Source organism: Cupressus sempervirens, chromosome 1 (genome assembly GCF_028749045.1).
Source record: "Cupressus sempervirens isolate cs-2001-9-10 chromosome 1, ASM2874904v1, whole genome shotgun sequence".
Taxonomy (NCBI): Eukaryota; Viridiplantae; Streptophyta; class Pinopsida; order Cupressales; family Cupressaceae; genus Cupressus; species Cupressus sempervirens.
Genome location: NC_143118.1, coordinates 772,562,344 through 772,634,432, shown reverse-complemented (window position 1 = coordinate 772,634,432; position 72,089 = coordinate 772,562,344).

The window sequence follows — 72,089 nt, the reverse complement described above, 5'->3', positions numbered from 1 at the left end:
AAGGTAAACCATTTTTGAGTGAATTTGGGAGGATTCTTCATGATGTTTCTAGAAGGAAGCAAATATGGATTAGATTCATTAAATCCTACCTAATCTATTTGAATTGAAATTAAAGGAGGAAGAATGGAGCAAGAAAAATATTTTATAGACTTCTATTTAAGGAGTCATAGGCCAAGAAGAAAGAGTAGCTGGAGGTGCAAAAATTGTGAAGTGGTTAAAGGGTGTCAAGGAGAAGACATCAAGAGGAGAAGAAGAACACAACACAAAGACTTTGCTTCATTAAGGGGTCATATAGAAGATTGTGTTGGGGCTCAAAATTGTAGTCCGAATTTTGATCACTATTGAAGTATTTGAGCCCTATAAATGCTTTTTAATGCCTATGTACCTGGCTATTAGTTTGAGTCCCAAAAGGTGTTCAATGCTTCTAAAACCTTCCATTTAGTGCATCTAAGTGTTTCATGAAGTTCAATCATCATTTTGAGTCATTTGCTGAAGTCCTATTTTGAGAAGTTGTCAAATCTGCATTTTCATCTAACTGTCAAACAACGATAGGAGGCTGTGTTTGAACTCGAATATCTTTTGCCCAGAATTGTGTCATAACTTGCCACTTTGAAAATAGCTAATATCCATATCTAAGAATCTATGTTTCAGAATTTGAGTCATTTTGAGTTCATTTGATTAGGTTTTGAACCCCTCGAAGTTGGTTAGTTACTATTTTCATGCCTTTGCACTTTGCGCATATTTCTGGGAGGCCCTGTTTGACATGTTATATCTTTTGACAAGTTGACCAAAATCTTGAAATTCCTATTGCGTTGTATTGTAGACATCAGAGACTTGTTATGTTTCAATTTTCAAGTCTTGACAAATCTGTTTGATCAGTTTTCAAACACGATTCCGAATGTGATTTCTATCTTTTTACTGGTGTCAGCAAATGCAGATTGTTTGGTACCCCTGTTTGAGATGTTATAAATATTTATTTGTGATTGATCAAGTCAAATGGATTATACCCTTGTGTCGTATACTGAAAATACTACAAGTCTGTTAGTTTTCAAACCTTGACAAATCCATATGCGCACTTTTCTAGGTCAATTCCATTTGCCAAAATCATTTTTCAGTCAGTGTTCCTAGTTACAAAATCCAAGTAGCCTACTTTGAACGTCTGCCATTTGTGTCCTGTGATTCATCATGAGTCCAAATCACATATTCAGACAGTCCTCATGAAAAAGAATGAATGTCCCAGTTTTCGTCTTCCCATGTGCCTGTTTACCCAGTTTTTTGAGCCAATTCGAAACCTAGTTTGTGGTTTTTTGACATGTTTTCTTGTAGGTGAATCTGAGAAGGCAACTTTGACGGTCAATATCTTTTGACCTCGAATTCACCATGAGATGAGATTTGACAGGCTGAAAGTATGTGGAACAGAGATTCAGTGTGCCATTTTTCAGAGCCAAGTCAGTTTTTCGAGTGAGTTTTTAAGGCCAGACAATTGACCTCCTAGTGCAAACTAACGGTTTGAAAAAGATGATAAAATGAGTTATTAATGATAGAGAAGTGTTCAAATTTGTTTCAACTTGGTATCAGATTTTCTATGGATCAATTTAAGGAATCAATTGTCTGAAAATGAAATTTTTTTAGTCAGATGCACTTTCAGGCCCGACTAATGCCATTTGCATGAATAATCAATTGTAGTAAATTTTGAAAAGGAGACAATAACTGGTCATCATCTGGTGTTGAGGTTTGTTTTTCAAAGAGAGAATTAAACTAGAAGAAGTTGATGGGATACTGCCACCTTCTCTCTTAAAATTATCATGTGGAAAGTTTTAAAGAGTGGTTAGGTCTTTAACTACGGCTTTTAAGGTCATGCAATGAATTTTGTGAACAATGCACCCACCACTCGCACATCACCACTAGAATGTAAAACTATAGCAACTCAAATCAATAGAAGTGTCAACATAGAGGAGTGCAAAGATCACACATGGACACATAGTCAGTAAGAAAGTCATCTAAGAAATTTAACATATTTCTGGAGATCCTCATCTAGATACCTCAGGGAAAAGCTTGCAGAACTATATGAGGATGAACATAAATGGTGAAAAGCTACTGAGACACTGAGTGGGATTGACCTAGATTCTAGAATTAGAGATCTTGATGAAACATGCAAGTTATCAAAGTGTGTTAAGATTGTTTGATGATACCTTGAGAATGATGATGCTGTTAATGTAGAAATATTTATAAAAAAGGGGGTTCATTTTTGGTAAGAAATAGCCATGATGAAGCATTGAATTTGGAATATAAGGAGGAGGTACACTCCAAGATCCAATGAAATAGTATGGTTTTCGTCCAAGCCAAAAATGTCGTCAAAGTTTGAAGGAAGCCGACCAAGACACAAGCTATAGTAGGGAATGAAGGTGATGCTCCACATTTTAAAAAAAGAACATGCCAATAACATGAAGCTGCTGACAAAAGATTAGAAGGCCACTATATGATAAAGAAGCCCGAGAAAAGCAAGAGGGAGGTACCTTGCAAAAATAAATATGCTATTATAAACAGAGCTGCAAATTTAGATGCTAAGACAGGGGAGCAAAAAGAGTTTTCAACACATTTCAAGGGCCATTTGGGAATTAATAGAGCACCTTGCACTAGAAGAAGGGCATCAAACAAAAGGGCCCAAGCCATCTCCAAACAGGGGCAAAGCCCAACGACTATCAAAGAAAATTGAAGCTGTGGCCATGGAGTGAGTAGCCTGAGCAATAGAAATAAAATGCCATAGCAGACATGGCTCATGTCACATGCAAATATCAGAAGACCAGTGCCATAAAGAACTCCAAGCAAGCCCAACCGCTGAGCAATGGTATTCACATGAATCAAAGGGAGAAGCAGTAGTTGAAGCCTAGTAATGAAAAGGAGCCACAATGCTGGTCAAAGTGGAAGCAATTACCAAAAATAGGCAAACTCGTATAAAGGGGTAGTTAGTGTGAGCAAAGAAATATAAAAGAGCTCACAGATTGAGCATAAGGTGTCAACACAAGCAATTTGAGAAGCCTATGTGAAGAAAGAGGGCCACACTAGCAATGTGTAGAGCAGAGTAAAATGTGAATTAGAAGCCCCCTCCATGTTTTTAATAGGAAGCTCACATTTTTTTATGAGTAGGGGTTTGCAATTTAAATAAAGGCAGGGGTAGCACCTGAGAACCCGAAGCTATGGTAGGGATCCATGGGAATGGTAAAGAGCAATAGGAAAGGGAAGCCCGCTGAAAACTCACGTCGATATGGAGGAAGGTGCCTGCATGAAATAGAGGCGACGCATAAACATTGTCCCACATCGCTCCCATGGCCATGTTTACATGTATTTAAATACAAATTTACACATATAACATTATGTCTTAAAGACATGCCTTTTCCAAAGGCAAAGGCCGTGGCCATGTGGTAGGGCCTATCGATGATGTCAGCGGGTTTGCATAAAGCAAATTTTTAATCGAAAGTGCAGTAATGATGAGTTGGTGCCCAAAATTGGAGATCGTACAAGATGATGCCACGTGGCAAAAATTGACAGGTGCCTGCTTCCCCGCAATATGAAGTTGCGTCCGATCTAAAAAATGCAGGAAAGCAGAATTTGGACATGTGGCAAGTGGGTCCCGGTTGGCGGCAAGGTGAGAATCAAGTGCAACTTGAGAGGATGCGTCAGATCGTGACACGTGTCACAATCTAACAGTCGGTGCAATCCCACATTATGGAGATGCGAGGGGGATAAATAATGCGGGAAAACGAGATTACGATACATGGTGCAGGTCCTGTGGCACTAACGGGGCATCTAATGCAGAGGTGAGCCAATCAAATAGTGCCATGTGGTAGTTGGTCAAACTAGGTTTGATCTCGGATTCAAAAAGCAATGGAGAAAATTGAAAGTGATGAAAAATAATAATATTTTATTATTTTCTCAAAAGGAATGCACCTTCAGTTTTTTCAAATCAAATAAGGTCGGACTCATTTTAATTTTAAAAGGGTTTAAATGTGAAGTTGGAACTTTAGAAAAAAATTAAATTTTTGAAAAATTTAAAAAAATCAAAGTTGCAAGCCAAAATGCCATAGTAGAGGACTATTTTTCAAAATGACTTTCAGGAGGTTTCTAAGATGCAAAATAGGCGATGTTATATATCGTCGAAATCGAGAGAAGATGAAATTTTTTATTCTAGAGTCAGTTTTTGCATAGGTATATGTCTGTTTGAGCTACATGAGGTTTTCTATCAAGTACCTGAATTGCAACCATTTTTAGGTATCAGAGTTCAAAATTGATTTCTAGCATGGAAATGACCTAGATATGCATAAAAGATGGTAATAATGCAGTTGGGGTTGAATTGGTTACATTAAAATCAGTAAAAACTCACAATTTTACCAGAATTGCATAAGGTTTCAAATATTTTAGATGCAAAAGGATTTCATCATTAGGCAAAGATATTTCAAAGCAGTTGCAATGTAATGATGAAATAGAAAATCAAATCAGATGGAAGAAAGAGGTTAGAGAGAGTCTTTTCAGTTGCAAGAGATGAAATTCTAAGTTTACAGATGGTAGTCGCATGTGAAATTCGAGAATTCATCTATCCTATATTATTCTTTCTTTCTTCCATTTGAAGGGTTCCAATTTTTTGCATTGAGAAACCATTCTTCAGCATTTCTTCTTGTATTGAACAACATTTTGAGTTTTATGCAAATATTTCATGTCTGTTAGGTGATTTATGAAGTATTCTATACATCTTTCATGTATTTGATTTCAAGGAAAGAAAATAAAGAGCGACAATGGTTTCAAATTCAGTCTGAATCTTGTCTCCTATTTATGGATCTCTAATCTTTTCTAGTTTATGATTAAAGACCATAGATTAGGTTGCATCTCATTTAGTGTTGTATGTGATTGAAATACCTTGCTTATGGAACCAAGATCCATATAACTACTTGGTGTTTATCACAGGGTTTATTGATTTCATGATGGGATATTCTGAGTATGAGATTCATTTTGATGCAGATGTCAGTTCACAAAGTGAAGGATAGATCAGGGATCTTGATGTAGAGATATGTCTAAGATTTCCAAGAGATGTATGGTTATAATTCATTTAATTGCGCAATAGATAAGGCACTTATCACAGATAGGATCATTAAATTTTGTTGCTCATACTTGGGTCTTGCTGTCATCAATCTATTAAATCATTTTCATTTTATGTTGAAAGGTATTCAAAGTATAACTGACACTTAGCTTTCTAGTTTCATGAGTCATGTCCTTAGCTATTTCATGCTTGTGATCTCCTGGTTAAGCATAGAAGAAATAAGGGTTTTATCTACTTCATAATAGATTCAGTGTATGCTTTGACAATTGGTACCATATAAAGAATCTGTAGGTCCACATGCCTAGGTTTTGCAGAGTTTGAAGAAGAAGAAGGGTCATGCCTTATAGTTGGCCTGGTGTCTAAATGGATGTGTTGATAATGGGAGTTAGATGCCCCTAGATGCATCTTGTTCTCATCAGGGTAATTGGAAATGGGTAACATTTTCAAACACCAACATATTGCACTAGTACATCAAGCATGAAGACTCAAGGAGAAAAAGCTTGAGAGGAGAACAAGATATTAGAGTTGAAGAGATTGAAAGCTAGGAAAATGTTGTGAGTTGAACAGAGATATAAAATCTATAAGATAGGTTGTGAACTGTAATCAAGTCAAAACCCCTTATTGTTACTCTCTTGCAATTGTATTAGTTAGGGTAAAATCCTATGGACTTAGGTTGGTTTAGAAACCATTTGTAAATCCTTTAATAGGGTGGAATTCCAAGTGAATATTCTAAAGTCCTCTAACCAAGCCCACTTCTAGCAAGGTGGATAAATCCTTTAACTAGGCTACATTTAACAATGTGTTGTAGCCTTTAACAAGGAAGATCTTTCATAGGGCATCACTTCAGAAAAGTTAGAATTGAGTAGCATGTTATTGGTGATTTTTTCCAAATTTGGTTTACACATAAATCACTATGTTATGTGTTGATCTTTCATGTGTTATTCTTGCATGTTGATTTATAGTAAGTTGCTATGTAGAAAAGTTTAAGCTTGGATGAATGAATAGGCTGATGGGCACACTTTACTTGATGCAAAAGTTTTATTTGGACAATTGGACCTTGAATAATTGATTCACCCCCCTCTTAGTTATTCTAAAGTATTTCTAACAATTGGTATTAGAGCCATCTGCTGATTTAGTTTTAAAGTACTAGAAATAGGAAGATCAAGATGTCCAAGAGAGAAGTTACCAAGCTCAATAGAGATAACTTATTTGCATGAAAAAGTCTAATGAAATTGTACCTTGGACCAATAGGTGACTATGTAAAAACCTCATCTAAAGTGGAACATGTAGATCTAGCTGAAGCCCTTACTACAGATGATTTGAAAAAAAGGAAGGAGCACAATCAGGCAATACTGGAGATTGCCTCTGCACTCAACTATGCTAAATTTGATGACATCAAAGGATGTGGCTCTGCATTCAAGATGTGGAAAGCCTTGTTAGATATCTATGGAGGAGATGAGAATGTTCAAAGAGAAAAAAGGGAAAGCCTCGGAGGAAAGTTTGATGACATGAAAATGGAAGAAGGTGAGAATGCTGCTCAATTTGGCTCTAGAATGAAAGAAGTGGTAAGTGCAATAAGAAGTTTGGGTGGTCATTTGGAAGATGATATTGTTAAAAGAAAATTCTTAAGAACCATGCTCCCCATCTATGCTATTAGAGTTTTAGCCATACAAGAACTAAGGTGTATACTAGGAAACACACTAACCTTTGAAGGTATAGTGGGAAGACTTATTGCATTTGAGCTATCCAAATTTGATAACTAGAAACTTAAGAATTTTGAATCTACTTTCAAGGACAAGCTGACATTGAAAGACATTGAGGAGGTGAAATCAAAGAAGAAAAGTAGAAAAGGAAAACATGCATCCAGTGATAGCAGCACATATGAGGAAGATGTGGAATAATTGGAAGTATTATTGGCCAGAAGATTTGACAAAGGCAAAGGTAAATTCAAACGTAAGTTGCCTATCATTTATTTTAATTGCAATGAAGTAGAACATATTGCTGCAAGGTATACACAAAAGAAGAACTTACAAGAAGGAAATAAGTACAAAAATAAAAATAAGATGATAGTAGAGATTACAAGGACAAAGGAAAAATATGTTATATAGTTGAAGAAGATTCTGATGAAAATGATGATGAAATAGTCTATGTAGCCATGAAGGATGAATTAGATGAAGACAAGACAACAACACTGGTAACCTGTGTGAACAAGAATGAAAAGTGGATCATAGATAGTGGATGTTCACATCACATGATAGGAGAAAAAAGTAATTTTATTACCTTCACTTAATATGATGGAAATAATGTTAGATTTGGTAATGATGCTCCAAGTTAGATCAAAGGAAAAGGTTCCATTAAACTTACAGAGAAAATTTCATGTGATAATGCATACTATGTTGAAGGATTGAACTAAAATTTGATGAGTGTATCACAATTGGGTAATATAGGTTGCAAAATAGAATTTGGATATAAAACTGCCAAAATCTACAACACTGATGGAAATCTAATAGGAAAAGGTGAACAAACTAGGAGTAACTTATTTTACCTAGATATGGAAAATGCAATCTATCTTATTGTTAGAATTGATGATGTTTGGTTATGGCATAAAAAGGTTGTGTCATGTTAACTTAAAAAATTTGATTAGTGTCAGCAAAAAAAAGAAAGTTAGAGGTTTGCCTAAGCTAAAGAAGCCTAAAAATACAATGTGCAAGCAGTGTCAACTAGGAAAGATGACCAAGTCAAGTTTCAAGAGAAAAGTCTACACTTCTAAAAAGGTATTAGAGTTAGTCCATATAGAATTATGTGGTCCAATCGAGGTACAAAGTTACCAAGGAGATAGATATATAATTTTTTCTGTGGATGAATACTCCAGAATGATGATTTTCATGTTCATAAAGAAAAAATTTGATGCATTTCAAATGTTTAAGTGGTATTTGGTAAGGGTTGAGAAGGAAAGAGGAAAGAGTCTAAAGTGTCTAAGATCAGATAGAGTAGGGGAGTTTACATCAAAAGAATTTTAGAAATTTTGCAATGATAAAGGAATCAAGAGACAAACATTAGCACCTAGAACTCCACCTTAGAATGGCATTGTAGAAAGGAGGAATGGATCAGTGATGGACTATGCTAGAACATTGATGATGGAGAAAATTTTTGCTCTGAAGTAATAGAGAGAAGTAGTAAGTACTATTGTCTACACTTTGAATTGTGTACAAGTCAAGAAAGGTACCAACGCAACACCTTTTGAACTATGGTATGGTCACTCACCCAATGTAAAACATTTTGAAGTATTTGGTTGCAAATTCTATATTCTTAAAGATAATAGAAATGGAAAGTTTGATGCAAAAAGTGATGAAGGCATATTCCTTGGATACTCCACTAGAAGCAAAGCATATAAGTGTTTGAATACTAACACTCAAAAGATTATGGAGAGTGCAAATGTAAATTTTGATGAGCATGCAAAAGTCTAATTTGATGAATCTAGGAAACTAGAAGATTATAGATTTTTTGTATAATTTTATGAATGAATGCCAATTGAAGATGAAGCTACCAACCAAGTTGGGAATCAACAAAAAGTTATAGTATCAGCTAAGTCACAACTAGTGAATGTCGAGCTACATTCAAAAGCCAAGTTATAGAATAAAGAAAATGCACACTCTAATTTTGAAATTAGTACACATGAAAGAGATGATGAAATACTAGAAGGAGAAGTGCATAGTGACTTTGGAGATGAAAGACCAAACATGGAAACAAGAATAGAACCAAGACTGTCCAAGTATGTGAGAAGACATCACCTTGCAGAACAAATCATTGGTGACAAGGATGCTAGACCAATGACAAGGAATATACTAAGGAATGAATCATGTCTACTGAACAATACTGAGCCCAAAATAGTGAAAGATGCGCTGCAAGATGATAATTGGCATAAAGTTATGGAAGAGGAGATAGATCAGATTGAGAAGAACAAAACTTGGACCCTAGTTCCTAGACCAACTGACAAAAATGTGATTGGTACAAAATGGGTATTTAGAAACAAGCTTGATGAGAATGGAAGGATCACAAGAAATAAGGTTAGACTAGTTTGAAAAGTTTATGCACAAGAAGAAGGATTGGACTATGGGGAAACATTTTCCCCAATTGCAATAATGGAAGGAGTTAGAACACTACTTGCATATACTTCTTACAAAGGTTTCAAGGTCTATCAAATGGATGTTAGGTCTTCTTTTCTAAATGGTATACTGGAAGAGGAAGTCTACATAGAACAACTAGATGGATTTGTAGATGACAAGAACAAGGACATGGTCTGCAAACTGCATAAAGCACTCTATGGTTTGAAGCAAGCACCTAGATAATGGTATGAGTGACTTCACAAATATCTTCTGAAGATAGGATTTGAGAGAAAAGATAACAAAAACAACTTGTATACCAAGGCAAAAAAAGGTAAAGATACTTTGATATCTGAAATCTTTGTTGATGATATAATATTTGGGGGAAAAGATGTTCTATGTAAAGATTTTGCTACCCAAATGAAACATGAGTTTGAGATGTCAATGTTTGGAGAAATAAAATTCTTCTTTGGATTGCAAGTACATCAATTGAAGCATGGCATATTTGTGACCCAATCAAAATACATCAAGGAGATACTCAAAAAATTTGGCTTAGAAGATTCAAAACTAGTCAGCACACCAATGGTAATAGGACATAAGTTATCCAAGAATGATAAGTCAGTTGAAGTAAATCAAACAATGTTAAGATCAATGATTGAAAAGTTGTAGTGTGTTGTACATAGTAGACTAGACATTGCATTAGTTGTTGGAATAGTGGCAAAAATTTTTGCAAATCCAAGAGAAAATCATCCGATGGTAGTTAGAAGAATACTGAGGTACCTAAAAGGAACTGATGACTTTGGCTTATACTATAAGAGGAATGAAAAGTTTGAGTTGAAAGCCTATACTGATGTAGATTGGGGAGGTAATATTGATCATAGAAAAAGCACTGGTGGAGGAGCACTTTTCTTAGGTAAAAGATTGATTACTTGGATCAGCAAAAAACAAAGTTGTACCTCACAATCTATAGCAAAAGCTGAATATGTTGCTGCTGCTATTAACTACACTAATATTGTATGGATCAAACATTTGTTGCAAGGTATGAAGGAAGACATAATTGAACCTATGATACTCTATTGTGATAACACAAGTGCCATCAACATATCAAAGAATCATGTGATGCATGCCAAAACAAAGCATATTACAATTAAGTATCATTATGTAAGAGAATTGGTGGAAGACAAGCAAGTGAGGATGGAATATGTTAGCTCAAAGGAACATATCATTGATATCTTCAAAAAAGCATTACCTAAAGATGCATTTGAGTATCTTAGAGGTAAGTTAGGGGTGATACACCTATCAAAGGCTGTTTGAGGAAAAAGCAAGATTGCTAACATCAAATGAGTTGATTGTTGAAGTATTACACATTGATGTAGAAGATACTTACTTTAGGATTTTTCCTAAAGTAATCAAAGTATTGAAGTTCCAAATTAGTCACAAGCAAGATGACAAAGGAAGAAATTGGTGCACCTACAAATGCTACACTTACATGATTAAGATGTTGAGATAAGGTATAAGTAACAAGAAATTGATCAACAAACTGATCAACATCATTCAATTGGCTAGAGGGAGAAGTAGTTGATAACAATGAAGGAGAAAATGATCAATGTATGTAGAGGGAGAGATAATGAAAGAAGAAGTCAGAAGAAGCACAAGATCAAAGTGAACAGTGGTAAGCTATAGAAAAGAGGGATAAAAATAATGTTCACATATGTATAGGGAGAATATAAAGGACATAGCAACTCAGAGGGAGAAAACAATACAAACAAAAATCAATAAGAGGAATAGTAGAACAAATAGGGAGAACACATTATATCAGCAAAATAACCCAAAGGGAGTCATAAGCTAGTTTATGTTGCTACTAGAATGAATAGTTTTGAATAAAAGCTATCTTATTGGCATTTGATTTACTATTTTAACCTACTTAGCATTTTGATAACTTGGTTGATCAGTTTAGTTTGCCATCAATGCCAAAGAGGGAGATTGTTGAAGAAGAAAGAAGATGGTTGATAAAAGAATGTTTTCAATCATTGTTTTGCCATTGATGTCAAACCTACTATTTGCTAGAATGATAATTGCTTATAAGATCCAAGTACTATCACTTAGTTGATTGATGAAGAGGATTTAATCAACAAGATGTAACAAAAGCACCTAAGGGAAATGTTGAGTTATGGTTTTGTAATGAAGTACTAGGTTCAGTTAAGACATTAGTAAAATAATGTATTGATAATATACTTGAAGATAAAAAGGTTGCTCACACTTAGAAATAGTGGAAGAATAAGTTGTAATAAGGTTGATTGCAAAGCTTAACTAAGCTCATTAGTGAGTGCTGAGTAAGCTAGCTAGAGTCAAGTAGATTTTTAGTTAGAGTCAAGCAAATGCAAAATTTAGTATGTGTTGAGTGATATAGAAGGGGCTGAGTGTGTTCAAGTGCTGAACAAAGTAACAAGTATCAAGCATTCGAATAACTTAGTGGATGTCAAGTGAATCTATAGTAGGTGCTGAGCATCAATAGAATGTAGTTGATGTTGAGTAACACAGTATGTGCTGAGCATCAAAATTTCAATACTGTTGAGCTACTGCATTATTTGAAAAGTTAAAGATTCACCAAATCTAAGCCAAAAAAGTTTGTTACCTTGAATTTTGTGAACCAGATGGAGGATAAGGATGATGAGCTGGTGGCACAAAATTGAAGGTAAACCATTTTTGAGCGAATTCAAGAGGATTTTTCATGATGTTTTTAGAAGGAAGAAAATATGGGTTAGATTCATTGAATCCTACCTAATCCATTCAAACTAAAATCAAAGGAGGGAAGAATCAAGTAGGAAAAATATTTTCCAAACTTCTATTTAAGGAGTCACAAGCCAAGAACCAAGAGTGGCTGGAGATGCCAAAATTGTGAAGTGGTTGAAGGGTGTCAAGGAGAAGACATCAAGAGGAGAAGAAGAATAGAGCACAAAGACTCTACTTTGTTAAGTGGTCATATAGAAGATTGCACTTGTACATCAAAAATGAAGACTCAAGGAGATAAAGCTTGAGAGGAGAACAAGCTATAAGAGTTGAAGAAATTGAAATCTAGGAAAATGTTGTGAGTTAAACAGAGACCTAAAATCTGCAAGATAAGTTGTGAACTATAATTAGGTGAAAACCCCTTATTGTTACTCTCTAGCAATTGTATCGGTTAGGGTAAAATCCTATGGACTTAGGTTTGTTTAACAACCATTTGTAAATCTTTTAATAGGGTGGCATTCCAAGTGAATGTTCTAAAGTCCTCTAACCAGGCCCACTTCTAACATGATGGATAAGTCCTTTAACTAGGTCACATTTAAGAGTGTGTTGTAGCCTTTAATAAGGTAGGCCTTTCACAAGGCATCGCTTTAGAAGAGTGAGAATTGAGTAGCATGTTACTAGTGGTTTTTTTCAAATTGGATTTCCATGTAAATCACTATGTTATGTGTTGATCTTTCAGATGTTATGCTTGCAAGTTGATTTACAATAACTTGCTAAGTAGAAAAGTTTAAGCTTGGATGAATGAATAGGCTGATGGGCACACTTTACTTGATGAAAATTTTTTATTAGGATATTTGGATCTTGAATAACTAATTCACCCACCCCCTTCTCAGTTATCCTAAAAAATTTCTAACACTATTTACTCAGTCGACACTAGCATAACTTAGCTCAACTAAAAGTTCCTTAATATTCTACTTTAAATCTTCTTTAAGCCTAAGTATTTTTTTTCTTCATTGATCATCTCTTCTAAAAATTTAACACAATTACCTTCTCCATTTAGAGTTATGATTAAATAACACATTATCTTGCCAAAGTATAATAGGTCAAGTGCCCATTATAATTCCACATAACTCAACCTTTCCAATAGGTCCTCTTGTTATCTCTTCTTCTCAAATCCTCTTCATCAATCATCTTGATATGACACTCTACTCAGATATAAACCATCTCACCATTAAAGTTTGACATCAATAACAACATAACAATTGTTCCAATTATAGTCCCAACAAGGGTCAACAAACATTACTCTAGGTACAACTGCCACCATGCATGTTCTATTAGTTTCAGCCATAAAGCATATATTATTCTTATATCTTCCTATAATCGACTTGGGTATCCTTACTCTTCCCTTCATCTCTAATTGGAATGATCTTATAAATTTTTTTATAGTCATAATCATATAATGTTTAGGTATTTTCCTATAGAAGTAGCTCAACAATTCCATTGTACACTAGTAGTCTAATTTCCATTGTTACTTTAGCATACTTGGGAATCTCTTCATGACTTGAAAGAAAAACTATATGATCAGAGACCAAAATCTAAAGTCACATACTTTTTTTTCTTGATTTTTTCTAGGTTATCAAATAGTTATTGCTTCAAAATTTGACACACATTAAATTGAATTCTCTAAACATACATTTTGTAAGTTACATTAATGAAGTCTGTAGAGACTTCATCTTCTCTAGAATTTGAACTTATCTTGTAGGCTAAGATTTTTCTGATAAATATTGCATCATCTTGTTCAATCAAGATCAACATCATGCCTCTACAATTCCATTTGGTGTTAGTGTTTGCTATCACTATTTTCTTCACATTCTTATCATTGATATGGAGTCTTCCCTTGTCTCTTAGGCTTGTCACCTCATGAATTAGGTCACTTTTAATATCAACTACTTGATCTCCTAACTAGAATTTTTTGTCATGTATTCTGCTTAGGATAGGTCTTATCCAATCTTCATTGTCAAATTCATGGTAGAATATAAACTATCCAATCTTTAGTTGACCAAAATGGTTAAACTCATTGTCAAAACTCATTTCTTGTTTGTAAGCCTTCTCAAATTCCATAGAAATATTAGAATTTCCTAAGGTTTCAAACTGATAGTGGATGTCTGGTTGCACATCCTTTTTAATTACTACTCTTGTTAGAATTTGGGAGAATGTGTTAATCTCATATTTATTTTGGCAATTGAGTGTCAACACACTTAAGAATCTTTCTAAGTTGATGTAGAGTATAATATAGATGCCTAGTTACAATATGTGCCAAGCCAAAAATTCAATATGTGCTTAGTCATTTAGATGCCGAGTAGATAGATAGTGCTGAGCAAGTTTCAATTGTCAAGTGACAAATAGATGCCAATCCAGTATATGTGCTGAGTAAACTATAGGTGTTGAGCAAGAAATAATTTCTATATGTACTGAGCATCAGTAATCAACAAGTGTCAAATGACATAGTATTGACATATGAGTTTGTGCTTTCACAAACTCGGATGAAAATCATGCTGCATGATAGCTAATATACAAATTTTGAATCTTAAAGATAAGATCAAATCTATTAGTTTCCTATGTGCTCTACATGCAACCAATCAAATAATTGTAATGCTAAAGAGATAAAATAGATAAATCTTAGCCATAGATTCATACCTAACCCTAACTCACAAAAACCTTTTAAGAGGGATAGAGCTCCATAATTCAAGAATTGAGTATGAGAGGAATGATAGAGTGAAAGAAAGTGAAGAAAATAGGGGTGAAGAGTACATTCAAGGTGACTTAGTAAAATAGGGGAATTGTTAGATCAGTTAACAATAGAACAAAGTATCAACACTTCATACAAAATCATATTAGATCAAAGAGGATCAAATTAGAATGGGCTGAACATCAATCTAAAATCAACAATTAAATATTGTATGTGATTAGGTCAACATTTTCTACTATAATTTCTACCAATTGTGTTAGAGGAATAAAAATCCTATGAAGATAGGTTGGTTTAACAACCATTTTGTAAATCCTTTAACAGGGTGACATTCCAAGTGAATGTTTTGTAAATATTTTAGAAAGGTACACTTTTAATAGGGTGTTGGTACCTTTAATAGGGTAGGCCTCTCACAAGGCAGACCATTGTTGATGGTCAAAATTTATAACTTTGACAAGTTACATATTGTTGTAGTGATAAGTTTTGGGTGTCATCCCCACCCCAATTTTACCTTCTCATTTTGGAGGGTTTCTAGGTGATCAAATATTGTGTTATCTATTTTCATGCATGCCTTTACTGTCATGTTAATTAGAAATGTTACATGCTTGTAATGATTTTAGTTAAAAAATTTAAAGTTTAAAGTTTAATATTTCTTATTCACCCCCCACCCTCTTAGAAGTATTCTTCCCAATTGTAAATTCCAACAATTGGTACCAGAGCTAAGTTCTTAAAAGGAAAAGCCTTACAGCTTGAAGAACAGATCTAGAAATAGAACTCTACAAGCTTGGAAAGATTATAGAGAATCAGGAGATTGAAATACATCTCATTCTACATTCTATGGAAGAAGCTAGGGAAGAATTGAGGAAATCCCTAAAGAGAAGAAAAGACATCACCATAGCTAAGAATGATACATAGTACAAGGAGATTGACACCACTAAAGTGTTTTTCAATGGAGATTCTAAGGAGTATGATGCAGCAATTGCAAACCTAATGGAGAAGAATAGAGCTCAAGCAGAAGAGATCAGAACTCTCAAGATTGAACAAAAATAACAAGCCATGATACTTTGCGAAGTAATTGAGTAGAAGAAGAGAGCCATGGAAGATAACACTATAATAGAAGATGATAGGAGAAACCTTGCTAGTAGACTAGAGGAAAAGTCAAGTGAGCTTGCAAGAGTTCCAACATGTAGCTAGACACCCTAAGCCAAATGATGAATGCTTATCATGAGTTGAATGTCAAGGACATTTATATCTCCACACTAAAGATGTAGACTGAAAAACTAAAAAATGACTTGAGAATAGAAAAAGAAATTGTAGAAAGTTTCAAAAAACCTAATGAAGCCATCGAGTACTTTAAATAGCTCTACTAAAATCACCAAGATCTAGTAATGACACTTCAGGACTAGGATACACTAGCACTGAAGAAGGAGAGTCATCTAAGATTACAGAAGAAAGAAGTAACATAGATAAGAACACAAAACCCACTTTTCTTTTTTGTGGTAAAAAGGGGCATACCTCTAATGTGTGTAGGAGCAAGAATGCAAATCAACATGACAAACCTAACAAATGGGTTACTATCATAAGTGCAACAAGCAAGGTCATTAGGCACATGACTGTAGGACTAGAACCATCAAGACACAAAGATTTATAGGTCACTACTATAATTGCAAGAAGTATGGACATAGAGCCTTTGAATGTAGATCCAAGCCTATGTGGACACCAAACCAACCAACAAAGACAAATAGTCATGGAAATCAATACAATTGGGACTACAAAACTAGGTAGAGATGTCACTACTGTCAAGAATATGGACACATTCCTAAGAATTGCATATGAATACACTTTAATGGAAACTACAATCGATGGTTGAGTCAAACCACTTGTTTCAACTGCCTATAGACATGACACATTAGCAAGTATTGGTCAACTAGGTCAAAGGCACCCAAATCTAAGTTCAACAAAGGAAAAGGAAAAGTTGATGTTGAACACATTAGAAGAGAGATGAATAGGACATGGAAAAGAAGAGATGGAAGCAACACATCCAATGGAGGGATCACTTCACCCAAAAGGTCAAGTGGTCACACTTCATCCAACTAAGCAAAAGAAGGCATGTAGGACTGATATTTAAATATTTTATCATACATCAGTTCCAAGACAAGTTAGTACTACAAAGGATATAAATAACATGAATAAAGGTGCGAGTTTATCCTCAAAAGCTTTCATATTGTTGTCAATTATGAAAATTTATCTTCAATTGCCAAGTGAAATCATAGTATGTGCCGAGTTGTTGGACATAACTAGTGGAAGCTGAGTAAAATTGTGCTAGTTGATGTTGAGTAAGGGTAAATCCTTTAGCTATTGAGTAAAAGAAAAATTGCATTGATGCCAAGTAATGTAGGAAAATGCATACAAGTTGAGTTAATAGCTATATGAGCACTAAGCATTTAATGCTAGGTATTGAAGGTTATTTGTTTGATTTTTCAACCATTTTTTTCATTCGAACATAGAGCAAAGAATGAGCAGAGTGAAGAAGTGATTTCAATAAAAGGCAAAACATTCAAACAAATTTGAGTAGAGATTCAGAGCAATTTCATTGATCTAAAGGTATTTATTTGAGTGTTGAGCTACATAGTGTTTGAATTCATTAAACCCTAGTCTATGAAAATGGCATCTAGCTCTAGAAACACCAAGGATAAGGATCCATTTGAAGTTCAAATAGTTAGTAGGGAGGTAAAAAAACTAGAATTCAAACCAATCCCTGAGGTAACCTACAAGAACAATCTAGTCGGTGCCCTATCCATAATTGTCCCTAAAGTAGTCATGGTTCGAGATGTTTGAAAATGCTATAATTGAAAAGTATGTGGGATAGGAGACATGGAGATTAGGGAATCATATAAAAAACTATGTGACAATAGAGTGTTGAAGGATGAATACAACATAGTTGAGAAAAAGGGACTTACTCATGCCCTGGACTTCCCTACAGTCTTTAAAATGAAATGGATCAGATTTATTCTAAGCATAATTCATGATGGCTACTTATGGTTAGAGGGAGGATGAATAAAGACAACCAAGAGAATCATTCACTGAGTCACATGGTATCCAACCCTAGATTAGCCTAAAAGCTTAAGAAGTGACTCAAAGGAGGTCATTGAAAAGAACAATGGTGCTTAATGGAATAAGAGGGGTATGAAAATTGAAACAATTAAGGACCCTCTCATAGAATTTGTTATTAGAGTTATCTCTCACAAATTCTATCAATCAAGTAGATTGAACAGTGTGCCCTTCATTGTAGTTGATGTAGGATATAAGATTTTGAAGAAGGATCATATATATGACCTAGTTGAGCTATAACTGCAACAAATCATGGAGAACTTTGGAGCTATAAGAAGGTCCAAGAGTTCCCATTGCAAATTTGGATCAATTTTGATCTGCATATTTTTTTAGGTTCAGAATGAATTTCCTTCCTTTGGAAAGATAGGCTGAAAAATAAATAGATCAGCTGCTATACAGATCGATGAATACATAGAGTAGATGGGGGAAAATTTTGAAACAATTTTGACAAGCTATTTTGAAGATTTTAAGAAATTGATGAAATAGAGGCTTAGGATACTTGTTTCCTTAGTTGAGTAGCACATCAATGAAATCTATTTTCTAGTTCACATTGATTATACATAGATTCAAGCTATAGTGCCAAGACTTAGATGGCTAAGGCCACTTGGCTATGAAATTAATATTGATGAAGCTTCAGTAGAAATTATAGCTTTACATGTAGAGGAAGTAGATAAAAGTGCTAAACCCTTTGGCACTTATGATGTTGTCAGATCCAAGGTGGAGATGGAATTGAAAATAACATTAGTTTTGAAAAAGAAAGACATGTTAGTGAAGAAGCTAAAGGCTAGATTTGGTGAAGGAATAGTAGAAGGTAAAGAGGATGATGAAGAAGAAGGAGAGTAGGATCAAGGGCCACTTGCCTTAACACAAGGCATGCAAGAAGACATTGAAGATGATGTTGAAAAAGAGGAAGCTAAGGAAGTACCTACTAAACCTTAGCCAAAGAAAAGAAAAGATACCAACAAACCAGCTGCAAAGCCCAAGAAAGTTGCCAAGACAAGCCCTACCAAGCCCACAACAAGAGCAAGCACTAGCAAAACTACTCAGAAAGTCAAAGAATAGGCTAAGGAGAAGAAGAAGGAAACAAAGCAAAAAGGGACAGAAAAGAAAAAGTTGAGAAGGAAATATGTTGCTCAACTTGACTCTGATGAAGAGAAGACTGAGTCAGAGGACATAAGCCAATTTAGAGTGGTAAGTCATGCATCTAAATCTGATTTAGAGAACATTTTTTTATAATATTAAGGATAATGCTGACTTGATTGGCTTGAAAAGTGTTGATTTTGGTATGTTGAGTAGAGAAGAGAAAAACATGGTGGAAGAATCTATCTACACCATGATGTCCAAGTTCAAGACAACTCGACTTGAACTTGACAACTGAATACCAAAAGATTTGTACTCAATTATTGAAAATAAATGGCATTACTACCTGAACAAGAAAAAGGAAATAAGAGAATCTACCTTAGCTAGGGTAATGCTTGAGCTAACAAAAGGTTAGATCACTAAAGTAACCAAAAAGCATGGGAGAAAATTCTCTCCCAAGTATAGAGCCATTAACATTCTTTAGAATAACATTGAAGATGTTGTAAATAAATCAACAAAGATATGGAAGTTGATATATGGATTAACAACAATGAAACTAGGAGAAGAGGATCCCCTTGAAGATTAAGACAATGAAGAAGAAGAAGAGAATGACAAGGAGGAGGAAGTAGAGAAAGAGTCAAGGGAAAACATTGTGGAGGAGACACAACAAAGGACCAATAAAGTAGCAACTGCTGAGGAGTAGTGACAAGATCAAAGTGTGCAAGACACACAACTGCCACCCTTGAGCCATCCACATGATACCACCACACCTACAGATATAATAACTGTAAAGGATGTTCCTGAGAAATTTTGTTATAACATAAATCCATTGAACACAAAGGATCTCAAAAAGATTCTTGACTAAACTGCATTGCAAGCACAATTATGTACAAATCGAGTTTTGGTCAGTGTGGAAGAAATGCAAACAGTTGTAGCAAAAATAATAAGGGATAAGGTGAATCTACAAGAACCACCTTCTCACATCCCTACAACTAAAAGTGGATAACCACTAGTGCAAATAGCAGTAGACACATCTACAAAGGTTGACTCCATAGTTCAAGTCTTGATGATTGAACAAAAGACACAGAGTATAGAGAAGAAAGAACAAAGCAAATAGGATAGATAGATACATCTGTCTCTATAGCATAAGTACAACATGGAGCCCCATATATCTTAGTAATTGATAAGGAAAGATCTAAAGAGGACAAGGAAAGTCCTAAGGAGAAGGAGCAAGAGGCAATATAAACATTGGTAAATTTTCCTACAATAGGGACTCCAAAAATGCTTCAAAATCCAAGCACTGATGCCATGCCACTACAAATATCTTTACCAGGCTCAAGATCAACAAGAGTAGCAAGGGTACTTCACTATGGAAACCTTGCATTAGATTAGGACATAGTCATCCCCAAGTATGACTATGATAATATTACTCTTGAGCAGATCAATCTAATGCAAGAGACATTAGAGAGAAAAAAGAATCAGGAAATACTCAGAAATGAGTACAAGAAAAGGCAAGCTTTACATGAAATCAAGGACATTTTCTAGATGCCTTTAGTTTGCAAATTATTGATGAAACAAGGCCAATTATGGAACAAATTTCAAATATAGTGGACCAGGTGCAAAATGAAGACCTTGATACAAATGCCAAACTACTAAAATGGTTAGAAAATAAATTTTAGGCAAAGGTAAATGAGAAAATCTCTACTGAAATTGCACTTTCACAAGTTGAACTGGCTAAGAAAATTGAAAAAGTGAAGGAATTACTTGAAAACATTTTCTCATTATACAAAAAGCTATGTGATCCTTCCATCTTCACATAGGAAACTAGCTAGAGGATTATGATCTTGGAAAGAGACTTGAAGTTATCTACTATGCAACTATGAAGAGATCTAGCTTAGAGTGAGAAGCATTTTCACACTACACTTCACACTCAGAAGGAACTAGCTATATTAATAGTAGATGAGGCAAATACAAAAGCCAAACTAATCAAGATACAATCTGCCATAACTCCACACATGGAAATTTTGCAAAAAGAACTAGCCTATGCTGAAAATGTATTAAAGAAAGACCCCAATATTTCTACATTAGAAGGCCTAGTTCACATTGTAGTAGAGTTAGCCATCCAGATGAAATCATTGGAAATTGCACTATAGAACTAGGATGCTACTCTAAGGACAGTAATGGAGGTGAACAAATCCTTTTTGAAAAAATATTCAATTAACATATAGACTCCTTTGACATTAGTGTTAAAAAGGGGGAGATATAGAAAAGCCAAGAGGAAACTATAACTACAAGGGAAGACATGTGAAAGGGGGAGTTACATATTTTAAAGAGTTAGAATAGAGTAGATAGAGAAAGAATGATAAGGCAAGACATAGATAAAGAGTATCAGAATCAACATGAGACAAATCCAACATGAGAAGTTTCGGATATAGCAAAGGCACATCAACTCAGGGGGAGTTACAAATGTTGAGGTATAAAGTCCTTCACAAAATTTTGAACAATTTTGAAGTTTTGTATATATGTCAAATAGAATGTATATTATACTTGAAGAGATTAGATTCATCATGTATAGTCAAGATTTTTTGACACTCATGTCAAAGGGGGAGATTGTTGATCTCAGATTGGTTTTGACATCTGGGTGTCAACACACTTAAGAAACTTTCTAAGTTGATGTTGAGTATAATATAGATGCCAAGTTACAATATGTGCCGAGCTAGAAATTCAATATGTGTTGAGTCATTCAGATACTGAGCAAATAGATAGTGTTGAGCAAGTTTCAATTTCCAAGTGACTAATAGATGTCAAGCTAGTATATGTGTTGAGTAAACTATAGGTGTCGAGTAAGACATAATTTCTATATGTGTTGAGCATCAATAATCAACAAGTGTTGAGTGACACAGTATTGAAATATGAGTTTGTGCCTTCAAAAACTCAGATGCAAATCATGTTGCATGATAGCTAATATAAAAATTTCAAATCTTAAAGATAAGATTGAATCTATTATATTTTCTATGTACTCTGCATGCAACCAATCAAATAATTGTAATACTATAGAGGCAAAAAGGATGAATCTTATCCATAGATTCATACCTAACCCTAAGTCACAAAAACCTTTTAAGAGGGATGAATCTCCATAATTCTAGAATTGAGAAGGAGAGGAATGAGAGAGTGAAAGAGAGTGAAGAATAGAAGGGTGAGGAGTACATTCAAGGTGACTTAGTAAAATAGGGGAATTGTTAGATACGTTAACAACAAAATAGAGTATCAACACTTCATATAGAATCATATCAGATCAAACAAGATCATATCATAATGGACTGAACATTGATCTAAAATCAGCAATTGAAGATTGTAAGTGATCAGGTCAACACATTTTACTATACCTTCTAGCAATTGTACTAGGAGAATGAAAATCATATGAAGATAGGTTGGTTTAATAGCCATTTTGTAAATCCTTTAACAAGGTGACATTCCAAGTGAATGTTTTGTAATTCCTTTAGAAAGGCGCACTTTTAATAGGGTGTTGGAGCCTTTAAAAGGGTAGACTCTCATAGGGTATACCATTGCTGATGGTCAAACTTTGTAACCTTAACAAGTTACATATTGTTGCAGTGATAATTTGTGGGTGTCATCCCTACTCCAATTTTACCTTCTCATTTTGGAGGGTTTTTGGGTGTTCAAATATTGTGTTATCTATTTTCATGCATGCCTTTACTTTCATGTTAATTAAAAATTTCACATGCATGTAATAATTTTAGTTAAAAAATTTATAGTTTAAAATTTAATACTTCTGATTCACCCCCCCTCTTAGAAGTATTCTTCCCAATTGTAAATTCCAACAGAATGCCCTAATAGGGTCATCTCGCAATCATGCAATTAATATTCTTTTAAACATATATCTAGGTTATTTTTCATAATACCATGAAATAAATACTAGTCCATTTTACAAATTTCAAATTACTTCATAGTAGAGCCTCAACAATGTAGATAAATACCTTGAAATCAAAGAATTTGGGTTTTAGCATAAATCATCTAAATTTTCTTCTCAAATATTTCAATTCTCCTTCAAATCACTCTTCAATATCGTCCAAAAAATTTCTCTTTTCTCTAAATTTTTAATGATGACTCATTACTTTAAATCAAGTCCTTTTATTTAGCACAAATTGGATTTTCATTAATTGTGCTAGTTGGCAAACTCAAAAAGTTGATATTGTAACTAGTAGATTGAATTTGACCTCATAATTTTATGCACTCTTAAATATAGCTTCTCTACATCATTTACATGCTCCTCCTAAGCATACAAAACTTTATGTCACCATTTCAAGGTTTAATAAATCCCTAGTGTGATGTCCCCTATTTCCTCTAATGAATTGCATGCTTAGATTGACAAGGGTTTATTAGCCACTGTAGCTGATTTCAACTTCTTCTCAAATGTGTCATTTGTGTTCTAAACCCATACTTGTGTCCTTGTAGGTATATTTTACTTAACAAATGTTTAATTAAATTTTTGCACTTGCTCTTTTACATTTTTTTTTCCAACTTTCATTACTATTTTCATTCCTTCTTACATTGTTGTTTGCATTCCTCCTATAGTTCATGTTCTATGATCTCATGCTTGGTGTTCTCATGTATTCTACTCTACAAAATCTTGTTGTATGTCCCAAATTGTTTCAAATTTGACATGCTATCATATAATTTCCATATCTAGGTCCAAATTGATTAGTTTATAATCTAGAATCCCTACAATATGTCCAAAATCTTTTCACTTATAACACATAATTTTATTTCTCATGAAATTTGTTTCTCTAATAGGTCTACTAGCTATAGGTTTAATATTTTCATAAATTCCATTATTATTATTACATCTAAGTTTCCTACATTCATTATCTATATATCCATAAGCAAAATAACTATAATAATAAGTAGAAAAGGGTTTAGAATACTTACCTATGTAGTCCTACTTCATATGACCAAGTTCATTGCATGAAAAAATATTTCATTACATTATTTCTTCACTTCCTTAGGTTTTTTAGGTTGATTATGTTCTTCCTTGTTAAGATCTTCTTGCTATTCAGGTTGTTGATTCACTAGATCTAGTTCCTCAATAACTTAAAATCCTTTAGATAATTTACCTTTAGGATATCAAATTCCTATCTTGTCATAAATAAGTCTTTGTGCCATAATTTTCTCATCAATATTATTGGTTTTGGAATTGAACTTCTCAAGATGTTGCTTTGCTTGTGTAAGATCTCCTTTAACAATAGTATTATACTTCTAAATTTTTATATAGTATAGCTTTGTAGTCTCATGAGCATATGTCACCTTGATAAGTTTTGATTTCAAATCTGCATTCTCATATCTCAAATCTAATTGGCTTTTCTTCTCATCTGCCATCATGCTCGTCTTAAGATTGGTGACCTCAAGTTCATGCTTTAGAATCACATTCTACTCCTTAAGCTTAGAAACTACATCATTTTCCTTAATCTAATCATACGACTCTTTCTTCTTTGAATTTTTTGATTCAATATGCTTCTTCAACTTTTGAATGAAATCTTGTGCATCTCTAGGTTTGATCTTCATATTGTCTCTTTCCTTTGTGACTACATCAAGTTCTCAAGATCTTCCTCTAGGTTCTTTTGTAATTGATCCATATCCATAGAGATCTTGCTCAAATTTTTAAGCCTCCTCTGAGTAAAAATTCTCTGATACCAATTATTAGAAATAGTGGGGGTGTGAATTAGTGTTCCACAAAAATCTTCCCAACTATAGATATTATTAACAATATTTAAGTATGCATAAATGATCAAACTAAAAAGTAAGCATAACCATAAAACAATGCAACTCATAATATCATTATTTGTTAACTAGGGAAAACATGGCCAAGGGAAAACTTGGGTGGGAATGGTACCCACAAAATGATCCACTAATCAAAAGTATATTGTGAAAGATATTTACCATGTTAGGAATCTATTACATCTATATAATGTATATATCCTTGTTAGTGGAATAGGCCTTGTTATAACCCTCAACCCTATTCTATGATACACAAGTAGAAAGCTAATCCTACTACTCAAATATGCATATATAATAGTACAATATTTATACAAAATATCTAAATACAAAAGATCTAAATACAAAAAATCTTTTTGACTATGCTAATATCTTCCATATTTGATTTGTCTTTTGTATCTCTCTTCACAAAAAATTTCATGAATTCGTACAATACCATATAACCATTAGGTTCACATCAATACTGATCATATAAAGTGTGCATCACAACATTATGGCATTACATTACAATGCCACACCTCTTACAAACAAAAAGTTATTCTTTTATATTGAATTTTTTCATTCTATCGGCCTTGCTGCTTGATACCTTGCTAAATATTTTTAATTAAATTTTTCCAAGTAAGGTTTAAAATCTAGGATGCCATCCCAACCTTATACTATTAAACCAAACAATCCCTTAACCAAAATGCCTTTACTCTATTATCTTCATTGTTTTGTCTGTATAACTTGTACCTATAAAACTTGCCATAACTCTGTCCATACAATAAATATTCATAAGAACTCTTAACCATGGACATATTCCACTTTTACTTCCTTCCCATAATTTTTCATAACCTCAACTTCTTCTAGTAAATCACCCTAAAGAAAAATGTACAATTGTTCATTATTTTCCTGAATAATACTTAGATAATTTTCTAAGTCTAAGTATCCAAAACATAGTATTGTGTTTTCCCTTCTTCATAATAGGTATATGGTGCCATAAATGATGACCCTATTTCATCCTTACATATCTTCCTAAAAAAATTTCCAACAACCTCATCTTGCTTTGCCATTAAAAGAAGTATTCCTTGTTCAACTTGGTTACCTCTCTATTATTCTTCAGATCTTTAGCTCAAGTCTTTTAAACTTCTCTCTAAGCACCAAATTCTCTGACACCAAGTGGATAACTAAGAGGGAGGGGTGAGGTTGAATAAATTATCATAGGTCCTTTAAAATAATTTTTACACTTTAAAACTTATCAATAAACAACTTGGTAAAGCATCCAACCAACTATCAACAAATTACAACTTTAAGTGGCTCATATAAAAAGAGTAAATAATCATGCAATCATACATAAACACATTAACAACATATTTTAATGTGGAAACCCAATTTGGGTAAAAACCATTATATGAACTATCACCACAAAAAAATTCACTCTTCTAAAGTGAGCTTAATACAGAGACATCCCTATTAAAGGTTACAATGTTGGTTACTAAATATGACCTTGTTAAGGAATTTTTACTGCATATCAATTAAATCTATCACCCTATTCATGAGTGGCCTAATTAGAGGACTTGGTACATTCTTTAGAATGAAGCCTTATAAAGGATTTTAAAATAGGACTATTAAATCCACTTGGTTAATAGATTTTTTCTATGATGGTTAGAGATTAATAGTCAAATGACATGTATGAGGCAACACTTTCTTTACATGTTTAGATCTCAAATTTCCTCATTTTTTCTCCTCAAACTCTTTCTTTCTTGGTTATTCAACACACATACTTCATTCAAAAAAATTTCCTTCACTTTCTTTGCACTTTCCTCTACTCAACATATCCTTCTATTCTTGTTCGGATATCAGTGGAAACCTCTTTCTTGTTCATCCCTTATTTAGACAATTTTTTCCACTTGATCACATTCATCAAGATTTCCTTGAATTTTTCTCATCTATTCGATCTCATCTTGGCTTGCATACATTGAATCTATCATTGGGTAAAATTTTTTATTAATCTTGCTAGTTGTAACTCACTATGGAACTTGAACTTTCCTTGTATCATGGACCTTTCCTTAAATTTCTTCCATCTATTCTTATCTAACCAATTTCATTTGTATATTTCACTAGAAAACTTCTTGCCTTTCTTAGAATTTCCTAGACTATTCCAAATTCTCACTCGATGTCATCCCACAGTTGATTTAATCAAAAGTGTTCTCCTTTACCAACTTGTGTTCTTCCTTCGATGAACACCATCATCTATTTAGTAACAATATTCACTTGGTTGACACTATCTTTCTTGAAAAAACTTGCTTACTTTTTGTACACACATCTTTAGTTTACTAACACTTTTTAGTAAACACTACACCGAATAATATCTTTGCTTACCAACCAACATTTCCAGCTTGGTAGGACAAACTAATTCCTCATCTTTTCACTTCACAAATTTCTACCTTATTAGCAACTAATGTACCATGCTTTTTTATCATCTTGACACTTTATTAAATCATGTAAAATAATTAGACCAATATTACCTTTATCAAATACTTATTCATCTATTGCCCATTTAAGCTCATACACTTAACATTACTTCATCATTTCTTCTTCTATGTTTACACAATCTTTAGATGATTTGGTAACTAAAATAAATCAATATCTAGCTAATAGGCTTAACATTAATGATAAAATAACAACTTATCCCATTCTCCTACATACCTTTCATAGCTCGACGAACTAACCTTTCCATATTATCAACATCAGTATTAGTTGTAGTAACAGAAAGTAGGACATTTCTAAAATCACAATAGATCTTCAAATGCCAAATAATAATAGATATTCAAGTGCAAAATCATAGATCCATGGATGTAAATATGTGGCTGAATTCTTGAAGGATGAATGTTTGAGTGCTTGTACAATGTTTATAAATGTAGATCTCCTCCTTTGATAGCCAACTCTACTACATTATATGAATAAATAGGCTATATATTTAGAAGGAAATACATAATTTATGACATGAAATGAGGGCCTCTAATGAATCATTTCTTACCTTGATTGAACTCCTTGAATGCACCTTGAAATGTTTCATACAAATGATGTCTTGAATGTACAAAAATTGGTTGCTAAAGATATCACCAATCAAGTGCATTCTTAAATGAAATGAATGGGATCCCTTTATATACCAAATTTAGAGTCAAAATCAAAAGGACCAATCACCTTTGAGGAGGAAAGAAATTAAATACCCCCAAATGGACTCAACATCCTAAGGAAATTCACCTTGGGTAGAGATCAACCTATACCTTAGGTATAGGTTTACCTTGACCTGTAACTTAGGTATAGGTTGACCTCAACCTATACCTATAGGTTTTTCACATTAAAAATAACTCTAGGATCTTAGGGTAGAGATTAAATGGTGGGAAATTAGTTAGAAATTCAAGGAAAAAGTGGAAATCTGAGCATAAAATCACCCATATTCTAAGAGATCACTAAAATGAGGCCTAAGAAGTATTTGGAGCCTCCAAATTAACAAGTGCTAACATTTTAGAATATATAGGTTCATTATCTATTGGTGCTATTAAAATGAGGGGATGTAGGACTAGCAAGAGTCTTTCCTAATCATAGGTAGACATCATTGATTTTAATTACATAAGTTAAATATCATATGGCCTAATTAGAGTAAGATTATTGAACATGTTTGTTATAGTATTTGTCAAAGGTTGGGAGGATAATTGTGACACTCTATTTCTTTCTAGGAATAATGACTACTTTTCAATGAGATACATTAGGCATTAGAGTTGGTTGTGGTTCAAATATTATTATGGTTCCACATAGGTCATATTGGATGGGTACCACTTTTGAGTTCCTATGCATTATTTTGAGCATGGATTCCAAGATTTTATCCACTGATTATGATTAGCACATTAAAATTAATGTTGTTATGGTCATTCCTCTTATTGTGGCATCCAGTTAGATGAGTAAATATCTTGTTTTGATTAATAAGGCATTGAGTTTCAATGCAAAGTTAGGATTTGCAACATTTTAAATGAGGCTATAGAATGAATTATAATAATATAATGGGTTCGCATGCATACATTCTCTTTGTTGTCATGGATTTCATTACAAAGTTTAAGAATATTCCCTTTCTCATCTTCCAAGGTGTGGGACTCTATATATATTTTATTCCCTGTAAGATATAGGAATCAATTTGCACTTGTACCTAGACTTCTTTTGTTGTAGTGAAGTCAATATTATATAAGAGAATATTTAGCTAGCTCCAACTTCTTCTTTACATGAATGGTTTCTATTTTATTTATAAGATGACCAATGATATGTTATTTCATGTTAGATAGAAAATAATTAAGCCCTGTTGTAGAGATATCATTAGAGGTCTTAAATGTGGGAAAAAGTTTAGAGCTTTTCTTCCTTAGGGTAGACTTATAATAGCTCCTTGAAAACTAGCATATTTCATCAAATATAATATGTGATATATCTCCATCTTTCATAATATTTAGTGCATCTATACATTCTTCATTGATCCCTCTCAAAATTACTAGCTTGAAAGATTATGCATAGAGTTTGATCTATCTAGACATCTTCAATTAAAATTAAAACCTCTCCACCTAATATTTAAGGGGCCTATTTTATCTTTGAAACATGTTAAAGATATCTTAGTCTTTTATATTCCCATTACAACAAAAAACACAACATTTTGTTAGAAGTGTCTCCTTTATTATGTTCCAATTTGTGGTGGATTATTCACTTGTCATCTTGAATCATCTCAAGGAAACATCCTTCAAGCTTTTAATTTTTTTTTTAGTTGTATGGTCATTGGTTTTGTAGTCATAGATGCAACATAAATAAATAAAATTAGAAAAATAAGGTGTGATAATCCTTTTTTATTAGCCCATAAACATTAGACAAGATAAGTGGAGATGTTTTCTTGGGGGAACAACCCTCTATTTATCTAAGCCAAGAAAATCAAAGGTAATTGGGTTTTCAAGGTTTTCCACATCTCCATCAACCATTATGGTAGGTTCTTCTTATGTTTCCATGGATGCTTCTTGTTGGTCTAATTCTTTAGAAGAGTCCGAGTCTCTAGTAGTTTTAACTTTTCTTGGCTCCCTTATTATGTCTAAAATGGCCTATGAACATATGCTAGTATCAAATACATCTTCTAAACTTTTTGCGGAGGGAAGAAATCTTCCTGCAATATCCCTTTTTCATTGCATGCAATATTAATTGATAATTTTTAAACTACCTTCCTACCCTTCTCAATGAATAGTTTGAAATGGTCCTAATGCTAAAACATTATTAACTTAGTGAAAGCAATTAATAATTATTAAAATTTAAATTATTAATCCTAAAACCTTATCAACTTGATTAATGATGACACTAAAAATGACTAGTCTCTACTATGTACAATAGATTGGTACATACAACCTAATGCACATGCCTAATGGGGAAACTAGTCCTTCATTATGTAATATATTGACATGAGGAGATACACTTAATTATTGAACAAGGACCTACATACCTGTCTATTGTTGGAACTATATATGCAATCAAGAACTTCCTAAGCCACCTATTAATTGTGAGAAAAAAACTAACAAAATTTTGGTAATGTTATAAAAGGGAAGCTATTTGAATAGTAGTGGTTGTGAGTAATTGGTAAGTTAGTGTAGTAGTGTATATAGGAAAAATTAAGTAAATTAATTATTTTATAGTTAAATATCACTTCCAACCATTGTAACCCAAAAATAATGGGTTACACTTTTTTGGACATGTTGGTTTTTGTTGAAATAACATATTTTTTTAGAAAATATAATGATTTAAGCCTTGAGAGGTCTGTTTTAAAGGAAATACTTCAGAATAGTTAGACGAAAGCCTCTTCAAATTTATTGGTTTGATATGACCTCACTATTCCTCAATCATATATGTAATGGAGTCTCCTTTGCACCTATTAAAATGTTAACAAAAATCACTTTGAATTTTTCTTTTGGAGAATCAAAAAAATTCATTTGAAAAACTTATATTTTTATCATAGTACTACTCAAAAAATTATTTCCAATCATTATAATGTTAATATAAATTTAGTTTATGACACTATATTTTTTTGTTTTACTAAACATGGATATTTCATCCTATATCAATCTCCATGTTTGACATTCATGGAAAAATAGTAAATGAGAATTTTTTTTTTTGAAAAATATCTATGCAGTAGGTATTGAAGTTATTTCAATAAAAAACTAAATTAAATTAGACAAATAAATGCATTACAAGCTATGAAGTCATCGTATGTCAAAATTATGATTAACTCAACTTAAAACATTAATGAACTATGAAATAATGAGGATAGAGTCATGAAACTAATTATAGTCACTATATATGGATGTTATAAAATTAAATTTGATAGAATCAAATTTATATTTATTTTAGAAAAAAAAATTATGCTCTAAGAAGTGAGTGTGACTCTTTAAAAATGTTATTTTCAACAACATGCCAGTTTTTGTGGGAGAATTTTTTTTTGATTCAAATCAATTCCAAAACAAAATTAAAAATAATAATTTAGAATATAGATGGAAAACACCAAAATTTACTTCATTTTCCAATTTGTAATGGTTTAGGGGTAGTATGCCTCTAAAAGTAAAAATATTTTTCAGTATGTATATTTTAGTGTATGTTTATGCAAAATGTGTAACACACTATTATGGGTTCACCCATACTTTAACTCAAGAACATAAGTATACATATATTTCATGAAAACATTAAGCAATATATGTGAGGTCTCACCCTAACCCATCATAGCATAGATATTGTATTTCCATTCTGTTACATAGGACTAGATATCTCGACATATATCTTGATACTTGATGGATAGTAAATTTTGCTACTTAACTGATGATATTTACCTTATGGTTTTCCATTATGATATGTATTAGGAAATAATTGGCATAGTCAATGAATTAATGGATATTTATTCAACACTTCATTATTATGTTAGAAATGGGTTTTAATGTGATTCTAATGCTTACTGTGATCTTGTTAAGGAAGTTAGTAAAGTACAGTTCTTGATGGCTAATGACTAAATGTTATATGTAAATGATAGAAATAGAGAGTTGATTATGAAATGTGTTGTATGAAAATTGTAGAATAATGGAATTATTATGTACCTTTACTTTCATATGTATTTTTTATGTGACTTTTCATTGGACTACTAAATTTTGAGTTTAGTGTGCAAGAAAGGAACCATGGAAACTTAATGGGGAAATAAGGTATAAACACATGTAAATATGACTCTGCCAAGGTGAATCTTTATAAGACTCATAAATCTCATTATGATGTGTTTATTTTGTAAATGTGAGATGTATGTGTGTAGTATGTATTTCATGTGTAGATTCTGAATGTGTCATGTTTGATGTATAGTGAATTTTGTGTGTCATTTGACACTTGTACTCATTATGTGAAAATAACATGTTCTTTGATGATGGATCATGTGGCCACCTTATTCCCAGTTAAATACCATAATTGAGAAATTTGACTTATTGCCTTAAATTAGTAAAGATAACAAGGTTACCACCATAGGAAATTTGAAATTGGAACTTACCTAGCATTATGAGGGTCATAAAGTAGCCCGAAGGTGAATTTGTGATAAAAAATAAACCCTACCCATCTTAATACTTTAAGTTAGGGGGCTAATAGTGACCACTAGGGTGCTTAGAAGACCTAGGAGACCTCAAAAATAATGCATTTTTTATTGAATCTGAAAATGAGAGTGATATATAGAGGCATGAACAAATTAGAAACTCACTTGGCCACTCTCTATCTTTAGAGACAACTAGGGTTTGGAGGAAAAGGATAAGGAACTGTACTACAACTTTTCATTTCCATTGCTTGGAGTGAGGTTGGTATCCATGATCCATGGTGTTCTTCATTTGCATGTAGAGTTGATATGGTGTTCTTCATTCCATAGTAAATTTGGTGTATTATAGATGTGGTTTGTGAATAAGGATTCTTTTGTTTGAGTGTTGCATGTGAGAAGTTTATGTCATTTCTTCCTTTAATCTTGTTTTGTTTCATGTTGTGTGTTTGTGTAATGGGTGTGAAGCATCACTCACCCTTGGGAGGGAAGAGATGCCTGAGTGAAGGGGTTAGATGGGCTCACACATGTAGTTGAGGAACTCTCCCATGTGTGGAGATGCTTTTTATGGTTTCAATGGAATTTGGACTTATTTTTTTCTTTCATTTTGGGAGGTAGAAGGAGGTGTGTGAAGAGGAAAGTTATTGTAAGCCTCGAAAGGACATGTCGATAATGAGAATATGTGTATATTTGTGAAACATATTTTTGGAAATCCTCCTCATGGAGAGAGCCCACCTTCATCCTATAACTTGATACAATTGTTGAATCTTTGTGCAAGCCTTGGGTTGAGTTGTCTTGCAATGTATCGTGTAGTGTTTTGTTATATTGATATGATTATGTGTGCTATGTGATTGTGTAGTGTGCAACTGTTGTGCCTTGTTTCCCCAAGCTCGATGGGTGGCCTCCTTGAGGCCTAGGTTGGGAGGTGAGCCTCCATGGTTCCCCATTTTTGTCTCTCTTTTGAAAGTTTTTACTTGATGAGTTTGGAAGCTTGGAGTTTCATGTAGCCTACTCATTGCATAGGACAGAAAACTCAAGTGTATTGTGTTGGAATGGAGAAATAAACTCCATCTTGTTATGTGATTACATTGTGTTGTGAGAGTGTTGTCTTGTCCTATTCCATTTGTCAATAGAGAGATTGAGAGTCATCCATGTAGTGAGAAAAGATATTTCTATTTTGTATTTTTTTTTTTTTTCAGAATAATGCCTTTACCACCCTATGTCCATGTATGGCAAGAATGTAGTATGGAAGAAATGAAAGAAATTTGGAAGAAAATTATGTTGAATTGTAATTGTAGTTCCATTTTCTTGGATATGATCATGTTGAAGAAAAGAATTAAGTGTCATGGTAGACATTAGAAGGATAAATAGGAGATTATCATTTTTATTTCCATATTCCTCAAGTTTCATAAGAATAATTAGATGCATTTGTGCTTACTCTTGAATCATATCAAGTGTAGAATTTGTCGCTAATTGATAATGAATTCATAGACATGATGAATACTTCACAATAAAATTTGAATAATGGAAGTTAATGAAGTTACAAGTAAAGGATTGTATTGTGTCTAATGCAAAGTATCTTGCAATTTAATTTGATAGTTTTAATGCATTTGTCAAATTTCAATCATAGATTTCATTATGTGGAATGAGCTTGAAATTCATAATACAAAGTTCAAATTAAGTTATTTCAATTTATGAGTTACCATAGAGAAAATTGCAAAGAAAATAAGGCAATAAGCTACACAAAAGATAAACAAAGAGCCTGTATATGAGTATTAGTTTTTGGAAAATGTATGGGCAAAATCAAATAATATCTCATCCTATTACAGTCCATTAAAATAATCGACCCTAAATAAATATCAATATCTTGAAAATTGATGAGTTAGAAATAAATCATTTTCAAAATATTCCCCATTAATAATGTTATACTTGAGGGAAGAAGTCCTTGATTCATGATATGACCCTATACAAAAAAAATAAAAATATAAATAAGGAAAACAAAGAAATCTTTTTTAATTCTAAACTAACCTGACATAATTAATGAGGAAATATATTTTTAAATCCTAGCCCATTCCCTCTTACCTAAGCGTATGGCATCTTATTCTATTTAAAAAGTAACCAAAGCAATAATAATAATAATAAATAAGCAAATAATGATGGGATTGCCCCCTAGGTGGCCATGTAAGTAGTTGACCTTTGGATACGCAAACAATCAATTATGCTAAATCTAACATGGTCAGACATCTTCCTACACACCTAGCATTGGGAGATGTTGAAAGGAATGAAATTACTAAAAAAATCCCAATCTGCTCACCTACCCATGCTTAGGAAAGGTGGGCATAGAAACATAGGAAGGTAAAGTAATATGTTTCTTTTTAGTATTTTTTTTTCTTATTCTATTTTATTTTTCTATTGAGCCATGTTTAGATAGAAATAAAAAAATTGGCTATAATATATAGTTGAGATTAATAAAGGTAAATAGAATTAAGGTTTGTTAAATTAATAAAATATGTTGTTTAATGGGGAATACATTATACTAGTTTTCCTTTAATTAAATAAACAAATAAAACATTATTAGTAATGCTAGCCTTAAATGTTATGTCTTTTGTGAATTATCATATTAATTCAAGTTAATTAAATGTATTGATTTACCCTTGCAATTGGGGGTTGATGCTTTTGATCGATAAATGAATGAATAAAGAATTAATCTTCAATACCTAAATTTAAACCTAAACTAGATAGGTAAATAAATAAATAAGTATCCTTAAATTATAACCAAGAAAATAATACAAATAATTAAATATCATCTTAACATAGTTTGCAAACAATATAGACAACTAGGCAACCCGACATGGAAAAAAACTTGATTCCAAAATTTGAGTGGAGCGATCTTCATCCCAACTACTAACTTTAACATCCCAAGTTAAAGTATAGACTAGGTATTTCTTATCTAGTCAAAAATTCAAAAATAGTCGACAATGTCTGAATCCTTGATGTAACCTATAACATTAGAATGCAACTTATACATATTTAGATATAAAAAGTACCATTCAAGAATAATCACAACCTGATTTGAGTTTAAACGCATTCATACTTAACTTCAAGTCCTTCAACTAAATTACAACATTAATGTTTTCAAAAAATAAAATAAAAGTAGTTGTGTTTTTGCCTCGTAGAATTTTTGGGCATGACAATATAACTAGTACTTGAATAAATGAATCTAATCTTCAAGAGGATTATTGCACCTAGAGTCTTTCTTTCTCAAGAAGATGTAGGATTAGATGCTCAATAAATTTTACTCAATGTATCATTAAATCATCTACTTTATTTTGTATGTAACAATACATCACATGATAGTGGAAATAAATCTAAGTAGTTAGAAGTATAAGAAAAATATAAATATGAACATATTCATCACTCATCCATCTCTCAACTCTTGAAAAAACTAAACTTTATAGAAATTTAAGAAGGGTTGGTATAATTACATTCAAATCCAATTGAATACAAATGGCATGCCTCCCTAATTCCAAAGGTGAATTATTCCTCTATGCACTCTGTTGATGTTTTAACACTATAGGACAACAATGGCTCAATACCAAACTGATAATACTTACACAATCTAAGGGTTAGCTATTTCCTATCAACAATTATTTATGTAAACTAGTTGGAACCAACTTCAACAAAACCACAATTGGCTTTCTACTCTTTAGGCTCTGCAGAACCAAGGTAGGTATACCTAAGGGATGATTCAATTTGCCTACTATTGTATGAGAACTATATTAGTTTCATTCTAATTCTCATCCTCAACCTCAAACACATACCTAATTTTGAAATTTTCAACAAAATACATCCCATATAGCAGATTTGGTCATAAATTCTTCTATAGATTTGCAAGTATTCTTAGCAATAGTGGCTAACTAAAGCTATAACAATCCATGCAAACAAGTATTGACCATCTTTGAAAATCTTCATAAAAAGAAAGTAAAATTGATTGTGACTTTAGACTTGATACTCTTTTATGATATATTCATTTATAGATTGGATAAATTAGATCATTTCCTATTTCATTGGGATTCAAAGTCTACTGCAAATTTATGGATCTGATTTATTGCCTTACAACAAATATTATCAACAATTCTCACTTGAATTCATCCTTACATAAATCCTTTCTATTACCATAGCAATCTCATCAAATTCATCAAAGATTTTACTTAATTCATTGAATTAATAGCAATAATGAACTAACATACAACCTAAATGAATTGCATTCAATTGCACTAGATTTACTCACACAATCTCAACATAACCAAGTAATAATAAAGGAGACAAAATTCAGAAAGAACTGATATGGGGACAGCTCAAACATTGTATTAATTTCTTTGAATATTGTATACAATTATAGAAACTTAGAATGACTTTAGAAAGAGACACAAAGATCATTTCGTATTGATTTATTCTTAGAAAATATACAGAGAAGACATATCATAAAGTTGCTCAAAGGCTGGACCGAAAACATCCTAAGTGTAATACTAAAATGCATTAGAAATCAAACCCTTCTCTAGCCCTAGAATCTCACTTATATAATGTGAGATGCAACAAACTTCAGGCATAGAGAATTGACAGGTGTCTATTACAAGAGATATTTACATACACCTATCACAAAAAGACAAAATTGTGAGTAATAGAAAGATTTATACATCAAACATTCTTTTTGTGGGTCCCTTTCTATTACATCCTTTTATATTGCTGATTTTCTAATTGGCTACTATTCTAATTGTTCTATGTATACACTTGCTATGCCTGCCAATGATGAAATCTATTTTGATGATTGTAGATTAATCTCAACCTATGGGTTTTCACTATCTTCATCTTGTACTATCAAAGTTACTTTTACTTTTCCCTTTCATCGATTGTGCCAACATTTTGAAGTTTTAGGCTTGCAACTAAAACTGATTGGTCACCTTTATTTTCTTCTTCTTGTTGGCCTTGTGTAGTGGCATAAATGATTTGAATCTCATCATCCTACACCTCATCACTATCAGTTTCAACTTCTTCAAATTGTTCATCAGGAGAAATGTCTACCATCCACTTGTCAAACAATGTGTCATTTGGCCAATCAAACTATAGAATATCTTGGTGCTTCTTGATAACATATTCTACTTCCCTATCAATACCAATAAATTATTATTTCAAATAATCAAAGAATATTTGGGCTTTCACTATTTTCTTTTTTGTGGTAGCCCACCATGCATGCCCTATTTCATTGATAATTTTATTCATCCTTAGACAAAATAAATCACCAAGTTCCTTAGCCCATTCATCTTTTTTTTTCAAACTATTCCTTCTATCTAGGGAATGAGGAAGTAAATTAAACTTTTGGCTCTTATATTTGTTCAAATAGCCAACTATTAATCTTTGCAAATGAATTCTCTTATTATCAAAATTTGGGAGATCAATAACAATATCATAGGTCATTTCAATTTGATCATGTGATGACCTTATAATAGTGATGGGGACACAACCCAAGCACAAAATGGACACAACAAGAAAGGGAAAATTTTATTAATTGTAAAAATATGCTAGTACACTTAGTGCAGAGAAATAGACTCCAAAATAGGCCCTATGGGCTTACAATAGCATAAAACTGGAGATAATTTCTTCTCCCAGTACCTTCTCTCAAACTCCACTCTGAACTGCCTTTTACAATGCCAAAAATGTTCTTAAATAGACACCGGAGGGTTAAGGATTAGGAATACATTCTAGAAAGTACTAGTTGGAATCCACTGACCAAGTAGAAGGCTCCAGAAGCTACGTTAGAAGTCAGCGCAAATCTAGAAATGGTAATCAAACTTTCGGGAGGCATAACTTTTGAACCGTAGCTCCGATTGACAAACTGTTTACATTTTTGGAAAGCTCTCAAAGTTCTCTATAGCCTTATGGACTAGCTTCACTCATCCCCCCATTTTTTGGCCTTGTTAAAGGTCATTTAATTCCCCTAACTTGACTTTGAAGCATTCTTAAGAGGTCTCCAAAAATTGAAAAACTACGATAACTTTCAAACCGTGGGGCCTTTTGACCTGATTCTTTTTCTGGAATTCTCTAAATCATAGTTACAATCTTCTGACCAATTTACACCTTCTAGTTCACCAAAATGATGGCTTAATTACATACTCTTTTTTTTTTGGCATTTACACGTATCCCAAGGTGTTCAAATACTCTATCCTAGAACACTGATAGTGGAACTATGAGAGTTGGAACCTTTATTTGACCCAAATGGGTATCCAAAAGTGAAAACACATGAAATAGAAACTAAGTCTAAGTACAATTTTTTTTTTTTGGTTGACATAGGATTGCCCTTATACCTCTAGATGCTCCTGCATTAGACACCCAGGGTAGATTGAAAAGTGACCCTGTCACTTTATGAATGGTAGAGGAAATCCCATATGAAAAACCTCAACTGCTGATATCCAAGTTGAGTCCTCTATCAGCCATCCTTTCCACTTGAACAATTACTCTTCATACTACCTATTTCTGATACTCCTACCCACACGATGATCTAGAATGTCTTCTATCTCCTCCTTCTTAGAAGTAGGAATTGGACATGGCTCTAACATTAGCTTCTCATCTGCACCATCATCATGATACTCTGTTAAGTCTGTAATGTTGAAAATAGGAGAAATGTGAATTCCATCTAGCAACTCCACCTCATATGCATTTCCTGAGTCATGTTTCTTCAGAATTTTGCAGGGACCAAATTTCTTCATTTTCAGCTTGTTGTAAGTACCAGATGGAAATCTTTCTTTCCGTAAGTGTACCATGACTAGATCCCCCACTTGGAATTCCTTATGTCTTCTCCTTTGATCAGCCCTAGCTTTATACTCTTGATTCATCTTGGTAATGTGTGCCTAAACCTCCTCATGTAGACGTTTGATATGTTAAGCAAATTCTTAAGCTTCAGTACTTGTCCTCTCCCCTTGCTCTATCTTCCTTAATTCTGGTGTAATCCTTGGGCTACTTCCATATACAATTTGGAATGGTGATTTTCTAGTACTTCTATTTATAGAGTTATTGTAAGCAAACTCTACTTGTGGTAGAATCAAATCCCACCCCTTGGGCTTATCCCCAACTAAACATCTTAGCAAATTGCCTAGAATTCTGTTTACCAGTTCTGTTTGGCCGTCAGTTTGCAAATGATGTGTGGAACTGAATTTCAAGTCTGTTCTCAACTTCTTCCACAATGTTCTTAGGAAATACCCTACAAATTTAGTATCTCTGTTAGAAACTATACTCCTTGGAAGACCATGTAGTCTTACCACCTCTCTGCAAAACAAGTCTGCAATATGGACAACATTATGAGTTTTGTGGCATGGAATGAAATGTGCCATTTTGGAGAACCTATCAAAACCGCAAATACTAAGTCATTACCCCTTTGTGTCCTCAAAAATCCAAGAAAAAAATCCATACTTATGTCCTCCCATGGCTTTGATGGAATAGGCAATGGCTGATATAGTCCAGTATTGTGACTAAATCCCTTGGCAACTTGACAAATTTGACAACTCTGTACAAACTTCTTCACATCTTGTAAAATTTGAGGCCAAAAATAATGTTCTCTAAGAATAGCAATGGTCTTATCTCAACCAAAATGTCTTACCATCCCTCCACTGTGTTTCTCCTTAATCAAATTTTCCCTCACGGAACTCCTTGGAATGCATAATTGGCTGCCCTTGAATAACATACCATCCTGAATTAGATAGTCTAACCACTTAGTTCTATCTATAGTAGTAGGCTCTTTAAAAGATTTCCATGCTTGAGCAAAATCAAGATCCTCAGGGTACAGATTCTTGAGTTCATCAAACCCAACTACTTCAACTTGCATTATTATAAGCAACAACTATCTCCTACTTAATGCATCTACAACCCTATTAGATTTTCCATTTCTATGCTTCAACACAAATGTATAGCTCTGCAAGAACTCTACCCACTTCATATGCCTCTGATTCAATTTGCCTTGGCTATTTAGGTACTGTAATGCCTGATGATCAGTATACAAAACAAATTCATTTGGAAATAAATAATGCCTCCATTTCTTTAAGGCCTGAACTATTGCATAGAACTCTCGATCATAAACATAATACTTCTTTTTTGCATGATTCAAATTTTCACTAAAATATGCAATAGACTTACCTTCTTGGCTTAATACATCCAAAATAGCGCTACCACTAGCATCACAATCCACCTGGAACACTTTTTGTAAAATTTGGAAGTGCCAACACAGGTTGTTCTGTCATCTTCTTCTTCAACACTTCAAAACTTCTCGCAGCTGCTGCAGCCCATTTGAAATCTTTTCTATCCCCTCTTATTTTGTCAGTTAGGGGTGCACATATGCCACTGAAATTCTTAATAAAATTTCTATAAAAACTAACCAAACCATGGAACAATCTTACCTCAATAGCAGACCTTGGAGTAGGCCATTCCAAGATGGCTTTTACCTTCTCTGGATCCATTTTGAGACCTTCAAGTTATATAACAAACCCCAAGTAGACTAACTCCCTTTTTGCAAAGATACACTTCTTCAAATTAGTTAACAGTTTCTCTTCCCTTAACCTTTCAAGGACACTATGAATATGCAATAAATGTTCTTCCAAAGTCTTGCTGAAAATTAAAATATCATCCAAATAGACAATAACAAATTTTCCCAAGAACTTCTTAAGTGCCTCATTCATAAGCCACATGAAGGCGCTTGGGGCATTCGTCAATCCAAAGGGCATGACTAACCACTCATAAAGACCCTCCTTGGTCTTGAAGGTTGTTTTCCACTCATCTCCTTCTTGTATCTATATCTAATGATAGCCACTCTTGAGATCTATCTTTGTGAAGTACTGAGATCCACTCAAGCAATCCATAAGATTATCCATTATTGGCAAAGGAAATCGATACTTGATGGTTATCCTATTTATAGCTTGAGAGTTTGTACACATCCTCCACTCTTCATCCTTCTTTGGTGCTAGTACTACAAGTATTGAACATGAACTTAGGCTCTCCTGAATCAAGCCCTTCCTCAATAGCTCCTGAACTTGTCTATTTAGCTCCTCAATTTTAGTAAGAGTCATCCTATGAGCAGCCTTGTTAGGCAAACTAACTCTTGGGATTAAATCAATCTGATGACTTATTTGCCTTATCAGTGGCAATCCTTCTGCAACATTATCAGAGATGACATCTCCAAACTCACCTAGTCAATTTGAAACTTCAAGTGGAATTTCACTACTACCTTCTTTATCTTTCCTAGGAATCAAAGCATAGCACATATGCTAATGTTTCATGCCATCTAAAAACTTCCTTCCATCAACAAGACAAATCCTAGCACTGCTACATACCTTTTCGCCTTCCTTTTTCTTGGGCTTTAGTTTGTGGTGAACTCCATCCTTTGTTAGAGAGTATGTGTTTGCATGACCATCATGTACTGCATGCCTATCAAACTGCCAGGGTCTACCCAACAATAGATGGCAAACATCCATTGGAATAACATCACAGAGAACTTTATCATGGTAACTCCCAATTTTTAATTTCACTAAACATTGTTCACTTACCAGGACCTTATGATCATCTTTCACCCAAGCAATCTAATAGGGTTGGGGATGTTTCTCCCTCTTGAGCTTCAGCGTAGAGACCATCTCCTCTGATACCAAGTTATCAATGCTACCACCATCAATGATCACATCACTAACATTTATCCTCACACTTGCACTTGGTACGAAATAAACTCCTCTTTTGTCCTGGTTCAATCTCACCACTTAGTAGGACCCTTTCATTTACTAAAGTCTCTCCTCTTTCTGCATCCTCTGAATGTGATGATTGTGCATCCTCATCCACATGAGCAACCCTAGCTTGACCCTCAGCTCTCCTATCTGTCCTTCCTTTTCATTGAGGGCATTCAAAGGCATGATGACCTTCTTCATTCCAATGTAAATAGGTACCATGGAAGCTTCCTCTTCCTTTTCCATGTCCTCTACCTCTTCCTCTCTGATTTCCAAAGTTTTGATCACGGGAGTGGTTGAAACTCTCGTTCCTCTGGTTCCTGCTAGTACCCAAATCTTCATTTTTCTTTTGGTTTTCATTTCGGCCTTTAGATGACCTACCACTACCCCTTCCTCCTTGACCATGCCCTCTTTGTCTCCCTTCAAACCTCTTATTTAGCTTTTCTTCAACTCATAGGGAAAACTGGTATGCCTCTTCAACACTAGTGATTCTTACCAGACTTAATTCCTCCTGGATGCTAGGTCACAACCTACTAATATAATGAGAAACCTTCTCCTTATTTTCTTCTGCATGCCCTATTCTAATCAAAAGTCGATAAAAATCGTCTGTATATTCCTGGACTAATTTTTCTACTTGCTTTAATCTGTGCATCTTCTTAAACAAATCAAGCTTGTAGTCAACAAGAATGAATTGCTTCTTCAATTTGTCCACCATACAATCCCACCTTGTCATCTTCTCCTTTTCTCTTTTGTTTCTTTCCAATTGAACCTCTTGCCACCAAATTTTGGCATGTCCTTTCAATTTGGCCTTTGCAAACTTAACCTTATCTAGGTCCCTGATATCCTCATACTCAAAGTATTCTTCCAGTTCATTGATCCAATCGATCAACTCATCTAGTTTCAAATTTTCTGAAAATACACCCACATCAATTGTAGGTCTTTTTTCAAACTTAGTAATGGCCCTAAAAAGCCTTTCCTCTACCTGATTTAGAAATTTCTCATCAAATTCCCCTTCTAGTCCAATTTCTTCTTCTTCATTGTCATCCTCACTTTCGTCGCTTATGGCAACATTTGTTCCTCTACGGAGCTTCTCCTGCAATGCTTGTACCTGCCTTCGGAGAGCTCTAACCTCCTTAGGATTAATAGCTCCAGCCCTTCCACCATGCTCTCTCCATGGAGGAATCTTCTTAACTCAAACCCACAACTACATAGTCCTTGTGCAAACTACCTCATAGTCAGTGCTTTCTCTACACACTCAAGAAAACTAGCTCTGATACCACTTGATGGGGACACAACCCAAGCATAGAATGGACACAACAAGAAAGGGAAAATTTTATTAACTGTAAAAATATGCTAGTACACTTAGTGTAGAGAAATAGACTCCAAAATAGGCCCTATGGGCTTACAATAGCATAAAACTGGAGATGATTTCTTCTCCTAGCACCTTCTCTCAAACTCCACTCCAAACTGCCTTTTACAATGCCAGAAATGTTCTTAAATAGATACCAGAGGGTTAAGGATTAGGAATAAATTCTAAAAAGTGCTAGTTGGCATCCACCAACCAAGTAGAAGGCTTCAGAAGCTACGTTAGAAGTTGGCACAAATCTAGAAGAATCTAGAAATGATAACCGAACTTCCAAGAGGCATAACTTTTGAACTGTATCTCTGATTGACGAACTGTTTACATTTTTGGAAAAATCTCAAAGTGCTCTATAGCCCTATGGACCAACTTCACTCATCCCCCATTTTTTGGCCCTGTTCAAGGCCATTTAATTCCCCTAACCTAACTTTGAAGCATTCTTAGGAGGTCTCCAAAAATTGAAAAACTGCGATAACTTTCAAACCGTGGGGCCTTTTGACCTGATTCTTTTTCTGGAATGCTATAAATTACAATTACAATCTTTTGACCAATTTACACCTTCTAGTTCACCAAAATGATGTCTCAATTACATACTCCTATTTTTTTGGCATTTACACGTATCCCAAGGTGTTCAAATACTCTATCCTAGAACATTGATAGTGGAACTGTGAGAGTTGGAACCTTTATTTGACCCAAATGGGTATCCACAAATGAAAACACATGAAACAAAAAATAAGTCTACGTACTTTTTTTTTTGGTTGACATAGGATTGCCCTTATACCTCTAGATGCTCCTGCATCAGATAGAGTAACACAAAAATGTTAGTTCCTTCCTCCTTTTTTTCTTTCCCCATTTATTCACAATAGGCTTTAGAGCCTCATCATTTTCTTTCAATTAATTCCAAATACTTACCACCCTAGCCAATTGATCATAAACTAATGGTCATTCAATTTTATCCCCCAAATAAGTGAGAGCCTTTCTCAATTTATCTTCATATTGTACATTCAATTCTACATGTAAGGCCCATAGCTTGCTCTTTTCTTCTTCAAAGACTTCAGCAGTGTAATATTGTGGCCTCTATGGGGTATTTGGCATCTCTATAAGAGGAGTGGATTTAAAAGGCTCCATTGGGGGATGGGGATATGTTATTCTTGGTCTTGTAGACCTCCCCATTAATTCATTTTTAAGTTCAATCCTCTTTTGAACTTCCTTATTGTAAGCTTCCAAGACACTTTCATATTTATTTTGCAACTCAAACATGGCCCTTTCTTCCTTTTTAGCAATGGCCAAAACAAATTGAGATGAATCTACATTCTAGTGTGTAGCCTGCACATGAGAGGTATCAACCACTCTCCTCACAATGATATTTCCTATTAATCCTAAGCTATATCCCCTTCTTAATAACCACATAACCAAAGCAGCTTGATCTTCACTAAATGAAGTCCCTGCAAAATCCTTTTTACTAGGGTCTTGTAATTCCAACTTATTTGAAATAGAATTAAAAATTAATGCATAAGCTATATCCCAATTGGGTAATAATAAAATATTTGAAGCCTTGACCATTTGCCTCCCCTCTTCAAGGGTTATGTTTTGGAACTCTTGAATCATATTTTCCTTTATTTGATTTTGTAGGGCTACCTCCTCTAGCTTAGGATGTTCAATTCTCAACTTGTTGCATCTTTCTTCAAATTTTCACATGTTAGTTCTCCATGCAAATTGGCAGAAAGCCCTAGATTTGACAAAGTTGTCATCTGATAAAAATTGTGGACATGCTTGTTCTAGTATAGGGTCTAATTCCCTTCCTCTATAATCTATAACTATCAACTCAAAACTTGCCACATGAGGCTCCTAGTGGTCTCCTTCATCTATTTCTGATTGTGTAACAAAAACTCCCCCTTGGGATCCCAATTGTTCAATTTTCTCTTTAGTGAGTTGTTCTTCTTCAATTCTCATAGGCATCTGTGAGGGTGAGTATTCCTCAACATGAGGATCCTCTTCCCTTATTATTTTTTCCCTTTTAAGGGAGGGCTTAGGAGGCCTCTCTTCCAAAACATCACTAGTGGACTCAATTATTTGTTTTCCTTTGTCCACAGTGGTCCTTTTATTTTGAATAATAGTAAACCTTGGCCTTTTCTGAACAATTAATTGACCTACCCCTATATTGGGAGTAAAACCCAATCTTCTCATTACTTCCCTAGCCTTATCTGGGTAAAATATAATAAAGAATTACTTCTTTTCATTCATTTCCTCCATTATTTTAAAAAAGGTATTCATAAGTTTATCTATCCTATCTACATTTGTAATAGCATTGTCCAAAGGACTATAATCTATGTCAAAACAAAGAATGAGATCCAAAACTTTAGAGAATATTCTCCACTTTTCCTTTCTAGTCTCCTACTCTTGCAAGGAGTATTCATTCCTTATTATGTCTTCAAGAAAATAGAATTCATGCTCAATTTTACCAAGCTTAATTCTGTGCCTTAGAGCCAAATGATAAAATCCTTCAAAATCACAAAAATGAGGGTGAGAAATAGCCATCATATAAGGATCTAAAATCTTCTTCAGAGAACTCCAACCCCCTTTTGTGATTACAAAATGATGGGCCATTGTACAAGTAGGAAAAATTGACCCCCTTCCCCTCTTTAACAAAAAGGTTTCCTCCCAACTTCCACAAAAATTCAGCTACTCCTACCTTCAAGGGCACTTGGTAAGGTAGTACATGAGGACTTCCTTTAAAACCATAAATTCTAAATAGAGTAGAAACAGAGTATGGAATGATATCTCCCCAATTATGTGAAACTTTCAAACCACTAGGATTTTCCATAGGCCTAATGAGACCCATCAGTGCCTTAGGGATTATGAGATTGTCACTCAATAAGAAGTATCTTATCTTGGAAGCAAAATACCTATTAAATTTGACATAGCTAGCCTTCTTTACATCCCAAGTCATATTTGCACTCCATAATTGGATTGGTAGTGCTTCTCCCTTCTCTTTTTTGTACAACTCCATTTCTTTACCAAAATATGTTGCTCTCTTAAACAAAAACATGTGCATCAACAAAGAATAATGGCCAAAAGTTTTTTCCACCTTACCCTTAGCAATCCCAGTTAGTTCATTATGAATTTCCTCAGCTAAGTAAGAAGAAAAACAAAAAATTATGTCCACACCAAAAGATGAAATCTAAGTAACCATGTACATAAAATCCACAAGCATAAACTCCTCTTCATCTTTCCTAAAAACTTTGCACAGGGTCCTATATCTCTCAACAACCTTGGTATTGAAGTATCCCTTTTGAAAGGTTCCCTAGAGGCTACTATTATCACTGATAGAGTTCCAATTTTACCTATATGTGTCTTTAGTGCACCTTACCTAATGGCATCCTTCTTGGACATGTACTCCTTTTCTAACCCTTTCAAATTAATGGGCACGCGATAATCAGTGAGAGGCCCTAAACCAAAAACTTTCCTAATTTTATTTGGGCTGATTGTAAGTAGGACCTCACCATCAGTTCTTCTCACTACTCTAATGGCTTGGTCATAGTTCTTTGCCACATCATCAAGAAGATCACAATCCATTAAAACACTAGGAACCACCAATTTTCCTAAATCAAAATTCCAAATATTGGCATGTGGGTAAAAAGGGTTCCTCTCTGAAAACCATTTCTTAAACAAATCCAGAATAGTTTGAGAGGTATTAGCATCCTGGACCCAATTCCCCTTGTCATACAATCTATCTACTATTCTCAACCTAGGGTTTGATGAAGTAATCTTTTTAACTTGTATAGTTTCAATAGTGGAGTTAGGGATCAGCTTAAGCAAATCATCATGGACATTCCTATCCAAATAATTCTCTTGATTAGAAAATACCTTCTTTGGAGACATTTTTTATTGTAATTTATAGAACTAAGACACCAAAAATATTATAGTATAATTACTTACTTGAGTCTTATCTCGTTCCTTTTTGTAATCCTATAATATCTTCATGAAACATGGAATTCTGCTTCACACTCTTGTCAAGGTCAACACAACATTCTCAGTAATGGCTTCTACTCAGGACAAGGCTTGAATTCTTTGTTCGTGTGAGGTGGAACTAAGAAAATCTTCTGTATTATACTCTATTTTTCTTTTGCACACCAAGCTTTCATTCCTCATAAATGCATAGAGTGGCACCACCTTCTATGTTCAAATTTACACCGTTGATTTTCAAAAAAATCCTACAATCAAGGGATGTAGGCAAAGCTGACTCACATTCCACTTGACATGTTGGTAGTCAAGCCAATGAGATTTTTCCATGTGTATAGTTCCTTCATTGTTGGCATTTCAGTTTGGACCCACTGATGACTGTGGACACATGTTGTCAGGTTGCTACCTTACTATAAATAAAGAGTGAGCATCTTGCTATAGTGAAGTAGTGACAACTGTTGATTCTACTTTATTAATGTGGAGGACACTTTGATGCATTACTTAAGAGTAATGTGGTGGGCTCTTTTTCGCTATGTCACTATACATATCATTTGAGCAACTTATCATAGCAAGATAGTGATGATTATAGATTTGAAATTGATCTGAGGGTAAGGAAACTACATGATGTGCATAAGATGTGGTGGGTCCCCTAGTCACTATGTTGCATAGAGTAAAAAGTGTGCATCTTTCCATAGTGAGGTAGCGACAATTGTTGATCTAAGCTTGATTGAATGATCAAAATCTTTCATATGATTTATGAATGGGGTGTGGGTCTAGATTATTGATGATGTGAGGATATTCTGTATAGCTAGCATTTAAAACCATATTCTAATCCTAGTCACATTGCCACATTTCTTGGGTCCAACCATGTGTTCATTTCATGGCTAGGCACTAAGTCACTAATGGTGAGATGCATAATTTTCATGAAAGTGACATAACAACCTCCGGTGCCTTCACTTTTCCTGGTGCATACATCCCACTAGATGCCACTATGTCCCAAAAACTTCATAACTGATATCTGATGGAGCATGTGTTTGGGACCCACCTTCTAAATTTTTTTCCCACATTATTACTTTCCATCAAGGCACTATGTCACTAATGGAAAAGATCACAACTTTCTTGATAGAGACATAGCAACCTCCGATGTCTTATCAAAACTCAATGCCAGAAAGATAAAGGCACGTCAAGTCATAATCACCCTCATTAATTCTTCTAGCATAACAATAAAATCATTACTCACCATGCCACTTGGAATTCTTTATGATCATCGAGAAGTTTTGAAGCCATCATGACATGTATTTCTTGGTTGGGCGCTATGTCGCTACTGGCAAGTTGCTTAGTTTTTTTGACAGTGACATAGTGACCCATCGAAGAAACTATATTCTAGAGACTTCTTTTTCCTTTAGTGATACTTGGTTCCCTTTTTGGCTTTGATAGCACTAACAAAGTGCACATGTCTAGAACTTATGATGCAAAATTCTTTCCAGTCACTGTGCCTCCACTTTCATGACACCATTGCTCAGTTTCACAATAGTCGCTATGTCATGTTGGATAAAATACTCACATCTTTTGATAACAACAATGCGACTATCGTCGATCTTCTTTTGATCGGATAGTATGCATTAAAAGGAAATATGTCACACGGGGGTACGAAATATTTGAACTAAACAAGGAATATTCATAATTTTAAAAGTTTCACACCCAAGTGAAAACTAAAACTAAAGAGAACTAGGGTTTAACAAGGGTTTTTCAAAATTGCAAGACAAGAACTCAGAAACCCTAGTTTTAACAATGGATTCAATTCTAACCTTTTGCACCTACATTGGGAAGAATTTTATTCTACAAAAATTAGACCAACACACTAGAAATTAATAAAAAACTAATTATCTTAAGTTAGAATAATTCTAGAACTCTAACTCTATTAGCATTTGGAAACATGAGAACATGCATTACTCATAAATATAATAGTGGATCATAATAGTTATCATATGAGTTTACACAATTTCTCTATGCATTAACTGTTGGAAATGTAAGAGGAGTAACTAGGAGGGGAGGGGTGAATCATTTACCACAAAAATCAATCTTGGATCCCTTAAGATGTCAGTACAAAATAAAACCAAATTCTGTTGAATATGCTATTATAACTCAGTTAGCACTAAAACACTCAATTAACACAGTAACTCAGTTTACACTAACAATGACTATCACTCGGTAAACACTTGGTTAATACTAAATATATGCATTGTTACTTTGCTAACACTAAATAAGTAGATCTTATGATATTAAGTTTGATTAAACTTAATTAGCTTAGTTTTACAATCATAAATAAAATAACATGAACACAAGAGACACCGGGATTTAATGTGGAAACCCAATTTGGAAAAAAACACCAATTGCAACTAGTTACTATTTTTTACTCTTTTGAAGTGAGCCTTGTTAGGAGCCAACCTATTAAAGGTTACAAAACACTCTATTAGGTGCGACCCTATTAAAGGATTTAGTTTACCCTATTAGGAGTGACCTTGTTAGAGGTCTTTAGAAACTTCAATCTAGAAATGCCACCTTGTTAGAGGATTTTACAAATATAAAATAACAATAATATGACTTGATTGCTGATGCAAACTATATTAGCTAATTTTAGATCTTTATTCTAGCTTAAATACTTGATCCTTCTTGATTAGAATGTTCTTTGCAGATCGATCAACTCCTAATTTGCCTCTTTAATTTATCCTTCCAATCCTATGCTTCTTCTTTTCCTTCTCTTATAATTAAATCCTCAACTTGACTGTATACTTATATGGTTCACCTTGTCAAGTCAACTTGAATACAATTTCAAACAAATAAAATTCATCCCATGAGTTGGATTGAACTAACCAACAAAATTGATATAGAAAAGTCTTTCATTAGCCAACCCAACTCAGTTAACACTAACTCAGAAATAATTTTCCTTCAAAATTCCTTTCATATCCAAGTGTGCTTTTTTAATACTTGTTCAATGCTAACATTTCTTTGGTGATCAAGTGAGCTCGGTAGATACTATCTTCCTCCAAACTCCCTTTGATAGCAAAGTGAGCTCGATTAACACTGGCACTAAACTTGGCTAACATTGAAACACTCATCATATAGCTTCCCAAGTGAGCTTGACATACACTAATTTCTTGATATATACTTGATATTTGGGTAACACCAAAGACAACGTATGATTGAATGATTATATCCAACAATCTCCCTCTTTAGCATTGATGGCAGCACAACATGTCATGATACATAGAAATTTTAGAGAAAAATAGAAGGATAATATCCTTAGTTTCATTCTAATTCTCATCCATGAGAACTCCCTCTATCAATGTGAAATCCCTCTTTCATCAATATTTTATTTCAATGACTAAAATAGAAAACTCTCCCTCTTTTATATCAACTCAACTTCATTCTCCCTCTTTGACATCTACGATATTCACAAAGATTTCTCTGATATATGATAACAAGCTCTCCATATCAGACATAAAATTTCTCTATTGTATGAAAAAAACTCTCCCTCTTTGACATCTTATACCAAATACAACAATCATTGTAGTTTCCATATACCTTGATGTAGATATTCATATGCAATTTGCTTTGACAATACTAAAATCTGATTTTTGAGCTTTACGTAGGGGAATAACCCCTAGCTTACCTCTTAGATACAAAAATGCATCCTTAGGTAATGACTTGGTGAATATGTCTAAAAAATGTTCTTTTTTATTCACATATTCCAATCTCACCTCTTTTTCTTACACCAATTCTCCCAAGAAATGATATTTTATTGCAGTGTGCTTGGTCTTGATACGCATCACTAGATTCTTGGATATGTTGATTGCACTTTTGTTATCATAGAAGATAACAAATGGGTCCTTGATCTCCTCCTTCATACCTGACAATAGTTGCTTGAACAACACAATGTTGGAACAATTGACTACTATAGAAACATATTCTACTTCTACTATAAACTGAGAGATACAGTTTTGCTTCTTGCTTGTCCAAGATACTAGCCTTTTTCCAAGAAAAAGTAATCCACTAGTAGTGCTCTTTTTATCATCATCAATTCTTGCCCAATTTGCATTAGTGAATGCCTTCAATTCAAAGTTTCCTCCTTTCTTATACCACAAACCATAATCTTTAATGCCTCTGAGATACCTCATTATTCTTTTGATTGCCATTATATGATTTTCTTTAGGATCAACAGAGAATCTAGCCACCATACCAACTACTAATCCTATATTTGGTCATTTTTGTTCCACATATTGAAGTTTTCCAATCATTGATATGTATCTAGTTTGATCTACCTCTTTGGAACCATCATTTTTAGAAAGCTTATGTCTAGTAGACATAGGTGTTCCAACTAGTCTAGAATCCTCCACTCCAAATTTCTTCAGTATCTCCTTGATGTATTTTGATTGAGTGATATAGATACCATCCTCTATATGTTGAATTTGTAATCCAACAAAGAATTTGGTCTCTCCAAATATTGAAATTTTAAATTCCTTACTCATTTTCATAGAAAAATATTTATACAAATCATCATTTCTAGTAAATAATGTATCATCCACAAAGATTTCTGCAAACACAATCTTCTTATCTAGTTCTTCTTTGATGTATAGGCTATTTTTATCAATAATTATTTGAAAACCAATCTTTATGAGATAATTATGTTAGATACAATTGATTAATTGTGTGTTTTTTTTTATGTTACACAAATTTCATATCATTATCAGTTAGTATATGTCAAGCTCACTCGGGCAGTGAAGACAATTTTCTATGTCTATCGAGCATTCCTATGTTTTCCTAGTTCATAAGGTAATGTCTACCAAGTTCACTCAAACATCAAAGAAAAATATATAGAAGATGAGTGTTAACTAGTCTCACTCAGTTAATAAAGGAAATTTGGATGGAACTATTGCTAACTAGGCTCCTGTTGGTTAACAAAGGAAATCATTTTTGAGTTAGTTTCTAGTGAGTTGGGTCGATTAATGAAGGATTTTTTTATTTTGGCATATTAAGCTTAATTTATTTACCTATTTATTCCACCCAACTAAAGTGATGAATATTAATCATTCTAAGTTGTATTTGAGCTGACTTGACAAAGTGGAAGGTATAAGGTCAAGTTTTGATTTGAAAGTGTGAGTGTGAGAAAGTATGAAGATGTTATTGAAGATTTAATGATGAGAAAAGGAAGAAAATTTGAAGGATAAGAAAAATATCCTTGTGGATTAGCAAAGCTATATTTGATCAATAAGGATCAAGTACAAGCTAGAACAAAGATTTGTAATTAGCAATTTAGTTGCATTCAAATTAGGTAATCTCATTGTTACTCTCTAACCATTGTAAAAGAGATCTAAATCTCTTAATAGAGTTGGCTTAATAGCTATTTGTAAATCCTCTAACAAGGTGGTAGTTCTATTGAATTGTCAAAAAACCCCTAAAAAGGCCACTCCTAATAGGGTGATTAAATCCTTTAACAAGGTCACAACTAATAGTTTGTTTTGTAACCTTTAATAGGGTCGGCTCCTAATAGGGCTCATTTCAGAAGAGTGAAAAAAATAACTAGTTTCAATTGGTGGTTTTTCCAAATTGGGTTTCCACATTAAATCTTGGTGTCTACTGTGTTCAAGCTATTTTCTTTTATGTTTTTGCAACTAAGTTAAAGTAGTATAATCATAGATAAAATGTAAAGTTTGTATGTTAAACATTTATTGAGCTAATTTAGTTATTAGAAAGTTACAACATTTTATGTGTGTTTATTGAGCTTTAGCAATATTCAATATTTAGTTTTTTTATCTATACTGACATCTAAGGGATCTATGATTTATTTTAGTAGTAACTGATTCACCCCTACCCTCTCAGTTACTCCTCTTATATTTTCAAAAATTGGTATCAGAGCATTTGGTGCTTGTAGAGAAGGTTTCAAGGACCTAAGCTAAACATTAGGATGTCTTATAGAAGAGAAATCCCCAAGCTAAATAGAGACAACTTTGCAGCATGGAAAGGATTTATGAGGTTGCATCTAGATACCATCAGTGACTTAGGATGCAAGTATCTTGATACTAAATACAAGAATCCCACTATAACATTATCTATTGAAGATATTGCTGAAAAGAAGAATCATAACATCATCATGATTGATATTGCATCTACTCTTAGTTATGTTGAATTTGATGAAGTCAAAGACTACAAGACAACTTATGAGATGTGGATCAAACTAAAAGATATATATGGAGGAGATGACAATGTAAGAAGAGCTAAGGCTGAAATTCTTAGAGGTCACTTTGATCAGATGAGAATGAGAGAAGATGAGAACATTGTCAAATATGTGGAAAGAATCAAAGCAAGTGTGAGTTCAATCAAAGCATCTAGAGGAGAAGTTGAAGAGAAAATAGTTGTAAGCAAGGTACCTAGAACTCATCTTCTTATTTATGCAATTAGATTATCTGCTATTCAAGAAATGAGGTGATCCAAATAATAAAATATCTTTGGATGCTCTAGTTGGAAGATTGATAGCTTTTGAGTTAGATAACTTTGATAACTATTTTCTTGGTTCAAAAGTTATTGAATCTACTTTTAAAGCTAAACTCTCACTCAAAGAAATGGGTAAGAAATCAAAATCCATCAATCAAGAAGTGAAGAAGAAGTAACATCAAAAGAAAGTTTAGATAGTGATCTTGAATTTGTTGAAGCCTTACTTGCAAGAAAGTATTCCAAAGGCAGAGGAACGTATAAAGGTAAAGTTCCTCTCCTCTACTTTTCTTGTGAAGATGTTGGTCAGATTTCTTCTAGGTGTCCACATAAGGAAATCAAGGATGAAAATAAAATTAATAACTACAAAGGAAAAAAGGATTCCAAAAACTCCAAGAACTACAACGACAAAGGTAAGAAATCTTGTTTTATAGCTAAAGATTTTCATAATAGTGAAGATGAAATGTATATATTTCTATGAAAGATGAATCTAATGATGAAGGAGATAAGATGGAACTTATCTCTCATGTTAGAAAAAATGATATATGGATTATCAATAGTGGCTATTCACATCATATGACTAGAGACAAAACAAAATTTGAGCACATGGAATATTATGATGGAGGTAGTATGAGATTTGGAAACAATGAACCTTGTAACATAAAAGGATATATTTCATTGACTAAAGAACTTGTATGTGACAATGCTTATTGGGTTAAAATACTAAAGCATAATCTACTGAGTGTGGCATAGTTGAATAACATTGGATTCAAGGTAGAATTAATGAATGGATAGGCCAAACTACTAGATGGAAAAGGAAAACTAGTTGGATCTGGCAAGCAAACAAAAGGTAATCTATTTTATCTTGATCTCAATGATTGTTCATGTTTTATTGCTCAAGTAGAAGAAATTTAGTTATGACACAAAAGGCTATGTCATGTAAACTTTGATAATCTGATTAAGATAAGAAAACATGGAAAAGTAAGAGGTATTCCTAGTTTGAAGAAGCCTGACATGGGTCTATGCAAGAATTGCCAAATTGGTAAGATGGCAAAGACTAGCTTGAAGAGAAAAATACTATTAGTTAGAAGAAGTCTTGGAAATTTTTCATACATACTTATGTGGACCTATTTCAATAGAAAGCTATAGTGGAGAAAAGTTTTTCATTCTTTTTGTTGATGACTATTCTAGAATGATGACAGTAATATATCTAAAAGAAAAATTAGAAACCTTTCAAAAATTCAAAAGGTATTTGGCAAGAGTAGAAAAGAAAATTAGAAAGAGGTTGAAATGCTTAAGATCAGATAGAGGTGGTGAATTGATCTCAGATAAATTCAATAATTTTTGCATTGAAAGAGGAATCAAAAGACAAGTATTAGCTCCTAGTACACCATAGTAGAATGGTATAGCTAAAAGAAGAAACAAATTTATCATAGATTGTGCAAGAACTATAATGATTGAAAAGAAGGTTACTCTCAAATATTGGAAGGAAGCAATCAACATTGTAGTTTATACCTTGAACATAGTACAATTGAAGAAATATTCAAGCAAAACTCCTTATCAGCTATGGTATGGCTACAAACCTAATGTAAGTTACTTGAAAGTATTTGGTAGAAAATGTTATATCATAAAAAAATATAGAAAAGGAAAATTTTATGTAAAAGGTGATGAAGGAATATTTCTATAGAAATAAAGCATACAGATGTTTGAATTTCTCTACTCACAAGTTTATAGAAAGTGCACATGTTAGAATTGATGAGTTTGCAAAAAAGAGTGAAGAAGAAAGAAATAAAGAGCCAAAAGATTACAAGAGATTTTTTTACTATGAACCTAATACCCTAAAAAATCTATCTAAAATAAAAAAATATTCATCTCTCAAGTTGCTATAATCTCCAATAGTTACTGAGTTGTAGACATTATAACCCAAGCTATAGTTAGAAGGACCCGAGTCACAATTAGAGACTACTGAGCTAGTTGAAATCGAGCCTGATAGACCTAAGTCCCAAATAAAAGGACCCAAGCTTGAAATTGAAATTCAAGATGAAGATGATGGAACTCATTCAAATACAAAAGAGCCCATGTTAGAAAGATATGTCATAAGGCATCATAAACCTGATAAGATCATTAGAGACAAATTTGATGGAATAATGACAAGAAGAAAATTAAAAGGTACATGTTTACTTGTTGAATTTGAACCTAGAAATGTTAAGGATGCTCTGCAAAATGAAAGTTGGATTGAAGCAATGAATGAAGAGATAGAAAATATAGAAAATAACAAAACTTGGACTCTTGTTCCCAGACCCAAGGATAAAAATGTAATTGGTACAAAGTGCGTATTCAAAAATAACCTAAATGAAGATCAAAAAGTTTCAAGAAACAAAGAAAGATTGGTGTGCAAAGGTTATTCTCAAGAATGAGGTGTTGACTATGGTGAGACTTTTACTCTTGTGGCAAGACTAGAAGGTATTAGAACTTTAGTAGCATACGTAGAACATAGAGGATTTAAAGTATATCAAATGGATGTCAAATTTGCATTCTTGAATGGAATTTTTGATGAAGAAGTCTACATTGAACAACTAGAATATTTTGTAGATTTTAACAAAAAGGACATGGTTTGAAAATTACATGCATTATATGGTCTCAAGAAAGCTCCTAGAGCTTGGTATGACAGACTTCATAATTACTTGGTACAGATTGGTTTTCAAAGGACAAATGATAACAGTAGTTTGTATATCAAGGAGGGTCCAGACAAGAAAATTATATTGGCAAAAATATTTTTTGATGATACTTTATTTATAGGAAATGATGACTTGTGCAAAGCATTTTTAGAAGAAATGAGTAATGAATTTGAGATGTCTATGTTTAGTGAGATAAAATGCTTTGTTGGATTGCAAATACAGTAGAATAAAATTGGTAACTACATCACTCAATCTAATTATATCAAGGAAATACTAAAACAGTTTGGAATGGAAGATTCAAGACCAATTGGAACCCCTATGTCTACTGGATCTAAGCTCTCCAAAAATACAAAGAAGTAGATCAAACCACATATAGATCAATGATTCAAAAATTACATTATGTAGTACACACAAGCCCTAATATTGCTCTAGTAGTTAGAATAGTAGGAATATTCGTAGCAAATCCCAAGGAAAATCATATGATGGAAATCAAAAGAATCATGAGATATCTGAAAGGTACTGAAGACTATGGTTTATGGTATAAACTTGGAGGCAATTTGGACTTGAAAGTATTTACTGATGTTGATTGGGTAGGAAGTATTGATGACAAAAAAAGCACTAGTGGTGGAGAATTATTTCTTGGTAAAAGATTAGTGTCTTGGAAAATAAAGAAGTAAAATTGTACATATGAATCCATAGCAGAGGTAGAATATTTGGGAGCAACAGTTAATTTTTTCTAACATTGTATGGTACAAACAATTTTTGGAAGGAATGAAGATAGAGATCAAGGATCCAATAGTCATATACTGTAATAACACCAATACAATCAACATATCAAAAAATCTAGTGATGCATACTAAAACAAAGCACATTGCAATAAAATATCACTTTTTAAGAGAATTAGTGCAAGAAAAGGAAGTCAGATTGGAATATGTTAATACAAAGGAACAAATTGTAGACATATTTACCAAGCCATTACCCAATGATGCATTTCTATATCTAAGAGGTAAGCTAGGGGTCATTCCCCTATCTAAAATTCACTAAATGAAGTTTAGTGATGCATCAACCAATACCTATTGAAGATCAATCAGTTGGTGCAGAATTGGCAAGGGAATATTGAAAATGAATCACTGCTTAAGGTACATTGGTATTTATAGAATTATTGTCTTTGGTATGTGTTGTCAAAGAGGGAGAAGTTTACTATCATATCTCTTAGAAATTTTTTGAACCAGAATAAAGTAAGCACTAAAGAAGGAGAAGTCTTCCAAAGAAAGAGAAGTTTATTGTAAGAGGGAGAAAGTTATGAATGAACTTGGTATAAGTTGTTGCAAAAAAAGAAAGAATCCAGTGAAAGGAAGAGTTCATACTAACAAAGGGAGTTCTCAAAGAATCAATCCAAAATTTTATTGTGCTATGACATGTTGTGTTGCCATCAATGCCAAAGAGGTAGATTGTTGGATACAATTGATTAATTGTGTGTTGTCCTTGATGTTATGAAAATTTCATATCATTATCAGTCAATATATGTCAATCTCACTTGGGTAGTGAAGACAATTTTCTATCTCTATCGAGCATTCTTGTGTTTTCCTAGTTTAGAAGGCAATGCCTATCGAGTTCACTCGAGCATCAAAGGAAAACATGCAGAAGATGTGTGTTAATTGAGCTCACTCATTTAATGAAGGAAATTTGGTTAGAACCAATGCTAACTAAGCTCACTTAGTTGCCAAAGGATTTTCATGAGTTTGCAGTGTTAACTAAGCTCCTATTAGTTAATAAAGGAAATCATTTCTAAGTTGGTTTCTACCAAGCTGGGTTGGCTAACAAAGGATTTTTTTATTTTGGTATATTAAGTTTAATTGATTTACCTATTGATTCCAGATGACTAAAGTGGTGAATATTAATTATTCTAAGTTGTATTTGAGCTAACTTGACAAAGTGGAATATATAACTAAAAGGTCAAGTTGTGATTTCAAAGTGTGAGTGTGAGAAAGTATGAAGATGCTATTGAAGATTTAATAGTGAGAAGAGGAAGAAAATTTGAAGGATAAGAAAAATATTCTTGTGGTATAGCAAAGCTATATTTGATCAAGAAGAATCAAGTACAAGCTAGAATAGAGATAATTAGCAAATCGGTTGCATTCAAATTAGGTCATCTCATTGTTACTCTCTAACCATTGTAGTAGTGATCTAAATCTCTTAATAGAGTTGGCTTAACAACTATTTGCAAATTCCCTAACAAGGTGGTAGTTCTATTGAATTATTAAAAAACCTCTAACAAGGCCACTCCTAATAGGGTGATTAAATCCATTAACAAGATCACACTTAACAATGTATTTTGTAACCTTTAACAGTGTTTGCTCCTAATAGGGCTCACTATAGAAGAGTGAAAAATAGTAACTAGTTGCAATTGGTAGCTTTTTCCAAATTTGGTTTCCACATTAAATCTTGGTTTCTACTATGTTTGAGCTATTTTTTTTAATGTGCTTGCAACTAAGTTAAAATTTTGGTAATCACAGATAACATCTAAAGTTTTTATGTTAAGCATTTACCAAGCTAATTTAGTTATTACCGAGTTACAACATTTCATGTGTGTTTACCAATCTTTAGCAGTATTTAGTCTTCAATTTTCTTTTCTATACTAACATCTAAGGGATCTAGAATTTATTTTAGTAATAATTGATTCACCCTCCCCTCTCAATTACTCCTTGTTGTCACTTAGGTTTGCACCCTTGTCCAGAGCCTATGCATGAGGACAACCTAGTGAAACATGGAAACAACCTCCAAGCCGTGGGACTTGAACTGTGAGGTTGAGTCTCTGGAGAAGGCCAAATTCCTCTTACTATCAAGGTGCACCTAACTACTCTTGGAGAGGAAAAGGGAGAAGAAGAGAATGAAAACAAATCTACCTAGTCTAATCTCAAGAGGTGATGCACCAAAATAGAGTGTTTAGACCAATCTCTACCCATATATGCACTATTGAACTAGAATGAAACTAAGGATATACATATTTAGACTTGCTTTAATCAAATAACCACATGCAAATCAAAAAAATCAAGATGAATGACATAAGGAAAGAGAGATTCACTTATATATCATTCACAGGCCAGTAGAGATATAGTCATGCAGATTACAGACTTTAACAAAACAATGGTGAAGGCAAAGAGTTCTTGCACTTTCATACCAAGGGCTGAAGGAGATAAAATAGAGAATCATACAATTTAGAGGCACAGGGGAATTTATACTAGAATTGTAGAGCAATAACAAAGAAAAGTTAGAGAAAGGTCGACCTTAACAAAATCTACAAAAGTTTCCTTTATAGTTCAAGCATAACTGAGATTTTCCCTCCAAAATCATCCTTCAACCACCACCGTTGAGACCTGTAAGGATCAATCATGGAGAAAATTTGATCTAGGTATAGATCCAGATGCAAATGATATACGATCCTCTGTATCAAATAATGCCTTGAGAAGATAGAAATAGCACCATTAATTGTCTTGATCAGATAGATGGATCGGATCGGAGTGGTAGAGTGTTCTTCTACATTTAACATTCATTTATGGGTGGTTGGGACCGATCATAGATATCAAATAGTGCAGAAAACCTGATCTCTTATCATTTTTGGTGCATGAATCAGCAGAGTTAACAAATCAACCGAACTCTACATCCAGAACAAGCCACGTGGGCCAATAACTTCCTTTCTTTCTGCCACCTCACAAGGTCTTCTCATGTTGACCACTCTTTTCTAACTAACTGTGCCATCTTGTTAAAACTGGACCATGACGGCTTACAACACAATCACCAACCCTTAATTGTCAACCTTGGCTAGGCTTGCAAGACACATGTCACCAAGGCAGTATGTCACTATGAATATCTTTCGAGCACTTTCTCATAGTGAGATAGTGCCCGTCGTAGATCTTCTCAAATTTGACAATCTTAAAGACTCGTCATTTCTTGTGCTTCTCTTTAAGACTTCTAGGCCCACGAACCACTATTAGCACACTTGGCATCTGAATTAGCTTGAACTGGTACCATCCCTGCAACTTTATAACACTCATCCCCACTGATGCACTTGGTGAAAGGGCACTATGTCGCTAACGTTAACATCCTCGTAGTTCTCCATAGAGAGATAGCACCTACCGTGGATCTAATTCACATCTACAGTGCTCAAACTCTTTGCAAGACTGCACACCTAGTCAACTAGATGGGCCAATGAGATCTGCCTTCATACTTTGACCTGCCTAATAGCTGCCACGAAAGACAAGCCACCTATTTATACCTTATGAGAAAGTGGGCCCATGACATCAAGTATTCCACACATTGCCAAGGCGTTATGTTGCTATGGGTATATATCATGCAACTCTCAATGGCATGATAATGCCTATCGTAGATGTTCCTTGATCTGGCGATGAGCAAGATGGGTTTTTCCTATCAGTATACTAACTAATAGAAACTGGCCATGTGCCAACCTGTCTGACAACCCTCGTTTGTGGTCCACCAAGTGAAATAGGACCCACATTCTGCATAGTCATCTTTAGCCAATGAAAACTGACCAACTGCCAATGCATCTAAAAAATCACATCATGATATCTAATGGGGCACACTTGGGACCCACCATATTTCCAAACCTTACCACAGGATCACTTTTCATCTGGGCACTAAGTCGCTAATGGTGAGAAGCTTGGATTTTTTGATAGTGGCGCTAGAGAAATAATAAAGGAAAAGGGGACCCACCTGACACGTGGCAGAAGGGCACTATGTCATTAATGCAAAACATCATGCAACTTTCAAAAGTGACATAGTGCCAACTGTCGATATCCTCAGATCTAATGATGGAGAACCCACAGACCATAGAAATAGACCATACAAAGCTTTGTGTAGTCTACAAACCATGTCCCTTTCTCTAGGATCAATGAAACCTTCTAGTTGCTCTATTTAGACTTCCTCTTCTAAGATTCCATTCAAGAATTTTTATTTCACATCCATCTGATATACTTTGAATCCTTTGTGTGTTTCATATGTAAGGAGTGTTCTAACAACTTCTAGTCTAGCAATAGGAGCAAAAGTTTCTCTATAGTCAATACCTTCCTCTTGAGCACAACCCTTGCAATCTAGCCTTGTTTCTTGAAACTTCTCCATTCTCATTCATCTTATTTCTAAATAGCCATTTTGTTCCAATTACATTCTTGTCCTTTGGTTTAGGAACAAGAGTCAAAGTTTTATTTATTTCTATTTGATCAATCTCTTCATTCATTTCCTCGATCTAGTTTTCATTTTATAATGCATCTTTGGCAGTTATGGGCGCAAATTGAGTTAAAAAACATGTACATTTTAATTTTTCCCTTGTCATTATACCAACTAACTATTCTCCAATGATTTTCTTAGGTGCATGATTCCTTCAGACATATCCAACGAGTTTGGACTCCTTCTTTATGAATTCATTAGGTTCACCATGATCATCTTAATCATGCTTGGGTCCATCAGATTACTCGATTTGTACTTGTTGAAACTTGGGTCCTTTTGACTACAACTTGGATCCTTTAGACTATGACTTAGGTTGCACTAGCTACAACTTGGATTGAACTAGAGATTTCAAGGATTCAAGTGGTGAAGACTATTGACTACCATTTGCTTGAACTTCAGGTAAAGTATCAAGCTCATAATAATCAAAGTTTTTGTAGTCTTTAGGTTCTTTCCTAATTTTTTATTCAAACTCTTCTACAAAATCATCAACCTTTACATGTACACTTTCTATAAATTTATGAGTAGATAGATTCAAACATTTGTATGATTGACCCTTATTGGAGTATCCCAAGAATATGCCTTCATCACTTTTCACATCAATTTTTTCTTTTCTTGACTCCTTTAGAATATAACATTTTCTTCCAAATACTTTGAAATAACATGCATTAGTTTTATAGCTATACCATAATTCAAAAAGGTGATTTATTTGAATCCTTCTTCAACTAGTGTTGATTGCTTCCTTCTAGTATTTGATATCAACATTCTTCTCTATCATCAATGTCCTTGCACAATCCATGATTGATATATTCCTTCTCTTAGCAATGCCATTTTTCTGAGGTGTACTAGGTGCATATACATATCTTTTAATTCCTTTTTCATTTTAGAATTAATTAAATTCTTTTGAGATGAATTCACCTCCTCTATCTAATATCAAACATTTCAATTTCTTTCCTTATATTAACTTCTCAACTCTAGCTAGATACTATTTTAACTTTTGAAAAGATTCTAATTTAACCTTTAAATACATAACTATCATCATCCTAAAATAATCATCAATAAACAAAATAAAGTACTTACCTCTAGTGTATCTTTGTATGCCAGTAGGTCCACAAAGGTCTATATGAATTAGCTCCAAGACTTCTTTAGAATGATAGTTATGTTAGGATAAACCACAGATAGAAATAAAAAATTACATGCAAATATAACCAATAATAGAAAATAATAGATCACACAGAAATGAACACAAGGCGCCAAGATTTAACATGGTTCACCCAATCCCTGGGCTACGTCCACCAAAAAACAAGTTTGATCTTATTTCAATCTAGTGATTACAACCTGATTACAATCTGTAATCCCTTACAGCTCAATACCGCTACAAGAAGAAATTTTGCATCACAACATAATGAAAAATATCGAACCCTAAACCCTTTTATACAAGTATTAAACCACTTTAGGGTTATAACATGTCGGCCATTTGTCAGCCATAATATGTATAGTATGTACAATATTTTCCTGATCAGTCACCATAATCTAACAATCTCCCACTTGGGGACTGATCAGGCTCCACACTAAATGAAAATCTCCCACTTGGAGACTGATCCTATACCAATACCATGGCCACATGGGGCTCCCACTAGATCAAACCACCTTGGACTCTGCTATTCTTTTATTCATGTTCAGTCTGAAAGACCAACTGAAGTTGAAGAGGAGTTCAGCTTCTCCCATGTTACAACCTTTGTCAACATATTTTCCAGATTGTCATTGGTATGTATCTTCTCCAACTTTAACTATCCATCCTCCAAAACTGACCAAATGAAATGGTACCGCAACTATATGTGTTTGGTCTTAGAATGCAGAGCTGAATTCTTTGCAAGATGAATGGCACTCTAACTATCTGTGAACAAATAATTATCCTTCTGAGGATGTCCCAATTCTTCCAAGAAGAACTGAAGCCATATCATCTCCTTGGCTGCCTCTGTAGCAGCAACATACTCTGCCTCTGTAGTGGATAGAGCATTAATCTTCTGTAACCTAGAAACCCAGCTCATAGTTGCCCCACCAATAGTAAAGACATAACCTGTAGTACTCTGCCTGGTATCAATATCCCCTACCAAATTTGAGTCAACATAGCCCTGTAAATTAGTAGTAGAGCCCCCAAAGTGTAAACACTTGTTGGATGTTCCTCTCAAATATCGAAGAATCCACTTAACAACATTCCAATGCTCAAATCCTAGATGACTCATATACCTGCTAATGACTCCCACTGCATGTGCACTATCTGGCCTAGTGCATACCATAGCATACATCAAGCTTCCTACAACTAAAGCATAGGGTACCTTGGACATCTTATCCTCCTCTTCCTGTGTCTTGGGACACATCTCCTTAGTCAATTTCAAATGACTAGGTAAAGGTGTGCTGACAGCTTTAGCATTCTCCATAGAGAAATGTTGCAACACCTTCTCAACATAATCAGCCTAAGATAGCGTCAAGGTTCTGTTCTTCCTATCTTTGCATATCTTCATATCAAGGATTTTTTTTAATGCCCCCAAATCCTTCATAGCAAATGTATGTGCTAACTGCCATTTTAGCCCCTTAATATGATCCATGTTAGACCCAGCTACAAGCATATCATCAACATATAAACATAAGATAATATAGCTATCATCATCCAACCTCTTAAAATAAACACAGTAATCTGAATGACACCTATTATATCCATGCTCATGCATAAAACTGTCAAATTTTAGATACCATTGCCAAGGTGCTTGCTTCAAGCCATATAAACTTTTCTTCAATTCGCACACTAAGTTCTCCTTACCTTTGACATCAAAACCCTATGGCTGAGCCATATATATTTCTTCATCCAAATCACCATGAAGAAAGGCTATTTTAACATCCAACTACTCTAAATGCAAATCTTTAGTAGCCACAAGACTTAAAATAGTACAGATAGAAGTCATTTTAACAATAGGAAAAAATATCTCATCAAAATCAATTCCCTTTTTCTGTGCAAATCCTTTTACAACTAACCTGGCCTTAAATCTTTTCTTACCTCCTTCCTCTTCTTTCAACCTATAAACCCACTTATTTTGTAAAGCCTTTTTACTTGCAGGAAACTTGCACAAATCCCATGTCTTATTTTTCAGCAAAGAGTCCATTTCATCTTTCATTGCAGACTCCCACTGAATCTTAGTATCCACTTGCATAGCTTCATCATAACTTTTAGGTTCACCAGCATCAGTAAGTAAAATAGAATACAAAGAGGGAGAAAAACATTGTGGAGGTCTAATTTGCCTTGTTGACCATCTAACACTCACTGGTGTGTGTGGTATTTGTTGTTGCAGTTGTTGCACATCATGAGGAATGGCTGGAACATCAGCTTTTAGAGTATCATCTAGCACTACATAATCATCTTCTTTCTTCTCATGTTGCTGCAACAGATCTTTATACAACACTTTCTCATTGAATATGACATCTTGACTTCTAACAATTTTAAGATTTTCAAAATCCCAAAGCCTATAACGAAATTCATTAATGCCATATCCAACAAAGACACATTTCTTTGATTTAGCTTCCAGTTTGGTTCTATTTTTAGAGTCTATATGAGCAAAAGCTTCACAACCGAAGGTCTTGAGAAAAGAATAACACACCTTCTTACCAGTCCATGCTTCCTTTGGAATACCACAACCCAAAGGAGTAGAGGGACCTCTATTAATCAAATATACTACAATATTGACAACCTCTACCCACATGTGTAAGGGAAACCCAGCATGCAACCTCATGCTCCTTGTGCACTCCATTATAGTTCTATTCATGCATTTAGCCACTCCATTTTCCTGTGGAGTCCTTGGAACAGTTTTCTATCTATGAATACCATTAGTGGAGCAATAATCTTCAAATTCATGACTGCAATACTCACCACCATTATCAGATCTGAGACATTTTAATTTCTTACCAGTCTCATTTTCAACCAAGCATTTCTATTTCTTAAAAGTTTGAAATACATCAGATTTCTATCTAAGGAAATAAACCCATAATTTTCTAGTTGCATCATCAATAAATGTTACATAATAATGAGATCCACCAAGGGAAGGTACCTGAGCTGGTCCCCATACATCTATATGCACAAGCTCTAATTTCTCCTTTTTGTTTTCCTTTCCAATCTTTACGAAACTCACTCTCTTTTGTTTTCCATACACACAACTTTCACAGAAATCCATATTCACACATTTTAGACCTGGTAAAAATTTCTTTGAATGAAGTACTTTCATGCCTTTCTCACTCATGTGCCCAAGTCTATTGTGCCATAGTGTTGTATCAGAATCTATAGCAACTATTTGTTCTCCCTGCTCAACTGTAGCAATTGTTCTTGAACATTCATTTTTCTCTAAAGCAATCAAAGTAGATGGAACAATATGAACTATAAAAAGATATAAGGTTCCTACTTTCACACCTTTTGCTACTACAAGGGAACCTTTTGAAACCTTCCAATTTTTATCATTAAAAGTAACTACACAACCCTCATCACCGAGTTGCCCTGCTGAAATTAAATTCCTACTTAGTTTTGGAACATGTCTTACCTCATGTAGCAGCCAATGATTCCCATTTTGCAACTTAATCTTAATTTTTCCCTTTCCAACAATTTGACAGGGTTCATTATCCCCCAAATAAACAAGCCCAAAATCCCCTTGGACATAATCCATGAAATAATCTCTATGAGGTGTAGCATGAAATGAAGCACCAAAATCTAAAACCCATGAATCATCAACACTCTCTAAAGACAGAAGCAAAGCATCCTCTTCGGATTTTTTACTTACCAAATTTTCCTCCTTGTCTCCATCTAATTTATCTCCTTCATTTTTCTTTCAATTCCAGCAATCTTTCTTTTTGTGCCCTAGTTTCCCATAGTACCAGTAATCATTTGGTCCTCTCGATTGAGACCTCCTCCCCTTTGACTTTCCTCTTGATTTCCCATGATTTCCAGAGTTATTTCCTCTCTTAGTTGTTCTACCCCTACTTTGTGCATTCAAAGAACTTCCTAATGTAGATCCACCTAAGGATTTTCTATGAGTTTCCTCACTTAAAATAACACCAATCACATCATTATATTTTAGGGTACTAGATCCAGGAACAAAATTACTCACCGCCATTACCAAGCCATTCCAACTTTCAGGCAAAGAACACAAAATCAAGAGAGCCTTAATTTCTTCATCAAAATTGATACCCACAGAAGATAACTAACTAGTAATAGTATTAAACTCATTTAAATGATTTGCAATAGATCTACCTTCTGCCATTTTCATATTAAATAAATGCTTCATGAGAAATACCTTGTTTGAAGTAGAGGGCTTTTCATACAGTGTCGCTAGGGTTTTCATCAAATCTTCTGTCATCTTTTCTTTCGTAATATTAAATGCCACCGATGGTGCCAAGCATAACCAAATGCTTTTGAGTGCCTTTTTGTCCAAAAGATCCCATTCAGCCTCTGACATAGTTCCCTGATTCTTGGCTTTGCCTTCCAATGGCTTCCATAAATCCTTCTGATATAGATAGTCTTCCATTTGCATCTTCCATAATTGGAGGTTCTGCCCATTAAACCTGTCAACCCTTAGCTTACCCTCATCTGCCATCGCTCCCACTCAACCGTGAGACTCCGACTTAATCGTGAGAATTTCCTGCAGAGGATAACTAAAAGACAAACTCGCTCTAATACCACTTGTTAGGATAAACCACAAATAGAAATAAAAAATTACATGCAAAAATAACCAATAACAAAAAATAATAGATCACATAGAAATGAACACAAGGCACCAAGATTTAACGTGGTTCATCCAATCCCTAGGCTACGTCCACCAAACAGCAAGACTGATCTTATTACAATCCAGTGATTACAACTTGATTACAATCCGTAATCCCTTAGAGCTCAATACTACCGCAAGAAGCAATTTCGCATCACAACATAATGAAAAATATCCAACCCTAAATCCTTTTATACAAGTATTAAAACACTTTAGGGTTATAACATGTCGGCCATATGTCAACCATAATATGTCGGCCACGGCCCTGAACCCCACTATTTATGAAGTATGTACAATACTTTCCTGATCAGTCACCATAATCTAACAAGTTGTCGCTTTTAAAACTTGTCTTTTCCATATTTCCAATTTGACAATACTTGCACAAGCCTATATCAAGTTTCTTCAGGCATGGAATACCTCTAACTCTTTCTTATGTTGACTAGATTATCAAAATTCACATGACATAACCTTTTATGCCATAACCAACTTTCTTCTCCTTAAGCTATGAAACATGAATTTACAATTAGATCTAGGTAGACTATATTACCTCTTGTTTGATTAGTAGTCCCAACTAGATTTACATCTCCATCCAACAACTTGACTTTTCTATTCATGAATTATACCATGAATCCAATGTTATTCAATTGTGCTACACTAAGAATGTTATGCTTTAGTCCTTCAACCCAATAAGAATTTTCACATCTAATATCATTGGTTAGTGCAATACAACCTTTTCCCTTCACATAACGAGGTTCATCATTTCCAAATCTGATACTCCCACCATCATAGTGTTCCACATGCTCAAATTTAGATTTATCATAGTCATATGGTTAGAAAAACCACTATCAATAATGCATGTATCATTCTTATTAACCTGATAAATAAGGGCCATCTTATCATTGTCATCATCTACTTCATCTTTAATAGCAATGCAAACCATTTCAACTTCTTCGCTACTATCATAATCATTAGCAATGTAACAAGATTTCTTACCTTTTTCCTTGTGGTCTTTTGAAATATTTCTTGGCTTTGTACTTTTCATGTTTCTTTTCTTTTTTCCCTTATTTGTTTGGACACATTGCAACAATGTGACCAACTTCTTTACAAGAAAAGAAAATCAAATAAATTTTACCTTTGTACTTTCCTTTGCCTTTGGGAAATATTCTTGTAAGAAATGATCCAATGACTTCAACAAAATCATCAAAACCATCTTCATATAATCTATCATACTTATTGCTTCTAGACTTTGCAGCTTTTTTCTTGAGTGATAGCTTGGCTTGGAATGTAGACACAAGGTTAATGGAGTGTTGCAAAATTTCAGCTCTTCCCTTGTCAAGTTCAAGTGATTAGTATTTAATGATTTTTTTCCTAAAGTGGATGTTTAAGTATCCATTAGGTTACTTAGTTCTCATCATTCCAAAGTATCTCACTTTCTATATTTTATGGGTCTCTTTGCATTACCTTTACCCATCCTTCCATGTGGGTGTTTTGATTTTCTAATGCTTTCAGGTCTAGTTAATCTAGGTATGGTTGGTATGTGCTTGGACATCTTCTCAATGATAAGTAAGTTATTCATGTTTCAATTTCTACTATATTGCCCCATCATTCTATTTCCTCTGGATTCTTAGAAATCAAGCTAGTTTTCCTCTTTGGTGAACTTCATCAAGTGCATTCCCAAAGAGCTGAGCTATAGTAATGATTAAAAAGATATGAAACTAATTTTTTCATGATGGAGGGACCCACAAAGTTTAAAAATCAAAGCTAGGAAGAATTCCATTCAAGTTGTAGAGGTAAAGGTATGCTTTTATGAGGTAGAATAGGTCTATGGGTTTTTTCTGCTCACTAATGGAAGCGAAGGTATTTTGTCCTAATTCTAAAGCTAATATGGTTTATGTCAAATCCAAGTCTTTATGTAAAAACACTATGAGAATGATGTTAAATGAACTACTTTGAGCTCATAATCAGTGATGAATGCTCAAGATCTAACCTTATAGCCATCTAATTGAGATTAAAGGGTTAAATATTGTAGAGCCTTCTTCACTTCAAAAAATGTTTCTTAGAGAGGGGTTTTCCATCCCTAGGTAATATAAAGGGTCACTTCTCCAAATGATTTGATAATAGAAAGTAAGTCACTTTAAAGTGCAAATATTCTTCATAAATGCTGAAAGTAAGTCACTTTAAAGTGTGAATATTCTTTGGTAATGCTCAAAAGATACTTCTAGAAAAGTCAGTGGTGAAGATGTGACCCTAACATAAAGGAAAGTAAGTGTTAAATTCTTAGGGTAGAAAGTGAAAGAATGAAGTGTGAAAGATATTGAAGGATCATTCCCTGTACTGTGACTCCAAATCAAAGGAAATTGGGCTCACAATAAAGTTGAGTTTCTCTCTCTCCCCCACATATGTTAAGTCATTGAATATATCTATATTTTAGATTTTGAAGGGAAACAAAGAAATTTCCATGAAACTAAAGCACTTATTTTGATAAGTGACTTTTAGTGATAAGGCTTTTCTTTAAGTAAAGTAATAAGGCTTTTGGGCTTTTAAGCATTTATATGCAAGAAAATGGAAAATTTAAATAGTTATTTATTATGAAATTTAATGCAAATCCTACTGTTATAGTCATTGGAAAAACTTAATTTCATTTTTGTAGCACCAACATTCGAATTCCTATACATATTTCATTAGAATTATCTAAAATTTGTTTCCCCGAGTATTTTAAATTTGTTATTTATCAAGAATTGCATCATGTGTGATCATAGCAAATAGAAATTAGAGTTGTAGGTTATCATAAGTTAATAGGCCTAGAGAGTGAATTGAAGGACTTAACAAATACATCATTCAAATTTTATGATTTGGGTGATCTCCAAAGAAGACTAAAATGGTACAAGATCTCTTTTGAAGGACTGCAAATAGATTGGGTCTAAATCATCTATGATGAGCTTTTCCCATGGATGAAATCATCTAGAGGATTCAAACATTTCCACATGTCCTCTTACCTAATCTATGCCTTGGCTATGCATCACCTATGGCCTGACCTTCCTAGTATTCAGAATTATGATGAATGTAAAAAGGTGTATGAGTTCTACCCATAAAAAAGCAGTTTTGAGGAATATGTGGTAGTAAATGATGCACTTATAATGAGGCTATGTCAAGAATTACAAGGATAACCTAAAAGGAGATTTTTTCAGAGGAAATTTTGGCTATCAACTAGTTTGGATGCCCATTCATCCAATTTTTGAGCTTCTCATACCCACAGATAGGTGCCTTTGATAGTTTTCATAAGACACTACCTAGGTACCTAGAAGATAAGGTAGTTTTGGTTCAATTATGTCGATAAATTCTTGAAGTGAACACCTTGTGTCCAAACATCAAGAAGATAGCCAAGATTTCCTTCCCCATAGTGGTTGGACCCTATTCATGTGCTTCTAGATCTGATGCTTGGAACCTAGAGAATATTTTCATGAGCAAAATAAAATTGGTTGATTATGAGATACTTAGGCCTCAATATGATCTAGTGAACTTCATGAGGGACTATTTGAAGTTGGTCTATGCTCATAGACATGTTCTAGAAATCAAATATTGCTGGGTTAGATGTCTCAGTGAGTAGAAAACCTGGGAGAATTTTTGGTCCTATTTAACTATTGATGAAGTTAAGTTATATAATGATTCTATTGATGTTTATCAGCTTGAAAATGATGGAAAGTACATCCATCCCTCATCTTATGAGAAGATCAAAGGCACTCCTGTTGTGTCTACTTTTCCTATAGACCCTATCATAGACACCATGGATTTTCTCATGCATAAATTTGATAAATGGGTATAATGGACCTGAGCAAGGAAGAAAATAATGGGGAGCACTGGTTCTATGGATGGAGTATCTTTTGGAGCTTCCAAATCAACTATTGCAACCACCACCACAACTACTACTTCAAGTTCTACAAGAATAGATCAATCGATTGGACAAGGTAGAGACTAGTCTCTAGAAAAACATGTGCCAATCACTCCTACCTCCAAAGGTGTCTCTATTCTAGATACTAAAAAAGTTGGGGAGAAGGGGATAAGGAGAAAGAAAAGGAGAAAGAACAAGGGAAGTCAATTTCCAAGAATTCCTCCTATGTTTAAGTCATCAACTTGGATGGTGACACAAACCCCATGGATAGAAAATATGTATCTCAATAAGGGGATACCTTGGCCCTCTTAGTGACTAAGGTCAGTGCCTTGCCTACTACTTCCCAAAGCAAGCAAACTGCCCTAGTATTGAGGAAGTTGTTTGATCCTACCTCCCTATAGTCTAATATTAATGTCCTCTCTACTAAGTCATGGCTTGAGGAGACCATTGATAGAAAGAAGAGAAGATATGAAGAATCTACTTCATCAAAAGATTTGATCATGTTGGGCATTTTTTTTGCATGAGGTCAATGATAGGAATCCATTGCATAATTCCTCTCTTGAAAAGAAAATCTTTTTAAGGATCCACTCCAAGGTTCAGTATTTGTCTTGTGACATACCAAAATTTTCTTAGTAGAAGATAAATGTGAGTGTTC